Below are 60948 nucleotides of genomic sequence, written 5' to 3' on the forward strand. Positions count from 1 at the left end.
GTTCAAGTGCCACCTCTTCTCAGAGGACACCTCAGGCGCTCTGGTGGTGCTTAGGTAACAGTCAGTAAAAATAATAGTATGTGTTTACTGAGCATTTGTTTTTCCCAAGCAATTTATACATAGTATCTCATTTCAACTTCCCAACATTTTTATGAGATTGGTGAAATTATTTTCTTTTTACAGATGGGGAAACTGAGGTACAAGATTAAATAAGTTGTTCAAAGACACACAAGAAGTGACAGAGTTGGGATTCAAACCTCTAGGTCTAGTTTCAGAGCCCACCTGCCTGGGTTTGGATAAGGATTTGGTTGCAAATGGTCTGTTTGGGAGGTGATTCCAGGAAGCCCAGGTTATGGGTGGGAAAGTGAGAGAGAGGAGGAGGAAAGCCAGTACCTGAGGGGGTCACCACTGCAGACAACAGGGGCCTCAGGCCTGCCCCAGACCGTCTGAAGGGCAGAGGAGACTGCCCCTCAGAACTGCTCACCCAGGAGTGCGGGGGCTGGGGAGCTGATGCCATAAATGCAGTCCTTCATCTGGTGAAGGTTGGTCCTCAGGGACCTAACCCCTCAGCCCTCTGGTCGGTCCTGAGCCTGGGCTGAGCACACTTCTCCAGGAAGAGGAGCATAGGCTCTTGAGCTGAAAGCTGGTGACAAGTACGGAAATGGTCCCCAGAAGCTGTAGGAGACGTCCAGGGTGGGCCAAGCAGATAAGGGCAGGGCACCAAGAGCATCTGCTGAACCAGCCACTCACGCATCATGTTCTGCTGCCTCCCCATCTTCCTTCTATTATAATGGCATTTGTCACCTTCTTGTCAAGTGGATTTTCTGCCTCTTTCCTCATTAATCAGAATTCTTGATTTTAAGTGAAAAAGGAAAAAAACACCCAACTTCAGTCAATTTTTAAAAGGGAGTTTGTTGGTTAATGTAACTACAAAGTTGGATATCCATCCACCCATCTAGGAGGAGGTGTGTGCTGCTGGGCCAGGGACTCTTGAGATGCAATCACACCCTTGCCCTGACTCTCTCTTACCTATTTTTTTTTTTTTTTTTTTTTTTTTTTGCGCTTCTCTCCTCTAGGTAGGCTCTAATTTCAGGCAAGATTTTTCCATGAGGTGGAAAAGGCAGCTCCTAGTATCTCCAGTCTAATGCTGTTTTTACCTTACTATCTCAGGTACAGAAAGAGTCTGTCCTTAGTTCCAGTAAAAGTCCTAGAGAAGGATTTTGCTGGTGGTCCAGTGGCTGAGACTCTGCGCTCCCAATGCAGGGGCCCTGGGTTCCATTCCTGGGCAGGGAACTAGATCCCACATGCTGCAAAATAGACTGAAGATCCTGTGTGCAGCAAGAAAGATGCAGCCCAACCAAATAAATACATATATGTTCTAAGGAAGGATTTAAATGGCTGATGTCAGCTCACATGTACATTTATGAACCAATCCCCATGGCATTCTGATTAGCCAAGCCTGGTCATATGCCCATCCCTGGAGCCAGGGGAGGTGAAGTTAGCACTCCTAGATCCACACTATGAGTTGGACTCTGCACAGAGAGATGCTGGGCAGAAGAAAGTGTGCCTCGTCTCCACTCATCTTCATGGAGAGACCTACAGCTTCTTCAGGTTAAGAACTCTGGTTTCACCTTGTATTGCCAGCTCCTCACCTAGCACATAGAAGGTGCTGACTATCATTTGCTGAACAAATGAATGAGGCTCAGCAGCATTCTGAACATCCACAGGGCATCCACGAGGCTTTGTGAAGTTGTTCTAGGACATCCTGAGCTTAGGGTTCTCCCAGGGTTTATGTTACCGGCACAGGTGTGTTTCAAATTCAGACCTGCTCTAACTTCTCTGCCTGATCTCCTCCTATGTACCAAAGTCCTCACCTTGAAGGCCCCTTCCTCAGAGACCCCTTTCCACCTTCTCAATGAGGGTAATGAGCCTCAGTGAGCCTTCCTGTTGTAGGCTCCCAGGACATCTCATCTATCCCCTTTGTCAGACTCATCACCTTATTGTAATTGCTTGTTTCACTGCGGACCTTCCCTGCTACCCTGCGAGCTCATGGCAGTGAGGGAACTGTTGGATGCTTTAATATTCTGTGGACATCGGCTGGGTATCCTACAATTCAGTTCAGTTCTGACAATAACTACCCAGAGTTAGCACAGACCCCACAGGTTAAGGGCTCAGTCCCACAAAACTACCCCTGTTTTAGATGGCAGTTGCAAGTCCCAGGCCACCTGTACTTTTGACCAACCAGCTAAAAGTCAGGAGTTCCCACAACCCCCTCCTCAGGTTTGATAATTTACTAGAAAAACTCACAGAACTCAGAAAAACACTTTTCTTATATTACTGGTTTATTATCAAGGATACAAATGAATAGCCAGAGGAAGAGGTACATAGGGCAATGCCTGGAAGAGCCTTGAGCACAGCAACTTTTGTCCCCATAGAGTTGGGGTGGGTCACCCTCCCAGCACGGGCATCGAATCTTCATATTCAAGAGTTTTTATAGAGCTTGACCTCTAGACACTCCTATCACCAAATTCCTAGGATTTTGGAAGTTCAATGCCAAAGACCAGAAACAAAAACCAAATATGTTTCAAATTTGTGTGGCCACTATGGAAAATAATATAGAGCTTCCTTTAAAAATTAAAAATTGAGTTACCATATGATCCAGCAATCTCACTCTTGGGCATATATCTGGGGAAAAACTCTAATTCAAAAGGATACATGCACCCCAATATTCATAGTAGCACTATTTACAATAGCCAGGACATGGAAACAACTTAAATGTCCATATAATGGAAAATGTCCATATGAATGGACATCCATATGAATGGATAAAGAAGATGTGGTACATGTATACAGTGGAATATTACTCAATCAGCAAAAAGAATGGAGAAAAAAGATTGAAATAATGCCATTTATAGCAATATGGATGGGCCTAGAGATGATCATACTAAATGAAGTCAGACAAAGACAAATATCATATGATATCACTTACATGGGGAATCTAAAAGATGACTCAAATGAACTTATTTACAAACCAGAAACAGACTCACAGTCATAGAAAACAAATTTATGGCGACCAAAGGGGAAAGGGTGGTGGTAAAGATCAATTAGGAGTTAGGGATTAGCAGATACACACTGGATGCTGTTGTTGTCTAGTCGCTAAGTGGTGTCCGACTCTTTTGTGACCCCCCCCCCCATGGGCTGTAGCCTGCCAGGGCCCTCTGTCCATGGGATTTTCCAGGCAAAAATACTGGAGGGGGTTGCCATTTCCTTCTCCAGGGAAATTTCCCAACCCAAGGATCAAACTGGAGTCTCTTGCATTGGCAGGTGGATTCTTCACCACTGAGCCACCAGGGATGCCCAACAGCTACACACTGTACAAAACAGATAAACTACAAGGTCTTCCTGTGTCGCACAGAGAACTATATTCAATATCTTGTAATAACCTACAGTGTAAAAGAATACATACACATACACACACATATCTGAATCACTTCCCTCTATGCCTGAAACTAACACAACATTTTTTTAGGTTATTTATAACACAACTTTGTAAATCAACTATGGGTGTGTATATTAGTCGCTCAGTCATATCCAACTCTTTGCAGTCCCATGGACTGTAGCCAGCCAGGCTCCACTGTCCATGGAATTCTCCAGGCAAGAGAATTCCCTTCTCCAGGGGATTTTCTCAACCCAGGAATCAAACCCCAGATCTCCCACATTGCAGGCAGATTCTTTACCATCTGAGCCACCAGGAATGCCCATACATCAACTATACTTCAATACAAAGGGGAAAAAGCCCAAACACACTTCCTATTGCACCACAGGAAAAAGCTGAGCATGTTCACAGTTGTGCCATGCCTAGCACACAGTAGGCCTTCAGTCAGTATTTGTTCAATGAATGAATGAGCTCACAAATGAATACATTATTTCCTCTGACATATGGGAGAAGCTCCCCTAGGTGCTGGGGAGGCAGAACCTTGGCCCCGGATTCCGCTCGGGTAATTAAAAACCATCCATGCCAGCTTTCCAGGAGAACCCTGGGTGTATTCAGAAGTGTGTCTTTCTTCACTACAAGAGAAGCGGGGTTTGGGTTGGCTCTCTGAAGGGCTGGTCCTAATGGCACCCCAGGGGAAGCAGCTGTCTTTGGGATAAAAGCCACCTGGTTCCTAGTTTCCAGGCCAGTCCTAGAGTGCCCCTCCTCCCCCTGGGAAAGACGGCCTCAGCTGGGGCTTCAAGGAGGCTCAGGAACCTCTGGCTAGCAGCCTCCTGGTAAATTAGCCTGGGGAAAAAGAGATCCAAACCCACTGGGAGAGCAGTTCAATAGGACTGTATAGTCACAAAACTGAAGAGAACTTTTTTTTCTGAGAAACACCTTCCCAGAGGTATTGAGGTAGAATGAAATCAACAAAATTCCAAATAGAGAATGTCTATCAGGAGGTTGGGAGGACGGGGGACAAATAACCATATTAATGATTCTATTCAGTCACTTTCCCATCTGTTGTCTTAAAAACAGTAACAACAACAAAAATCAAAGACAGGCCTGTTATTTCTGCTCTTGCCAAAACCAAAAAGTGTGACTACCGTCACAAATGAGAAAGCGGGATCTTATTTCATTGACATTAATGCTCAAAGGGTTATAAAGACAAGATAGTATTCAAAGGATATAAAATTTGAAGATATTTTCATCAAATAATGTCAATGAAAATAAATGTAAAAACTTGAAAATTAAAATGTTTTCAAATATATATTTGTCTTTTGAAACTTTAAGGTTTATTTTTAAAATCCAAAGGCAAAATGCAAATTGCAATACAGAAATGCTAAAAGTTTGAGTCAAATTATTTAAATAAAATTATTTTTTTTAAAGTAAAACTATTTGTGATTCTCTAGTGTTCAAGGGCCATTGAGTCACCACTTAAGAAATGTGTCACATTTCACTCACAATCTATCCAGACCTATATAAAAATTGTCATAAAGTAACATAAGTTTTTTAATATCACAGAATGTTCTCCAGTTGCCACGTGCATCTGTTGTAAACACTGTGCCAAGCAGAGCACCCCCAGAATAAGAACTAGGAATTGAAACTCAAAGAGAAGCCAGGATGCCTGGCTGAACCAGGAACTGATACTTTGTTATGCAAGAGTCCATGACATTGATGCTCTCTGAGAGGAAGGCTTTGACCAATTAATTGATTTGTCATTTTTGTCATTTAAATACTTAGGCAACTCAAATCGTAGCACTCCAAAGCGGTGCCCACCTGAGCTGGGAACAGCAGAATCCCTAAGCCTTCCTTTGGTGGACACACAAGGCCGATGTGGAGGCCTGGGACGTGAGGAGTGCTGGTCATGACAGGGGCTATCGAGGGGTATAGGTCACCTTCTGCCTGCACAGATCCTCAGATCCCCAGACAGGATGGCTGTGTGCTTTTTAATACCTTTTTTTTTTTTTTTTTTTTGGTGTGGGTTTTGCAATTCCCAGGTGGCGCTAGTGGTAAACGACCTGCCTGGAAATGCAGAGTACATAAGAAACACAGGTTGAATCCCTGGGTCCAGAAGATCACCTGAAGGAGGGCATGCCAATCCACTCCAGTTTCCTTGCCTGGAGACTCCCATGGACAGAGGAGCCTGACCGGCTGTGGTCCATAGGGTCATGAAGAGTCGGTCCTGACTGAAGCAACTTGGCACACACGCATGTGCTATCGGGGTCCTTGAAAGCAAGAGTGGGCAGATTTTTTTCTATAAAGGACCACACAGTACGTATTTTTGGCTTTGGTCTCTTTTGCAATTAGTGCTCAGTGCTCAGTTGTGTCCAGTTCTTTGTGACCCTTTGGAATGTCTCCTGCCAGACTCCACCATCCTTGGGATTCTCCAGGCAAGAACACTGGAGTGGGTTGTCATTTTCTCCTCCAGGGGATCTTCCCAACCCAGGGATCAAACACAAGTCTCCTGCATCTCCTGAATTAGCAGGTGGATTCTTTACCACTGAGACACCTAGTGCAATTACTGTGCCCAATTCCACTCTTTAGTATGAAAGTGGCCACAGACAATTCCTAAGTGAACAAGCATGGCTGTATTCTCATAGAGAGTTATTTGCCCAAACAGGCTGGATTTGGTCTAGTTTGCAGGCTACTAGTTTTTTTTTTTTTTTTTTTTTTTTTCCACTGTTCTGCAGGCTACTAGTTAACTAACACGCTAAGTAACTAATACACCTGGTCCTGGACAAGGGCCTCTCTTCCCTGAATCTAAAGGCAGCCCAGACTGTTCCAGTTCTACAATCTCTTGAATGTAAGCATTTCTAAAGCAATGGATTTAGAAGAAATGTGAAACCTTTGTGTTCATCTCCTGGATGAGACTGCTGGTGGTGATGGTTACATGACCTTGGGCAAATCCTTTAATCCCTCTCAGTCTTGGTTTCTTTATCTACAAAATGATTAACTTGCTCTATCTAGCTCTCCTAGAGGATTGTTGAGAAAGTCAAAGCAATGATGATGATGATAATGATGGTAACAATATTTTTCATTTGCAAAGTGCTGGATAGTTTTCCAAATTATTTTTCATGAAATGCTTGCAAGAATCTCCTGAGGTAATTAGTCTCAACCCCACTTTTACATGTATTGAACTTGTGAGGCAGATTAAGTGCTTGTTGAAGGATTCCCAATTGGTAACCAATAGAAACGAAGTCTCAAAACCATATATCTTAATTCCTAGTATAGGGCCACTTTTCCTGTAGTTCTGTGGGACTTCCATGTAAATATTAAAGGCAATGTAAAACCAGTGATATTTGAAACTTCACGTGTTTCATCTTGGATCATTGCACCTCTGGGTTATAATTCTCCTAATACTTAAACTTATCATAGACACTAGACATTCTCCCAAAATGTCTGTGACACTTTTGAGTTATTCGTGAATAAACACCATTTATACCTATACCAGAGATCAAATTGCCAACATCCGCTAGATCATCAAAAAAGCAAGAGAGTTCCAGACAAACATCTATTTATGCTTTATTGAGTATGCCAAAGCCTTTGACTGTGTGGATCACAATAAACTGGAAAATTCTGAAAGAGATGGGAATACCAGACCACCTGACCTGCCTCTTGAGAAACCTGTATGCAGGTCAGGAAGCAACAGTTAGAACTGGACATGGAACAACAGACTGGTTCCAAATAGGAAAAGGAGTACGTCAAGGCTGTATATTGTCACCCTGCTTATTTAACTTATATGCAGAGTACATCATGAGAAACGCTGGGCTGGAAGAAGCACAAGCTGGAATCAAGATTGCTGGGAGAAATATCAATAACCTCAGATATGCAGATGACACCACCCTTATGGCAGAAAGTGAAGAGGAACTAAAAAGCCTCATGATGAAAGTGAAAGAGGAGAGTAAAAAAGTTGGCTTAAAGCTCAACATTCAGAAAACGAAGATCATGGCATCTGGTCCCATCACTTCATGGGAAATAGATGGGGAAACAGTGTCAGACTTTATTTGGGGGGGCTCCAAAATCACTGCAGATGGTGATTGGAGCCATAAAATTAAAAGACGCTTACACCTTGGAAGGAAAGTTGTGACCAACCTAGATAGCATATTCAAAAGCAGAGACATTACTTTGCCAACAAAGGTCCATCTAGTCAAGGCTATGGTTTGTCCAGTGGTCATGTATAGATGTGAGAGTTGGACTGTGAAGAAAGCTGAGTGCCAAAGAATTGATGTTATTGAACTGTGGTGTTGGAGAAGACTCTTGAGAGTCCCTTGGACTGCAAGGAGATCCAACCAGTTCATTCTCAAGGAGATCAGCCCTGGGTGTTCTTTGGAAGGAATGATGCTAAAGCTGAAACTCCAGTACTTTCTCATTGGAAAAGACTGATGCTGGGAGGGATTGGGGAAAGGAGGAGAAGGGGACGACAGAGGATGAGATGGCTGGATGGCATCACTGACTTGATGGACATGAGTTTGAGTGAACTCCGGGAGTTGGTGATGGACAGGGAGGCCTGGCATGCTGTAATTCATGGGGTCACAAAGAGTTGGACATGACTGAGCAACTGAACTGAACTGAACTGATACCTATACCTATTGGCTGTGCCAATAGGAACAGACAACCTGCCAACTTTATTAATTTTTCCCCTTGTGGGCTCTTTCATTAGACTGCCAATGAGTGAATTCATTGCCAGCTCAGCAGTTGGTTACATAAGCATGGCTTCCTCTTTTTATCTTCCCTCCTAAAAATGACTCTGACCTACAGGATCAACATACACTTTGAGAATGACACTTAAGAAACTCTCCTCTACTTGTGTGGTTCGGTGATGAGATCTGGTGTTGCCTCATCTGTGCACTAGGGTTGTTTGCCAAAGGACACAAATTTTGTGACTGTAAATTCCAAGTCAAAGTTCGATCTCTTTCATTCCAGTGGAATTAGAAATGGTTCAGATTTTGCTTGTTTTTACACTAGAAGGGTAGGATAAGAATTATGTTCATCAGTTATTAAAAATTTGGTTCTCTCTGATGTCTTCAATCCTATAGGCTCTATACGTCCTAATATTTAACTGCTCCCTGACAGTGTTTGTCCTTTCCCACAGAGATTTGGCAGTTTTAATCTTATAAAGCTCTGCTGTCTACTCTGGTAGCCATAGATCACATATGGTTACTTAAATTTAATACGTTTGAAAATTCACTTCCTTTAACCAAATTTCAAGTGCTCTTATAGCTTGTGTGGCAATGGCTGGGCTGTACTGGGCAGCACAAAATAGGACTTTTCTATTTTTGCAGTATATGCTACTGGACAGCAGGGTATGATGGATTTAGAAACTAACTTGACATAATCTGGTACTTCATAATCTGGTACTGATTCATCTCAGAATTGCTCTTGGCCCACACATACTTTCCTCTTTTAAATCATTAATACTAATATAGAAGTAAGACCAAGGTTGCCAGTGATTATAGGTACTATTTGCTGATTACATGTCTTATGCCAGGCACTGACTGTGCCCTTAGTATACGCTACTATTTCATCAAATCTCTATAAACCATGTTATAAAAAAGATGTGGTTTATAGATACAATAGAATATTACTCAGCCATTAAAAAGAATGAAATTTTGCCATTTGCAACAACATGGATGGGCTTGAAGAGTATTATACTAAGTGAAATAAGTCAGATTGAGAAAGAAAAATACTTTATTATATCACTTATATGTGAAATCTAAAAAATAGTACACATGAACTTAGTTACAAACTGGAAACAGACTCACAGACATATAAAAAACAAACATAGTTGCCAAAGTAGGTGGGGGAGGTAAATCAAGAGTATGGGATTAACAGATGGACACTATCATATATAAAGTAGGTAAACAATAAGGATTTATTGTCTAGCACAGGGAACTATATTCAATATCTTATAATAAAATATAATGGAAAAGAATTTTAAAACACACATATATGTGTGTGTGAGTGTGTGTATGCTGCTAAGTCACTTCAGTCGTGTCCGACTCTGTGCGACCCCATAGATGGCAGCCCATCAGGCTGCCCCGTCCCTGGGATTCTCCAGGCAAGAACACTGGAGTGGGTCGCCATTTCCTTCTCCAATGCATGTAAGTGGAAAGTGAAAGTGAAGTCGCTCAGTCGTGTCCGACTCTTAGCGACCCCATGGCCTGCAGCCTTCCAGGCTCCTCCTTCCATGGGATTTTCCAGGCAAGAGTACTGGAGTGGGGTGCCATTGTCTTCTCTGGAGTGTGTGTGTGTGTATATATATATATATATATATATACACACACACACACACATACATGTGTTTGTGCTTGTGCTCAGTCGCTCAGTTGTGTCCAGTTCTTTGCAACCCAGTGGACTGTAGCCCACCATGGACTCTGTCCATGGGATTTTTCAGGCATCAGTACCGGAGTAGGTCACCATTTCTGCCGCCAAGGGGTCTTCCCCACCCAGGGATAGAACCTGTGTCTCTTATGTCTCCTGCATTGCAGGCAGATTATTTACCAGCTGAGCCATCAGGGAAGCCCATATTTATACATATGTATATATAACCAAGTCATTTTTCTGTATTCCTGAAACTAACACAATCTTTTAAATCAATTATACTTTAGTTTTAAAAAGCAACTGAAAATAAGGGGGGGAAAATAAGCCCAGGTTACTATCAAGACTGAATTGGAACCTGAGGCCCAGGGTCACCTACTGCTCCTGCTGCTAAGTCACTTCAGTCGTGTCCGACTCTGTGTGACCCAATAGATGGCAGCCCACCAGGCTCCCCCATCCCTGGGATTCTCCAGGCAAGAACACTGGAGTGGGTTGCCATTTCCTTCTCCAATGCATGAAAGTGAAAAGTGAAAGTGAAGTCGCTCTGTCGTGTCCGACTCTTCACGACCCACAGACCACCTAGCAGGTGCCAAACTTGAGATCTGAAACCAGTCTTTCTGTCTCCAGAGCCTTAGTTCTTAAACATTCAGCTCTACCATCTCCTCCCCCTCCTCCTCCTCCCCCCCACCTACAGCCCCACTCCAATGTGGGCCTGGCCAGTCAACCTGGGGACAAAGCCAAGACTGAAAGTCATGCCGGAGAGATACCCTGCCAAAAGCTAGGGCAGGACTGGGCATGAGTAGGCTGCATGAATTATCTAGGTGGGGGTAACTCAGTCCAGGCTAATTTTGTGCCCAAATTAAAAGTAGCTTCATAACACAGATACTGAGGCTTTGCACAGACTGGATCCTTTTCCACTGGAAATACCCAAATAAGAATAATCACTAGTGGGTCTATTAAGATTGATGAGTAAAATGTGACATTAACCAAAAGAATTGAATGTGTGGATGGTAGCTCCTCCTCCCCCTCCCCTTCTTCCCTTCCTCCTCCCTTCTCTTTTTATTCTTCTTCTCCAACTCCTTCTTCTTTTTTCATTTCTCACAAAAAATTATTTCATTCCACAGGTCCTATGCACGAGCTAGCATTACAGTCTGGGTTTCAGATTTTTTTCTCTGGGCCAACTCTAGCAGACTGCCTCCTGCCACTCCTTCAAAGCCAACAGTCCATCTGTCTGCCCTGAATGTCGAGTGTTTGCTTTGAAGCTTAAATTTAGTTTTGCTTTTAATGCAAAAAAATCTGTAGATTAGATAGCAGGAAATTGCATCTCTAGGAGGTGGACTAGAGGTTCCTTTAGCTTGTTATGAAAAACCCCACGTTTCACATCAGTCATGGATTTCTTACTAGTTCTTCTTTTCAAGCATTCCTTTCTTTCTTCCTCTTCTTCTTTCTCGTGATTCCTTGAAATTTGGCTTTTCAGTTGTCAGTACTTACTGTATCTATTATCACTTTTTTATAGGTCATATAACTGCCAAACTGAGCAAACTCAAGTTGAAACAAGTAAGACAGAGTTTTCCTCAAAATGAGTTTGCACAGAAAGTATGCTAAGCCCAGAATGGAGGGGAAATTTCCTTGGAATCAAGCAATGTTATATGATCTTCAGAATCTAACCTGCCTTCCTCAAACCTGCTCTAAAAGGAAAGGTGTTGGATGGCAGAATGGAGAACTACATGAACCTTCCTCCCAGGACCGTGGTTCTCTTGAACTCGAATATAGAGTGTCAGATTTCGTCATTAGAAGACCATTCATTAAGCATCCATCTGGCATATCAGACACATCGGGTAATTAGCAATAATGAGTAAGAACCTGAGAGCAGACCAATTAAATAAAATCTCTATTAATCACATTTGCAAGTTACCAATTATCAAACACCAGCCAAATCCTGTCCATAATCAAGAATAATAAAAACATCTATTGAGAAGACCTTTGAGATCATGACGTCAGGATCAGATTGAACTGTATGAGTCAGAATGGAAATTCACTGGGTCAACAGGCAGAATGAAAGTATAAGATAGTGAGTCTTGCAAAAGTCAGAACCAATGGACTCAGACATAAAATAATCATGTGGTCAAAGCTGAATTTCTAGATTTCAAGACTTAGCAGAATTGTTACAGACTTAATAATGTTAAGTAGTCTGTAGGCTCCAAAGGTCATGGACCATGTCTGTCTGTTCTTCCCACTGTATCTCTGGCACCAAAAAGCACTCGGCAGGCATTCAGTAAGTATTTGGAAATTAATTAACAAATGACTAAAGTGAAATTTGTTCCCTACCCTTTGTCACAAGTCTACCTCCCTTGGTCAAATATGAAAAGTCCCATGGCTGCCCAGATGCCCTAGATGGGCAGACCATGGTGAGCAGTGCTCTGTTCTCCAGGAATTCCTGTTCTAGCTTGTCTTTCTGCTCTCCATCAAACCTTAACCTATGCTGAATTCTTTCCCTCAGAGCCAGTTCATTCCATTAACTTGTTATGGGTCAATGAAGGCAAATAAATGTATGAGAATAAGTGTATTCATCCCTTATAATACATTTACATGTTAATTTTTTAAATTAAATTGGTGTAGATTTTAATGCTATGGTTAAGAATGAGGGCTTTGGTGTGAGACATGGATTGGAATCTGCCACTTAATACCTGTAAGACCTCGAGCAAGTCACTTAGATGCCCTAAGGCTTAGTTTCCTCATCTATAAATAAGAGATATAAATAGTACCACACCAATCTCCAAGCATTGTTGTGAGCACTACATAAAACTGTCTTGGTAAATTATGTGCCTGGCATGGCACCTGTCATACAGAAAACACACGGTTAACCGGCCATTGTCAAAGTGCGTTCCCAGATGCCAGCATCAGCACCACCAGGAATCTGTAACAATTGCACAGTCTTGGTCCTGCCCCAAACCTACTGAGTCAGAAACTCTGGGCGTGGGGCCCGACAGTCTTTGTTTTAATAAGATTTGTAGGTGACTTTGACGCATGCTAAGTTTGAGAATCAGTGCAGTGCCAGTAGTTAGTGTGTGTTTAGTTGCTCAGTTTTCAAGCCCATGGACAGAAGCCCACCAGATGCCACTGTCCATGGGATTCTCCAGGCAAGAATACAGGAGCGAGAGCCATTCCCTTCTCCAGGGGGTCTTCCCAACCCAGGGATCAAATCTGGGTCTCCTGCATTGCAGGCAGATTCTTTACCATCTGAGCCACCAGGAAAGCCCATAGGCCAGTAGTTACATGAAAATAATATTCTTGTGTGTGTGTGTACTCAGTTGCTTCAGTCGTGTCCAACTCTTTGCGACCCTATGGGCTGTAGCCCTCCTGGCTCCTCTGTCCATGGGATTCTCCAGGCAAGAATACTGGAGTGGGTTGCCATGCCCTCCTCCAGGGGATCTTCCCAATCCAGGGACTAAACCTGCATCTCTTATGTCTCCTGCAGTGGCAATCAGATTCTTTGCCACTAGCGCCACCTAGGAAGCCCAATATTCTAGTACTTATATCATTGTATTGTATTGATACTATTTTTGCTTTGCAGACCATGCAGAATACATTAGTTCAGCTGTTTTCCAACCACGTTCTGAGAAGCTTTGGGGTTCACGGTGACCTCTGAAACCGTTGAGGAGCAGATCCCAGAAAAGGGTCCAGATTGTCCCCCCAGCTCCACTCTGATGAATGAGCTCCACTTTGTCAGTTTCATGCTTTTCTGCTCCATTCTGTGTTCAGTTTGCTGGACACAAGAGTTCTGCTCTGAGATAAATCTTAAAAACCACTTCCTCATCCAAAATGCCAATAGGAATTTGGCCAGACGTCAGGGAGAGATAGGCAGTAGGAAGGTGTTCCCCAGTCCTGCCCTGCTTTCCAGTGTAGACTGCAGCCAGCATTCTTTGGGAAGCCTGCTAGGTACCTTTTGTCATATATCATATCATTAAATCCTTACAAGGTGTTCTTTTCCCTCATTTCCAAGGGAGAAAATAAAAATGCAAAGAGGTTAAAGAAGCACAACCAAGGTCACACAGCAAGGGCAGCTTGGACTCAAGGCCAGGTCACTGGATACTGAGATTGGTTCTCATTCTCCAAGCGCGACTGCTGGTCACACCTGAGCAGATAGCCTCGCCCTGCAGGAGAATCACCTATGGGGGCATTGCAGGGGTGTTCAGATGGTACTTTTGGACTCACACATAGAAGGCAGCTGGCTTCTGTGCCACCATTTGCTCACACCAAGGCCTGGGGCAACTGATTTGTTTCTTCCAAAGTGAGTCATAGTCATGAGAATTAGAAAGTTCTAATTCAGAGGGGCTTTTCCCTATTTGCTAAATCAGTCAAGCTGGGAAGATGATCTCATCACACTGGTATGTAGGAATTGTGAGCTGAGAGTACAAGTAACTGAATCCCAACCCTATAACCATGTGAGCTCAACCGTACGGTCTTAGGCAAGTCTGCCCCTTCCAGTCTTTGTCAAATGCCTAAATAAATGGCCAGACTCACTACTTATCATCCAAGTTGGACTTGGAAACTGCACTAGATGATATTGAGAAATCTTTAAGCATCTTAGAAAGATATACTCCATAAGTATTTCGCCATTAATTGCAGCATTGTTTATTCATTGACTAAACCATGCCACAAATGTTTTTGAAGACTCATTTTTGCCTGTAGTTGTACCAGATTTTACCAGGTACTAATAACACAACTGTGAGCAAGACTGATGTGGTCCCAGCCTTCAGGGAGCCTACAGAGGGGTCGGGGAACCTCTGCTAATGGTCTATCCTATGTTGATCATACAGAAGTATTGTTAAGTATTTATTATATGCTGGGCACAATACTAAGTGCTACACACAAATTATTTCACTTAATTCAAACTGTATAGTCCTACAAGGTAGGAATAATGATCTTCAATTTACAGAAGAGGAAACTAAGTTTCAGAAAGTTTAAGTAACTTGCCAAAGTAGAGTCTCCTGTTACTAAATGGCAGGATCTATCTGACTTCAAGGCTCTTAGCTTCTATCAATAGGTATCTACGTACATATATATCCACACACAAGGAATTTCTCTGTTACAGCGCCTGCAAGGATGTCCAGCCTATAATGAGTTAATAAAAAGTCATTAAATAAATATGCCCATGTGGATCAAACTAGAGAGAGGGGTCCCAAGTGTTGAGATGAATGAGGGTGGTGGGAACTGTGTGAGCATTCTGAGGAGATGGGACATGTGGGCGCCATCCAACTGCGGCCTGAGATATAGGTGTAAACAGAGGAATACCCCAGACTGTCTGAGCTGCTGAGAAGCCACAGCGCTGGAAACTGTGGTGGTGGTTGTTCAGTTGCTAAGTCGTGTCCGACTCTTTGAGACCCACGGATTGCAGCATGCCAGGCTTCCCTGTCTTTCACGATCTCCCGGACTTTGCTCAGACTCACGTCCACTGAGTTGATGATGCCATCCAACCATCTCATCCTCTGTCACTGGCTTCTCCTGCTGCCCTCAATCTTTCCTAGCATCAGGGTCTTTTCCAATGAGTTGGCTCTTCGTATCAGGTAGCCAAAGTATTGGAGCTTCAGCTTCAGCATCAGTCCTTCCAATGAACATTCAGGGTTGATTTCCTTGCTGTCTGAGGGACTCTCAAGAGTCTTCTCCAGCACCATAGTTTGAAACCGTCGATTCTTCAGCGCTCGGCCTTCTTTATGGTCCAATTCAAATTGTTGGTGTCGGAAGTTTTCAGGGTGTGATGGTGGTGACTGGGGGGATGGGAATGACAGACACTAGCCATCTGTCCCAGCTGTCGTCACAGACATTCCATCAGTCCATCCCTGCTCCATCGCACAGGCTGGAAGCTCTGTCCACGCCAGTGGTGTGGAAGAAGGTGGCTCCCTGAGAAGGCTGCCGTGACGGCGTGCTGGCTGCTTTCCTCCCGCTCCTCCATCACACCTGCTTCTCCAGAGCGGTAGCCAGTTTGCTGGGCCAGCCATACAGAGATTATTTACCAATGGTCTCTGAGTGCAGGACGGGGTTAAAAGATGACAGTTGTCAGCTGCCTTTATCACAAGGCATCATATTTGCTCCTCCCTTCGTCACTTCTATGCTTCATCACTTTAGCTGCTCGGCTTTAAATAACACTGCTTTAGACAAGTATGTTAATTTAAAATTCCCATTTCTTGCTTGTTAAAATCAGGTTACTCAAGATCCCTGGCTAAAAGAGTTTTTAGTTGAGGCAGTCATATGACAAAGGTGATATCACTGTTACCTGTTATACTGCTCAGACAATAGCAAGGCATTGCTGAGGATCCAGGCTTGCAGAGAAGAAAAACCCAGACACTGGAGACTGACAGAGTTGAGTTAAACCCCAGGTGTTACTTCCTGTGGCAGACTGACTCAGATGGACCCCCTCATCCCCACTCCTAGTATTCACACACTTGTGTAGTCTCCCCTTGAGTGTGGGCTGGCTTAGCAACTTCCTTCTGACCAATAAAATATAGCAAAAGTAATGAGATGTCACTTCTGAGATTAAGTGCTAAGAGATTGTAGGCTCTGTCTCATTCGCAGACTCTCAGTGGCCTTTTCAGCCCCACACACATTGATGATGTGAGCAGCCACATCACACAGGCCCCCAGGACAAGAAACTAAAGTGGCCTCCGGCCAAAAACTAGCAAGGAATTGAGGTTCAACAGCTCACAAGGAACAGAATTCTGTCCACAAGTGAGTACCCTGGAAGTGGATCCTCACCAACTGATCTTTCAGATGAAACCCCAGCCCTGCCTGACACTCTGATATCAGCTAAGATGTGCCCAGGGTCCTGAAGCATAGAAACTGTCAGATAACAGAGGTGAGTTGTTGTAAGCTTCTGTGTTTGTAGCAATCTGCCATACAGCAACAGGATACTAAGACACTTCCCTTCTGGGTGAATTTGGGCAGGTTAATTCCACTTCATAACCTCAGTTTTCTCATCTGTCAAAAAGGCACAGACAATAATAAAAATGATAATATGTCTGTCTTTGGGGAAGTGAATGAGAAACTGTGCCTCAAAGTGTGCACATGTTGAAATCTCCTGAATGAGCAAGGGATCTGGGCTCTGCCTGGGCTGGCGTTTGAGGAAAGGGGTGTGGGGTGGTTGGAGTTACTCAGGAGTGGGAAGGACTTCCCCTCAGCCCTGAGTATCTTGGAGCACACGGGTCTAAAGGCAGGATGTCCCCTTATATGTGAAATCTAAAAAGAAATGACACTAACTTATTCAGACTTGGAGAATGAATTTATGGTTGCTGGTGAGGCGGGGGAAGGGATAGTCAGGCTGTTTTGATCCCTAGGTCAGGAAGATCCCCTGGTGAAGGGAACAGCATCCCACTCCAGTATTCTTGCCTGGGAAATCCCACAGACAGAGGCGCCTGGTGGGCTATAGTCCATGGGGTCACAGAAGAGTCGGACATGACTTAGCAACTAAACAACAGCAGCTAATGAATGAAATCCTGAATGTTGCCTAAGGAAACCTTGCTGCTTCCACCAGAAACATCCCAGCTGCATGCTGCAGCTCCCTCCAGGAGCTGGGCCTTCAGGAAGGTCTTGGGAAAGCCATCAGGCTACCTGATAAACCACTGCGATTGTTGTCCTGCACTAGCCCTGGCCACCATGCTACAGCATTTAGCTGGAGGGCAATTACACTGCCCCTTAAGAATCAGGCACAGCCAGAACTCAGTAGCCACCTATGGTTTATAACCATTTCCTTACTTATGTCAACTGGAGCTAGACAGTCCTTGGTTTTCGGTGCAGTTCATTCTCCTAAATCCAAACCCGACATAGTTCCCTGAATCTGGCAGAGCTCAGCTGTAAAGTCGGATCAGGAACGTACAAGCTGCTGCTGCCAACTCGTCTGACATCACGCCAGGGCCACCCTACCATTGTCTGTGGCAGAACAAGGCCTTTCCTTGGCAGAGGTTTGCAGCCCCGCCCATCAGTGCCTGCTGGGAATCTGGCTACTTCTCAGCAGACCCAAGAGCCTCTGAGTGCCCCAGGAATGCCTTGTCTATAAATAGAAGTCCTTTGCAGGGTTTCCATGCTTGGCAGCCTGAACAGCATCTGTACCATGTTATACATTCTGCACAGAACCAGCTGCGGGCCTGGTGGGAAAGATAATCTTGGGAGAGGAGCCTGCGCTGTCAGTGGGCAGCTGTTCAAACTCCCTAGCCTGGGGCCATCACAGATAGCACTGGGGGCAGACCCTTGCTGCAGGCAGCTGTGCTGAGTTTCACAGCCAGGCCAGGCAGCATAGAAGTTGGACTGGGGAGTACTGAACCTGATTCTTTTATCACTTCAGACTCATTTATCTCCGCGGACAGAGATTCCAGTTGGGTCTTTGTAAACAAGTTACCATGACTTGGGGGCTACCTGAGGTCAACACAGACCCTGCTGGAAGAAGATGCTATCCGTGGACCTGGTCCCAATCAGAACCCAGTTCTGCCACCCAGTGGCCCGGCTTTGAGAAGATGTCAGAGCTCTAATACAGCTCTCTCAAACCAAAATCCCTGTTCCGCATCTTTGAACATAGCAGGGAAATGCCAATTTTCTACAGGGTCTAAAGCAGAAGGGTCAAGTTTATGACTGGAGTGACCATTCCTGGGAACCAAAGCCTGATCCAATAGCCTCAGGCAGAAGGGCAGGCCTGCAGTGGGAGAGCATGTCCGTGCAGCACTGAGAAGGGGGTGCAACCCTAGGAGCAGGAATCAACAACCAGTTGGAAAGGAAAATGGAACAAGGAACAAACAAGGTTCTGAGAACACTGAATCCCAAAGGCCAGTTGTGCTAAGAGCTTTCATAGACTCAGTCACCCAGCATTGGTGGACTGGCCATAATGAGCACTTCAGGAATGTGCCCTACCCGCTTAGTGATGACTAAGTTGTGGGGCTGGGGGGTGGGGAATGGTGTGGATTCATGGAAGATTCTTTTAAAGAGAGAGTGTTGGAAAAAGAGGCCTTAGAGTTCCAGGGTTCCTATGACTCTGAAATCAGGTGATGGAGGCTGAATATATATAGTTCTAGATGCAGAAACCTGGGTGACTTTATGCTATAGATTGAATGTTTGTGTTCTTCCAAATTCACATGTGGATACCTAATCCCAATGTGATGGTATTTGGAGGTGTGGTTTCTGGAAGGTGATTAGATTGTGAGGGTAAAGCCCTCACGTGTGGGATTAGTGCCATTAAAAGGAGACCCAAGAGTTCCCTCAGCCCTTTCACCATGTGAGGACACATGAACCAAGCAGAGCCTCTTTAGACACTGAATCTGCTTGATCTTGGACTTCCAGTCTCCAGAACGGTAAAAAATAAATGTCTGTTGTTTATAAGCTACTCAGTCTATAGCCTCCTATTATAGCAGGTTGCACTGATTAAGAAACTTTAATAGAACAATGTCACATCAATCTCTCACCACTGGCTTGGAGGCACATGAGCCATTTTCCTACTCTCCAGCCTTCCTGCTCAAATGGGGCCATTTCTGAGTCTTCCCATAGATGGTGTGTAGCCAGGCAGCCTTGGAGAGCAGCACCAGCCACCAGAAAGTTAGTGTCTTGTGTTGGGGGGTAGCTTCTCTCCTGACTTGGAAATTGTACAGAAAGTAGAAGGGGCCACAGCATATATCCTTGCCTTCCCACCAGGATGTGTCTGGGGCCAGGGCTGCTTCATGACTGTCTTTACCTACTGATAACACTTCCTGGAGGATCATTCAGGGATTATGGGGTAGAAGCAACGAGACCTGTGCCATGCATCCACTCATGGGAAGTGTGTCCAGCTCACAAACTGGGTTCCAGGATGACAGTAAGAAAGGCTGGATGAAAAGGTGATTCCTAATCTCATTCAAAGCAATGTCCAACTCTTTGGACTCATGCCCCTTCAGCAAATGGCTGGAACAAAAAATAAATAAAAACAGGGTTGTCACCTGGGTGGCACCCTCCCTGGGGTCAGCACCCTGGACCACACACCCAGGGTCTCACAACCTCGCGCTGGCAGCCTCAGGCCAATACTGGCAGGTGGTGGCAGCCAAGTGGATGCCTTTGGTGGACATCTGGGCCTGTCTGTGGACACTGGCCCACCAGCTCCCACTTGGGAGTCTTGCAGCATTAGCAGGGATGGCTGCGAGTTCACCCAGCAAGAAGAACACCAGGTGTCACCAAAGATGAGCCTATCAAACACATATAAGACACCAGAGGCCAACCTCAGAGTATTTGGGGGGAATCTGAGGAGGACTGAGAACCGCTCAAGTGAGCATCAGAGCCAGAGAAATGAGAACTTGTGTCTGTAGCTGTGGCTGTCTCCTCACCCGCAGGCTGGCGGGTTTGGGGAAGATGAATGACATCAGTAAATGTCCAGAGGTTGGGAAACAGAATTAGTAACCCTGCCAAGAGGATCAATAGTTTCTGCCTCCCTGTGACATCACTGCTCCAAAGCATAGCACACTCTGGCACCAGATGAAAAGTTCTATTTCTAGAAAATCCACAAAGTGCCATTGTCTTGATGATGAACTAACACACCAAGGTCATTGTATCTCCCAGCAGCTGCTCTGCCCAACTCCACATCTGTACAGCTCTCCCTGGGCAGCAGGCAGGACCGTCCCCGGGAGAGGAGGTCCAAGCGGCATACAGCATTCCTAACTCAGTGTTTGTTGTCTTGTGTCAAAATCCTGTCTGGAATCGCCAACACTAGCTTTCAAATGGGACTTTCAAGAGCATGTGGCCAACTTTGTTTATGCTTTTCCAGAGCTAGAGAGTGTGGAGTCAGAGCAAGGTTTGAAATGCACCCCAGGGAGTCAGCTTTCATGCATTAAGTAAAGGTTTGGCCCGAGTTCTGAAGGGACTGGACCGCGTGGTTGGGCTGGATGAGCTCATTAGCACTGAGCTGGATGATGGCTCTGGCTCACTGATGGATAACAGACCTTTTTTCAAAATCCTGGGAGGTGGAGGTCGAGAAGATGCTTCTCACTCACCACAAGAAGGGTGCTGGTTTGTGTTTCCTTCACAACAAGAGCTTTACACCAAGCCACTCATATTCCCTCACTACAGGAGTCATTTGGGAGCTGACCAGAGTCAGAAATAGTCTTTGAAGGAAGGAGGAAATCAAGAGAACTGGAGAGTTTAGCTCTATCACCAAGTTTTGCCAAATCACCAACTTTCTTTTTGCCTTTTTTTTTTTTTGCTGCATGGCATGTGGGGCTTAGTTCCCTAATCAGGGATGGAACCTACGCCCGCTGCAGTGGAAGCATATATTCTTAAGTCCTGGAACGCCAGAAGTCTCCCAAATCACCAGTTTTAACCATACTGTAAAGAAAGCTACGAAATGGCATGGGTTCAATATAAATAACACTTTCCTACACAAATTTTCCTATGAGTTAAGACTACTTGCAAAGATGAAGGACATATTTCTGAAGTAGTAATGTTGTCTATTAAAGGACTGCATTACATCTCCATGTTAAATTTAGATGAAGTTTGAATGATAAAGGGCTTCCCTGGTGGCTCAGACGGTAAAGACATCTGACTTGCATTGAGGGATACCTGGGTTCAATCCCTGGGTCAGGAAGATCCTCTGGAGAAGGGAATGGCTACCCACTCCAGTGCATCTTTGAGTGAGATGTGTAGATGCTTGGTCAGGATTGTTGTGGCTAGGCAGATAATCATGTCACTGGATGGACTGGGATGAGATGTTAGTTGTTAGGAAAGGGTTACTGTAACGGCTATAGGCATATGTCGTGTGGGTTGATGGGAGCTGGGTAGGTGTGTGGATGCATAGGTACAAGCCGAGGTGGCTAGGCATGTTGCAGGGTGGGATTACGTGAGGCAAGTAGTGTGTGGCAGGGTGGGATGGAGCTAGGTAATTAGGCTGTGCTGTGGCAGATTGGGACATGTATTCTTGCCTGGGAAATCCCATGGACAGATGAGCCTGGTGGGCTATAGTCTATGGGGTGGCCAAGAATTGGATGCAACTGAGCGACTAACACTTTCACTTGAATGATACAGGGCCCAGTGGCAGGTGAGGTGGGAGAGGAGGGAGTGGAGGCCCATTGGGTGTGGTGGCAAAGCCAGACCTGGGTGCGGTGGGGGTGGGGGTGGGGGGGAAGTCCTCAGTAGGGGGCCCCTGGTCAAGTGCAAGTCCAACCTGAAATCCCATTGCAGAGCAACATCGGGGGAGGCTGTGTAGTCTGTGTCCCTTCAGTTGTTAGATTTCCATTTCTGATAACAGGGCCTAGGGGAGTCAGAAACTGTTAAACTGGACGTTTTCCAGACATGTTTTAAAGTTGATTCTCCTCAAGAGTTTGTGTTTTTATAGCGCCCTGCAGCCCAAGTGGCCTGTACCATTTCTCAGCAGAAGAAACTCAAGATTGAAAAGACCAAAGCTATGCAGGAATCAAGACTCACATCCAAATCCCCTCTTCTTCATCACCATGTGACACTGTCCCCTTGTCTTTCTGATCCCGTGCAGTTTCATGCTCCCTGGAGAATTCCTACCCTCAAAGGTTTGGTTTTGACTCAGCTCCTTCATCTGATGCCAGCATCATTCGGAAAACAGAAAAGCACGGCTCCAGGGATCCAGCACTGATTCTCTGGAGCCCCTCGACAGCGAGCATGCTCGCTGGGTCCCACAGGATCCCAGCCATGAGGGATTATGCAGGATACTGGGGACCTCAGAAGCAGGGAAAGCAGGTTTGGGGCACCAACATTTCTAGGGGATGTGATGTGACCGGCTTTTTTTCCCCACATTAGCGGAGGAAACAATGGCAGAGATCATCCAAACTAGCAAGTGAGACTCAAGAGTCGATGGAATTTGCCTTTGAAGTGTTTTCCAATCCGCACACCTGAGAAGTACGAGTGGTGCTGGGGTTACTGAGGGCGTGTGGGAAAGGGAAGTATTGGGAATTTGGTATTAGCAGATGCAAACTAGTATATAATAGAATGGGTAAACAAGGTCCTACGGTACAGCACAGGGAACTATATTTATTATCCTGGGATAAACCATAATGGAGAAGAATATGAAAAAGAATTTATATGTGTATTGTTGTTGTTGTTATTTAGTTGCTAAGTTGGGTCTGACTCTTTGGCCCCAAGGACTGCAGCACACCAGGCTTCCCTGTCCTTCACTGTCTCCCGGAGTTTACTCAAACTCTTGTCCATTGAGTCATATATGTGTGTGTGTATATAACTGAGTCATTTTGCTGTCAGCAGGAATTAAACACGATATTGTAAATCAACTATACTTCAATAAAATTTTTAAAAAGCAAACCTTGAGATACAGAAAGATTAAAAAAAGGAGGGATATCAATCATAACATCTACCTTTTGTTGGAAGGATTGTAGGAGCCTAAAGGAGCTTAGTACAGTGCTCAGTACTTAGAAAGGGCTTTATAAAGTTTGTTAAAATAAACTATCACACATAACAGTGCACACGGCTGGGGTAATATTCATTTAGAACTATTTGCTTGATAGGAGAATGATCGAAACCTCCTCGGGCTATTCCATACTCACAAAGGATGCAGCAACACTGGGGAGCCAGGTAATCTCAAACCTTGTCCACACCCAACAGAATCAAAGAACACCATTCTGAGATCTAGTGGTAGCAGCGAGATTGCTGTTAAAAGTGAAGTGAAGTGGCTCAGCCGTGTCCCACTCTTTGCAACCCCATGGACTGTAGCCTACCACGCTTCTCCGTCCATGGGATTTTCCAGGCAAGAGTACTGGAGTGGGTTGCCATTTCCTTCTCCAAGGGATCTTCCCGACCCAGGGATCGAACCTGGGTCTCATCACATTGTAGGCAGACGCTTTATCGTCTGAGCCGCCAGTGGTAGTAGCGAGACTGCTGTTAAGCCACTGCTAAAATGTTTCTCAGGGCAGCAGGGGCTTCCACTATGCTTGTGACATGTTTTTTGTCCTTTCCACTAATCTTCCTCCTCAGGGAGGGGGTCCCAGCTCAGCCAAGTCACCCAGCAAAGGACAGCTGTCAATCCCATGACCGTGATGTGAGTTAGACCTAACGCAGTAGAAACAATTAAAAACCTGAACAGATGGAGAAATGGGGAGAGAGGGAAGGAAAGGACTTCCTGTTCCTTCTTGGGCTAAAAGGAAACCCTGGGGCAACTCTGGGAGCCACTGGGAAGCCCCAAGGCTCCCTGGTTTTGGCTTTGTCCTCCGGTGGTCTGTGACATTCTATGCTGCTACTGCATCTTGTGTCCTGGGGCTTCCAGGAGCCTCGACCAGTTTTTAGGGGCTCCCAAGTACCTTATGGCCAGATGTCCTACAGATGTGCAAATCCTTCCCCACCCACCCCTGGTCTGTGCAGGCCTCAGGGAGCCTGACTTGAGACCTGCTGGGACCCATCCTTGGCACCCAGAAGTTGGGTTGGAAGCAACAGGGCTTCACAAAGCCTGCCAGCTGATCACCAGAAAGGCCTGGGCTACCTCAGAACACAGAGCGGTCTTTCACCTTGCTCAGAACAAAATGAAATATGCCATCCATCTTCTCTCTGGCACTTCCCCAGCCCTTCTCAGAGGGAGCTAAATGCCACGCTTCATTGATCGGTCAATAAGTCGTGTTAATTGAGCTGACAGTGTGTACGTATGGGGGTGGGGGAGCTGCAGAGAAAGATGGATGAGAAAGGAAGAAAACCAACTGGGGTCAAATGCTAGAATTCATGTATAAAGAAGGGACTCTACACCTTTCCCTCCTATGCATAGCTGGGCTGCTTGCTTCTTTCCTGCCAGGCTGGGGGTCTGCTTTCTTGCCTTTCCCAAAGGCTCCACAAGGAATGGGGGAGAGCCTCGCCAGCACTAGGAAATCCTTTCTTTATGTGGTGCTGACCTCTAGAGGCTTCCAATTAAAAAGCATCCCAAAGGACCAACTTTATTTTACAGCCTGTTTTTTACATCCTGCATGGTTGCCATATTTTCCTGGAAAACAAGGAGGAAATTTCTCTGCTCCTTTAAATGCTGCCTAATAGGAAATGCCGACTTTATTCTTTGACTGCCTAATTACAGCCTGCTCAGATTTTTAAGAACACCATTGCTTTTTGCTCCAGAAAAGGGAAAAAGGTAGGTTAGAAATTGGCAAAGTATTTCAAAGTTAGTATCTGCCTACTATGAAACTAAAAGGAAAAGCAGAGGGCCAGCTATTTGGGATGTATTTCCGGAGTTTCCAAAGTGATCAGGTGGCCAAACCCACTAAGGGAGACAGGAATGTTTGCTCCTCACCCATCACCCCAGTTCAGCAGGAGGGCACGGTGGTGGTGGGAAGGGGGCACGCTCTGCCAGCCCCTCCTGCACACGTTTGCCAGCCCACTGGCTCCAGTTCTGGTGCAGGGTACAAACACTGGGTTTTGCTTATTTTATTTCAACCCACTGACATCCACAATGAAAACTAGGGACATTGGGAGGTCCCACTTGGCCTGACTTTATTATGAAAACGAGATTCATTTCTAAAGGAAAGACTATTCTTTACATCCCTCAGCAAATCACCCCAAATTTCCCCATCTTGTTATAGGTTTTTTTTCTGTTTTTAGTATTTATTTACTTGGCTGCACCAGGCCTTAGCTGTGGCTCAAAGCATCTTTGGTCCTCGTTGCTGCATATTGGTTCCTTACTTGTGGCACATGGGATTTTTTTTTTTTTTTTTTTTAGTTGTGGCAAGAGAATTCTTAGTTGTAGTAAGCGAATTCTTAGTTGTAGTATGTGGGATTTAGTTCCTTGACCAGGTATTGAACCCAGGACCCCTGCATTGGGAGCACAGAGCCTGAGTTACTGCACCACCAGGGAAGTCCCCTATCCTGTATTGTTAATCACAAAAAGAAGGGACATGTAGGAAGGCAGGAGAAAGTATCCAGGAATGTCAGCACTGGAGTTAATACACATCTACTATTTTGGCTGGGGTCTTTCTTTTTTTGTTGTTTTATTATTAGTGCTTACTTTTTATAGTAGCTTTAGAATCACAGCAAATATGAGCAGAAGACAGAGATTTCCCATTGATCCCCGGTCTACACACATGCGTCACTTCTCCCATTTCAACATCCCCCACATAGTGATGCATTTGAAGCCCACACTGACACACCTTATCACCCAGAGTCCATCATTTACATCAGAGTTCACTTGGTGGTGTATATTCTATGGGTTTGGACAGGTTTACAATTATATGGATTCACCATTACAGTATCACAGAGAAGTTTCCCTAAAAATCCCCTCTGCTCCAACTATTAATCCCTCTCTTTTGGACTCTTTATTTCTAAAAGGGACCTTAGAGAACACGGGTTCAAAATGGAGAAATAGTTTTGCCATTGTTGGTCGTCCAGCCCTGGTTTCCTGAGAAAGCACTTTGCTTATAAACTTTGTTTCCCTCCTGCCCTGATCTCAGTAGCCAAGACATGTTCCCACAACACTAGTGCCCGGAGGGAACTTGCAAATGAATTCATACTCTTGTCTTTACAGATGAGGAAACAGAGATGGGGGCGGGGAGGTGACAAGCCTATGATCACACAGCCAGTCAGGGAGGAGACTGGGCTAGAGCCTTGTCCTAGGACAACTGAGTAGAGTCTCTGCCAAGGGAGCACTAGGCCCTGCACTCAAATAGACTTTTAAAAATGCAAACCTGCTACTCTATCTGTGAGGGACTTCCCTTGTGGTCCAGTGGCTAAAACTCTGAGCTCCTAATGCAGGGAGTCCAGGTTCGATCTCTGGTCAGGGAACTAGATCCCACGTGCCACAACTAAGATCCGATGCAGCCAAATAAATAAATATTAAAAACCAAAAGGTCTATCTGTGAGAGTGCTCAACCAACAGTAACAAGGGAATTATCTTGTAAGAAAGGCTTTGTCTGGGGAAGACCACATCGCTGCCACTACGTGAGGTCTGCAAGCTTGCACACTGCCCACCACTCAGTACACTCTCTAACAGCCATGTTAAAATGAAGAAGCACAAATTAAGTTACCCGAAACACATACATAAGCTTCTGGGCTGTGTCTATTTCAGGCAATCGCAAATCTAATTTAACAATCTATGGAGACCTATTCATTTGGGGAAAGAAACTTGCTCTTAAATAATGGGACTTATTACCAACTTCCAGATTTATCTTTAAATGCCACTGTTTCTGAAAAACAAGTGGGAGGAAAGTAGTGGGAAATAGTGTCCTGTCATCACAGAATGACCACAGGTTTCTAATTGGTGCCATAATGGATTCCTGATTAGGACAAGGGAAAAAAAAAATCTAAGGTTTGAAGGAAGAGTGGAAAATTACTAAACACCAGCTGCAGCATCAGAATAGATTAATGTTTCCAAATACATCAATTATTAACATCTGAATCGTATCAGTGGTTGTTACAATCACGTCCTCACTCGCCCACTCCCACCCCAGCCAGGCCCCAACAATAGCGACCACAGAGCTGGCAGATGATCCCCAGTTCCCGTCCCGCTTCGGATCAAGTAAGGTGTCCTTTAGGACCAAACGTGGTGGAGACGGTAAACAAGAGGCACATGTCACCAGAGATCGGAAGGCTCTTTAATAGCAAGCTTATGGTAATTACATCGTTGGATGAGATCCTCACCCACAGGGGAGTGAGGAAGGAGCAGGTGTAGACAGGGTTCAGTTTGGGGTTTACACTGCTGAAGCATCTAACGAAGGGCAACAGTTTTTGGCAACCCATTTCACAGTTCTGTAATTTACAAGAGATTTCTTCAAAAAGAAATATAAAGGCAAAGAAAGCATACACACCCTGCATGAAACATTTCTCACCTAAAAAACAAAAGCCCCAAACCGTTCCTTGCTTTTGCTTCTTATGCGGATAGCTCAGCGCTGCTCTCTTACACAAGTGAAGACTGGTTCACAGATGGTTTCAGGTTTTCCCTAGAACTGACGGTTTACTCTCGCATCTAAAACGCTGAGGAGATACAAAGCACTGCTCTGTATCTTATCTGCCTAGCTATCAGAAGGTATTTAAAGTAAAAACTGAATCTGAAGAAACAAAAACAAAAGGAAAAAACAGGCAAAGGCAGTTTTTACAAAGAACAGACCGTCAGCTTTCTCCGTGGTACTAAACAACTTGAACGCACAGTTCTCAGCAAATTAAATGTTCATTTGTGTGTGGCCTGGCGCCTGCTTTTAACTACTTGTGCCTATTCAACCATACCGTGCTTTAAATGGACTTTGTACAACATGAAATGCTCATGGGTCCTCTGTTTTTGTAATCCAAATGTGAGTGATATCCAAATGTGATATAAAAGACAACACCTTATTTAACAACCTGCCCAATGAACATGAGCTTTAGCAATATATTTTACCACAGACACCACGTTGCCACGGATACCAGTGGCTACTGGCATTCTGGCAAGTCTGAGAATTAGTCTGCATAAAATCCAGAAGACTTCAGCCTTTCACCTCATACCTGGTATCACCAAGATAACTGATTATGTCTTTATGGAAGAAGATTTGTTTTTAATGCAAAACATTTGAGGCTTCTCTGGTACTCTGGAGACTAACCAATCAGGCAACGGCATCTCTTTGGAGTTAACACTCACTAGAGGGAAGCAGGATCTGGGATCCACTTGAGTTTCAATTGTGCTCTTTCTACAATCCGGAGGAGGTGGGCTCTGCCCTCTGGCCAGCGGGGACATTTCTGATACAGACCCTTCTCTGCAGCGGACAGCGAGGTCAATTTCGGTTCTCCTGCCTGCCAGGTGATCAGAGGCCCCTCTCACATCTGACAGCACTTTGGAAACAGGCTTCTCTGGCAGGTGGTTTAATGAGGAACAGAACTCCACCAATTTGCAGGCCATCCACTGTCTCCTTGGCTGGGGTGGGGGTGGATTTTTAAAGCCACAAAGCCACCCCCAACTCAGGACTTGCCTCTCAACAGGCAAGCAGTCCCTTATCAGGAAAGCAGGCCCCTGGTGAGATAGCCAGGAAAATAGTTCTCTTGTACTTTATAGAATAACTGCCGCTTGGCTTTATTTATTTAAGGAGTCAGACCCTAACTCTGTCATTCTATTGGACACTTCACTCCTCTCCTCTTTCCACAGGTTAAGTCCTGCCTACTCTTACGTGTCTTCACTCAAACCATGGGAAATCAGGTCTGTTCCTACCACAGCTTCCCCACCTGTACATTTTTATATGCAAGATTTCTAAAATATAAATTCTGACAATGCTCTAATATCGCAGCTCCCCTGGGTCCAAACACTTTGTGCTCTCATGAACCAGAAGCAGAATTTAGAGATGTACTTGTGCTGGGGAAAGGTTTCTGCTCCTATGTGGACACTGACTGTGAGAGCAGAGAGGTTTCACTGGCAGACACTGGAAACCTTGATTCTGGCCCCAGGACACAAGGAGAATTCCTAAATAAGAGACTTTTCATGTTCTAGGCATGGGGGGGAAAGCACTATGTGCTGCTGGGAGCCTGGAAGACTTGGGTGGACACTGGGGTCTCCAGGGTGATCACAGGGATACTATGGGGTCTCACCTCCCTCCAGAATCTGTTCTTCGACTCCCCAAAGTCTCTTCAGTATGATTATTAGGCAGGGCAAGTAACTGTGTCACTGTCAGAAAAAGGTTTCTGTGATTCACTCAAACCTGGGATCCAGGTTTTGTAATGTTATCCCAGGCATGACTTCACAGTTAGCCCACAGTGATTGATAAGCAACCAACCATCCCCCTATCCACACACCCACCCACACTCACACACATGCCTGCGCATATATACACAGTCACTTCCTATTACTTCTTTCTCTCTCCCTGGATGACATGGCAACAAAGTACTCATCTTTCACTATCTCCCAGCTATTCCTCAGGTGAATTCCCCTTCTCAGTTAAACTTATTCTACTTCCAAAGACCCAGTCTGTCAGGGCACCAGGAAAACCCTTGCCTTCCACAGCAAAGCACACAAACTGGAATCAGTATGTTTTCCATGATCCTGGGGGCCCTCCTTCACCTTCTCACCCAAGGAACAGAATCTCATCAGCCCCTTAGCATTGGGGCCACAGACCACAGACCAACACAAACAAGATTCATAAGGTATTTCCTTTGCATTTCTTGAAGTTTCCTTGACTGTAGCTCTTGATACAGACACACAATAAGACAGTTAAGGAAGGGCAGTGGTTCAAGCAGGAAGGCAAACACCACCTGCTTTAGGTGAGTGAAGTGACTGGCCCAAGGTCACGGGCAGAGTCAGGACTAAATCCAGGTCTCTCTCCTAACTCCTGGGTCTCCATCCCTCCCATGGTGCCACAGCGCCTCTCCGCTCAGTGTGTTTATATGTTTGTGAGAGTCTAGCCAGGGAACCGCTTCCATAATGAGAACCACAGGCTGCTGTGTCCCTGACCAGCCAGCTGAGGCTCCACAGTGAACAAGCTCTAGTACCACCCGAACAGAGAATCCACAGCGCTGGTGGGTGTGTGCATGTGTACATGTGTGTCAGCGTGCACTGGAGCGGATACGCACAATCAGAGAAAACGAAGCTTTAGAGGAAACAATCTGATTCGCAAAGTTCTTTGGGGTTTTGTCACAAAAATAAGAAACACACAGCGATGTTCCCCCCAACCCCTGGGGGCAGAACAAAGACCAGATTTCTCCCCGGCATGGAATGGCTGAGTTTATCTCAGCTCAATTTTTATAAACAGAGAACATTTGCATAATAATACCAAAATGCATCTGGTCAAAGCCTAAACACTTTTTTTCATAAAATACATTTTATATTAATGTCCATTCCATTTTTGAACATATGTAAATTTAGATTTTTAAGCCTCGAACTACAAAATTTCCAATTTACCTCTGAATGGAGCAAGCTAGTCAAGCGTCTTCATTTTGGTGGCAGAAGTCATCCTTTCGGCCTACTGTGTGAAAATGGAGCTTATGGATCTGGGTGCTACCTATGGGGAGGTGCAATTTCAATCACCTGTGCTCAGGTACACAGCCAATCAGAACACGGGCATGAGAGCAAAGCATGGAGTCTGCTCACCCCACTGGATGAAACCTCAAGGTTTGTTTTGTTAACAGGCTACTCTGAAGGAAATTCATTTCACCTTAAGTTAACCTTTAATATGTCTTTCCAAGAAAAAAAAAATCAAGACAAAACGTGGGCACTGAAGCACGGATGGAAACCACGAAATTATTTTACCGGATGACTTAAAACTGCAGGACACCATTTTAACCACAAGCAGCTGTGCTCCTCACAGCACCAATCAATTAAACAGAAATTGTTGAGATAATCAAGTTTACACCGACATGCCTGGAAGATATACAAGACTCCCATGAGCTCTGTGGCCTCTACTGCTGCTTTCTTAATCTAAAACTTTGACAACCCAACAGGCACACATGTGCATGTTAACAACAGTTCCACCCCAGATGTTATGACTTGTCAAGTGTTGTAAAAGAGGCAGTCCACATCTTTTATTAAAACCAGAGATGCAGAAGGGTCTAAGAAAAATGAATGTTTTAAATAATTCCATGTTAGCATTGCAAAGAGTTTCCCCACTCGGTGTTTGTGGCCAAAAGGTGCCAGCAGTGTTTCCAGTTATTATCACAGTTGTTCCTGTGAGTTGTCTGACTATTTTGATCATTAAAACTTCCCCACTGAACCAAGCTAACCCATGATTTAAAAAGTCCCACCTTCATATCACTTTATGACTTCATTGCAATTGAATTCTTCAAAGCACTTGATTACAATTTTTAAATAAATTACAGAGTGGGATCTTTTTCTTGACTTTTTTTGAAAGAATAAGAGATGAATTAAGGAAGTAAAGAAGGATTCCATCATATTAAAAAAAAATTTTTTTTTATCCTGGTTTATTTTCCTTTTAAATTCATCTATGGCTTCAAAGTTTAAGTGGCACTTGGAGTCGGGATGTTTTCATAATTTAATAAGTTGCCATCTTGTTATAAAGAGAGAAGGTAAATGTTTCTTTTGGGGGTGGCTTATAAACATTTTCAAGAAATCAATAATTTATGTCATCCCATTTATATTCTCCACTTTAAAAGTAGCTTTGGAATCAGCATGTTTTAAAATAACTGAACATGCAGGTAATGTTTCTACCTAACCATGAACCAGTTGCTCTATACCCAGGTAACTCAGTAATGGCAGAACACTTCAACAAAGGCTTCTTTGCTTCTCTTACCCTCTTAATCCAAAATTAAGTCATTCTCCTTTTCTGCCCGTGTATTTGCACTTGGGCAGTTTTAATGACTAGATATTAAAACTCATGCTTTATAAGCAAAACCTTCCACTTACACACACTTAAAAGGTACATTAAAAGTGCAGACTGCATTTCTTCTCTGCCATGCTTTCCCTCAATAATGTCACCTGTGATGACTCAACGCATATCCTTAATACATTCAGAGTTCTCGACATTCGAGTCAGCAAATGTTTGTTCTCCAACATAAACTCAAGAGAGAACAGTCAGCCACAGAATGGACTCTAAATTCAAACTGGCAAAGGCTACCGAGACAACTCCATAGAGACCCACTGAAACGGGAGTAAAATTCAGGTCACTTCTGAGCAAAGCTCATCCCAGATATTGTGTGGTCATTAAAAAGGTATTTCATATTAATTTGGATGCTGGGAGTCAGACGTCCTGTTTCGAAGTGCTAATGCAAAATGCTAACCCAGGAGCTCACGACCCCACCCTAGGTACACGGGGCTCACTCTCCTTCAAAGGCGGGAGCCCTTGGAAGTCTACTGCTGACTGACCCCCATCTGGGGGTGGTCCGCTTCTGGCTCCTCCTCTTCCACGTCTGCACTGTACTCCTCAAAAGCGTCGTCATCTGCATCCGGAAGCCCCAGTAACTACAGGGGAGAGAAGAGAAGCAGCTGTGAGTGCCAAGTGGCCAAAAGGCAGGAAGACAACCAAAGGCAGCTGATACAAATTCAACAGCACTGATGACAAGGGAGGCAAGGATACACAATGGAGAAAAGACACTCTCTTCAATAAGTCGTGCTGAGAAAACTGGACAGCTCCATGTAGAAGAATGAAATTAGAACATTCTCTCACATCGTATACAAAAATAAACTCAAAACGGAGTAAAGATCTAAATGTAAGACCAGAAACCATAAAACTCCTAGAAGGAAACATAAGCATAACACTCTTTAACATAAATTGTAGCAATATTGTTTTGGATCTATCTCCTAAGGTAAAAGAAATAAAAGGAAAAACAAACAAATGGGACCTAATGGAACTTAAAAGCTTTTGCACAGCAAAGGAAACCACTGACAATACAGAAAGACAACCTACTGAATAGGAGAAATATTTGCAAATGATATGACTGATAAGGGGTTAATATTCAAAATACATGAACACCTCATACAACTCAATATCAAAAAAAAAAAAAATCAAAAAATGGGCAGAAGACCTGAGATACAGATGGCCAACAGGCAAATGAAAAGATGCTCAACACTGCTAATTATTAGAGAGATGAAAATCAAAACCACAATAATATCACTTCAAACTTCAGAATGGCTGTTACCAAAAAGTCTATAAATAGCAAATATTGGAGAGGATGTGGAGAAAAAGGACCCGTACTACACTGTTGGTGGGAATGTAAATTGGTGCAGCCACCACAGAAAACAGGATGGAGGTTCCTCAAAAAGCTCAAAATAGAACTACCATTCGACCCAGCAACTCCACTCCTGGGCATGTATCTGAAGAAAACAAAAATACTAACTCAAAAAGACACATATACCCTAATGTACACAGCAGCATTATTCACAATAGCCAAGATACGGAAGTAACCTAAATGTCCACCAACAGATGACTGGATAAGGAAGACGTGAGACACACACACACACACGCACACACGCACATGCACACACACACACACACACACTGGAGTTATTACTCAGCCATGAAAAAGAATGAAATTCTGCCACTTGCAACAACATAGATAAACCTAGAGAGTATTTTGCTTAGTGAAGTAAGTCAGAGAGAGAAAGACAAATACTCTGTTATCACTTATATGTGGAATCTAAAAAATCATATGAATGCATACAACAAAACAGAAAAAGACTCATAGAGAACAAACTTGTGGTGACCAGTAGGGAGAGGGAAGGAGAAAGGGGCAAAACAGGAGTAGGGGGTTCAGAGATACAATTACGTGTAAAGTAAATAAGCAACAAGAACATATTGTATAGCAGGGGGATTATAGTTATTGTTATGTAATAACTTAAATGGATACCTGAAACTAACAAAATGTTGTAAATAAACTATATTTCAATTAAAAAAAATTCAACAGCACTTAACAGGACTCAGTACAGCAGCTATGGATACCTCATGGAAGTCAACTCCCTTTGTAATTATTTTCATAAACTTATTTGATGGAAATGTCAATTGCTCAGTGGATTGGTGCTCACAGGGCTAGTAGGTTTTATCAGAGAGTCTAGAGAGTCTCTACTTTTAACTATCATCCACATATAATATTTACGCACACACACATATCTGGGCTGTCAGCAGCAGTACAATGAACAGTGCTGACTACCCCATCAAGATGTTAATATCTATTCCCCTCTATATCTTCTCCTATAAAAATGCATGATGTATTATTCGTAACACACATGTAAAAACACAGAAACTACTAAAACATTCAACAAAATGGTTAAAATAAATTATGGTGCATCCATAAAATGGAATCTTATATATCCACTTAGAGTAATATTTTTGAATTATCTAATGATATAAGAAAATGTACTGGACTTCCCTGGTGGTCCAGTGATTAAGAATCCACCTGCCAATGCAGGGGACACTGGTTCGATCCCTTGTCTGGGGAGATTCCACATGCCTCAGGGCAACGAAGTCCGCAGGCCACAACCGCCGAGCCCGTGCTCTAGAGCCCGGTCCCACAGAAGAAGCCACCACAATGAGAAGCCCACATACTGCAACCAGAGAAAGCCCAGGCACAGCAATGAAGACCCAGCACGGCCAAAAATAAATAAAAATAATTTTTAAAAAATGTTCTCATGTGCATAAAAAGATGATGAAAATTACATTTTCATTATGATACAATTTTTTTTAAGTATATACAAATGCAAAGAAAAAAAGACTTCAATGAAATAAGCCCAAATTTTAAGAGCAGTCTTTTAGGCAATGTGATTATGGATAACTTTTTTTCCTTTTGATCTTTCTGTATTTTCCAAATGCTCTATAATTATCATCAGGGAAATTCACAATACACAGTACACATTTTCTTGAAGCACTGGCTGGTCCTGGGTTAGAAACTGTGAGTGCCCCTTGCTGGGTCGGTTCAATATGGATGAATGCTCTGGTGTGGGCAGGAAGCCATGGCTGTGGGCATCTTGGCCTTGTCTTGTGATCCAGGGCTGCCAATACTCAACTCTTTGATGAACCTTTCTCACATGTGGCCCCTTGATTGATCATTTTCAGGCAAGGATAAACCATTTTCAGGCCACTTCACTGAATGGCCCTATGAGCCAAACACTAAATGCATTAGAACAAAGCAAGATGGACTGTTCCGTTGACTCTGTACTGCCTCCCAGCACCCTGCCATCCGCCCCCTTGCCATTCCCTCTCAAAGACTTCAAGGAGGAAAGGGTAAGCAGAGTCCTGACCAAAGTAACACCTTTACCCTGAAGTTCTCAGACCACAACTCTTTACAGGTCTCAGAGAGCCCTCTGAACATACTTGGGACAAAAATCATCTGCCGGGCATCATGGATCATATGATGCACAAGGTCTGCCAAGGCACCACAGCCAACTGCAGACATGAGCTCAGAAGGCTGCAGCTGTCTCAGAGACACTGCTGACTGCGGAGAAGGGCAGGGAGGGTACATCTTGTCTCCACAGTGTGCATCTATCTTGTATGTGCTGGGGAAAGAGAGAAGCCCCTTTCTCCTACCACTGTCTCCCTTCTGTATCTTAGTGGATGGAATAAAAGGTAAAGCTGCACTCCAAGGAGGGAAAAAAAGATGGTTGGTTACAATGAACACAGTTGACTAATATTTCGGTGTTCAGTTTCAAGAGCTGCTGGATGACACAGCAAGGTGAGAGTATCGAATGAACGGTACCACTGAAGTAGCTGATAAAACATAAACATTGTCACTGTGACCAAGAACTTCAGAGTCACCAAAATGCTAAAAGAAGACTCATGAATTCAATAAGAAATGTAACTTCTCATTGTACTGAAGGGATGCTCCTTGAAAGAGGAATGGTCACTGGATTCCTTTTCAGTTAGCAAATCTGACTGGCTGCCTGGAGCCTTGGGTTCAGAACGATTCTGAGGCTCAGTGGGGAAGATCCTGTTCAGTCAGCAATGGCTGTCACAGGCACAGAAAGTGCAGCTGAGGCAGGCATCTATATATTGGCCATCTTGTCCTAAAGTGACATGCCATTGATTAGCCTCTGTCATTATACTTTACATAATTCACATGGACCCCAACTGTAGGTATCCCTTAATACTCACCCTCTCCTCAGCTTACGTTGGCTTGTAGAAGAGGTTCCAGCAAGCCAAGCATGAAACCCTACCCCTCTCCTCTGCCCAGCTTCCCACCTTATCTTGTGTGTGAATCCAAAGCACAAAGGTCTAGGTCCAGAGCATCAGCCACACTGGGAAGCCCTTCTCTTTGGCAGGAAACATTCAGATGCTAATTTGAGAGCTCAACATCCCTATCCTTGGGCTTCCAGGAGTGCTAGTGGTAAAGAACTCGACTGCCAATGCAGGAGACATAAGAGACACGGGTTCAATCCCTGGGTAGGGAAGATCCCTTGGAGGAAGGCATGGCAACCCACTCTGGTATTCTTGCCTGGAGAATCCCATGGATAGAGGAGCCTGGTGGGCTGCAGTCCATAGGGTTTGCAAAGTGTCAGACATGCCTGAACCAACTTAGCACGCATGCATGTACCCCCATCCTTACATATAGAGAGAAAAGAAGTAGCTGTCAATGGCTGTCAGAACATTTCAGGTACCTTAGTAAAGGGTCTGCAGATTCATTGAGAGGTTCTGTGGAAAAGGCACTGGACCTGGCAGCTGGAAGCCAGGGTTCTGGTTGGGGGAACCCACCTTTGCTGAGCCTCAGCGTCCTTCTCTGTAAAGGACAGCTGCTCTACTCCAGAGAAACTATGGAGATTAAATGAGAAAATGAATGTGGCCATGGTCTGCAAACCATAGAGCCTCATATGAATCATCTGGTTACAAAGACTGTCTGTTTCTCATTTTAAAGCACAGCCAGTTCAGTGATTCAAGGGGACTAACGATGCATGAGTAGCCTATCTCCACCCCCTGCTTCTTCTCTCTTCTGCTGGGCTTGCTTCTAGACCCCCTCATGGCTAATCAGTCCTAGGAAGTATGATGAGAACTAAGAAACTCAGTTCTATCAGCCTCTTCATTTGATTCCCAGGCTTCCATTCCAATGAACCAACCGATTCTGTCGTACTTCAGATTCAATCTAAGAGTTAATATTGGTTAGGCTACTGTGATAGGTACAGTATAAGCAGCTTTCTGTACATGAATTCCATTCGTCTTCATAATAATCCTATGTGGTAGGTATTATCTCTCCTTTACAAAGAGACGTTGAGTAAATTTGCCCAGTGTTACCCAGGAAGCGTCAGAGGAGGATTCAAAACCAGGCCACTGGGTTGTAGACTTCACATAGTTAACCACCAGGCTACCCGGGAGATTCCCTTCCAGCTGTCCATGCCATTTCTATAGCTGGTGGCTTCAGTTTTTCAACTGGGTAATAAACATTAAAAAATTCAATATGCAGTGTTAGCATCAACATTTATGAGTATGTACAATTTGGAAGCATGCAGAGGAGAACGAAAAAAGCATAAGAGCAAGAAAGGACACCATACAGAATGTAATAATCTAGCATTCCCACCTCTGCCTTCACTCTCATCTATGGTAGATAAGTCTAACTTCTGGGTTACCAGAGGTGGGGGTTGGGTGGGGAGGGAGAACTGGATGAAAACAATCACAAAGTACAAACTTTCAGTTATAAGTTATTAATAAATACTAGGGATGTAATGTACATCATGGTAAATATAATTAAACATTGCTGCATGCTATATAAGAAAGTTGTTAAAAGAGTAAATCCTAAGAGTTCTCACTACAAGAAAGAAAGGTTTTATTTTCTATTTCATTTTGTATCTATATAAGATGATGGATATTCATGAAACTTACTGTGATAATTATTTTTCATGATGTATGTCAAACCACTATGCTGTACACCATAAACTTATACAATGCTTTATGTCAATTACATCCCAATAAAACGGGGTGGGAAAAGAATAGATTGAAGAGCCAGACTGGAAAAAAAATAAATTTAATTACTGCATCCAAAATTTTAACAGTCAAGAAGACATATCAGAAACAGGAGTATAAACATATTGGGAAGAATCCTGAGTCCTTGCTTTAACTGCACCCACACATTCTTACAAGGAAAAAGACAGGCCAAGAAATCCTGTCAAGTATATTTAAATTACTCCTGATAGAATCACTCACTTTTATTTTAGTAAAATTTTTTCACTTTCCTGGAAAAAAATCTTTATGATTGCTCTGGACAACAATGATAACATTCCCAGGGTCTTGCTCCTTCGGAACTTTCTCTGAACACATAGGGACTACTGGAGTCCACCCATCCTAACAGGGTTGTACCTAATGGGCAGAGATGCCAATCCTTGAGAACTAAAGCTCTTTGGACCCATGAGAGTATCGGTTATCTGCAAAACTAACTCCAGGTCTTTATAAAGGTGGTATAAAGTTTCGTCTAGTCAAGGCTATGGTTTTTCCTGTGGTCATGTATGGATGTGAGAGTTGGACCGTGAAGAAGGCTGAGCGCCGAAGAATTGATGCTTTTGAACTGTGGTGTTGGAGAAGACTCTTGTGAGTCCCTTGGACTGTAAGGAGATCCAACCAGTCCATTCTGAAGGAGATCAGCCCTGGGATTTCTTTGGAAGGAATGATGCTAAAGCTGAAACTCCAGTACTTTGGCCACCTCATGCAAAGAGTTGACTCATTGGAAAAGACTCTGATGCTGGGAGGGATTGGGGGCAGGAGGAGAAGGGGACAACAGAGGATGAGATGGCTGGATGGCATCACTGACTCGATGGATGTGAGTCTGAGTGAACTCCGGGAGTTAGTGATGGACAGGGAGGCCTGGCGTGCTGCGATTCATGGGGTCGCAAAGAGTCAGACATGACTGAGCGACTGATCTGATCTGATCTAATAAACTAGCTGAGGCTGAAATCAGTTGGCATTTAGCATCTGCTATCTCTGAAGGTGGCACTCAAGCACGCAGACTATAGTGTCTTTATAAAAGGAGACAGTATCTAGGCCTTGGAGTGCATGGTCAACCAGCTAGGCATCTGGGGCTTCCAGGAAGAGCCCTGTGGCTTTTGAGGTCCCTGTAAGCTCCTTACAGAGGACTTTTTGAAGCAGCATTTCTCATACTTTGCTGTGTACATGACTCACCTTGGGATCTACCTAAAAGGGAGACTATGATTCAGTGGGTCTCAGGTGGGACCCGAGATTCTGCTTTGCTAACAAGCTCCCAGGTGGTGGGGATGCTGCTGATCCAGAAACCACAGTCTGAGTACTGAGACTCTAAAGCATTTGGGAAATTTGTCACTGTTTATCTTAAGCCCGGAGAAGAGAGTGGCAGAGGATGAGATGGTTGGATGGCATCACTGATTCAATGGACATGAACTTGGGCAGACTCCAGGAGATAGTGAAGTGAAGGACAGGGAAGCCAGGCGTGCTGCAGTCCATGGGGTCAAAAAGACACTACTTAGCCACTGAACAAAAACAACGACCTTAAGCCATGAGGCTGGGGCTACCAATAAACCTCTGATGGGATCCTGGTCAGTCTGTCTTCTTCATAATAGGAAAAGTAAATAGAGGTTAAGTGGCAAGAGTGATGTAAGATCCAAATAGGCAAGAGCAATAGGTACTCTCTTACTTTAGGGGCATCATACCCTAAATGACAAGGGTTTGAATGTTCAAAACATGAGCAAACAACAAATGCCATGATAAACTTAAATTGTCAGTGTTCAATGTGGTTTTCTTCTGGATGTGGTTGGCTGTTTTGTGTTTGTTTTTCTTATCAATATTTTTTGAAGTATAGTTGATTTATAATGTTGTTAATTCAATGTGTCTTTATTAAAACCCACATTTGTGCATAATCTTTCCTATCAGACTTTATGACCCACTGGGGTAGCTTCCCACAGGTGGATTCTTTCTCTTCTTCCAGACGCTCGAGCAGACTAGAAGAGTAGAAGCAAGAAATGAACTTTTTCTGGGTCACAAAGGGTTTTCCTGTGGGGTTTAATCCCTAGCTCTCCAGCCACTAGTGGCAAAAAAAATTAACAATCTTGCTCACGTCAGTAAGACAGAATTAAGGAATTTTTCTTGTGGAAATGTCTCTGCGTCTCAAAAGAGAAAAAAACGTGGAGTACATAGCAACCCCAGGGAGAGGACGAAGGTTAATCTGAGTGAGAAAACCTGGAAAAGCACGGGCTCTCACTCAATGAAGGGCCATGAAAGCAACATCAGCCAAAACAGCACAGAGAATCGTCATGGCAACAGGTGCCTCATGACCCTAACATCCACAGTGCTGGTAAGAGGAGGGAGAATAGCACTCCAGGAGAAGAGAGTAAGGCTTTGAGAGAGCTGAAAGGGCAAAGATGAGGTTTGGTTTTACAGCTAACTTGGAAATGGTGAGCTCTCCCTTCTCTTGTGAACGGTTCTCTAACCAGGGGGGAGACTGTCAATCACTACTAAATAAAAGATACAAAAACATGGAGGGGATAAAAAGGAACAGTATGGTCAATATTACTTAGACCCATAACCACTCTTTCATTGACTAGCTCACTCATGTGATAACCAGCGACCATCAATTCAGGACCATTTAAACAAGAAAAATGCAGGACTCCAACAATTCTCCAACTCACATTTATCGAGGCTAGTGACAGGCGTCTCTGAAGCCATTACTGGTCTCAGGACACAGAGAAACCCATCTGCTCACAAACTGCAGTGACAGCCTGCGTGGTGTTGTCACTGCACACATGTACCATTTGAATATGACAATCTGGCAGGAAGGGGGAAAACTAGGTAGAAGCTAGGACACCCCTGGAGTGTAGCAGAGTATGGGTAAGTCCAGGAGGGAGGCTGCCCTGCTCCATCCATGGAGTCACATATCCACCTAATATGCATTTCCTAACAGCGGTTATGAGCTGGAAAGGGAGCTGTAGTTATTGTTTAGTCACTAACTCATGTCCTGTTCTTTGCAACCCCATAGACTGTAAGCTGCCAGGCTCCTCTGTCCATGTGATTTCCCAGGCAAAAATACTGGAGTGGGTTGCCATTTCCTTCTTCAGGGGATCTTCCTGACCCAGAGACTGAACCCGTGTCTCTTGCATTGGCAGGCAGATTCTGTACTGCCGAGCCACCAGGGAAGCCCCTGGAAATGGAGACTAACCTTGATAAGGCGGCTGGGCTTTGACAGCCCTGTGTGTGTTCTGATTCTGAAGCTCTCCATGCATCCATAAGACAGTGAAACATGTATGACCCCCATTTTAAAGATGGGAACACTAAGGCTGAACAACCTGCTAGAGGCCACACAGGCTAGGAGCTGGCCAGGCCGGGGCTGAGCCACCATGCCCCATGTAGGAACATCTCTAAGGTTCTCTCAGTAAAGGAGCCAAGGCAGGCCTTCCTGGTCTTTATTCTTGGCCAGCCCTCCTCCCCTGCTGACCCAATCCAGATCTTGCCCTTTCTTCAAGTCTCACCTCCCCGGGAAGCCCCTGCCCGTACATCATTCCTCGATGAGCCCACTCACATCTGAGATTCCCAGTCCTCTGGACACATTGTGGACAAAACAACATTTAAAAAAAAAAATCACAACATAATTCCTGATCATAAATGGTTTTTGTAACATCATGGAAAATTTAGAAAATCTAGAAAAGAAAATAAGTATCATTCATAGCCTTGTCATCAGAGGCTCTTTGGTCCTGTGTCCCTCTGCAGGAGAGGAGCATCTGGTCGTCCCTCTTGTAGCACAAGCCTCCACCCCAGTGAGCTGCATGGATGAAGTACTGAAAGGATGATTATTATTTTGCCAAAATCAATGTTGATAAACTTTTGGCTATAATACCTCAACACTACCCCTTGAAAATCCTTTACCTTAGCCAGATGATTCTGTTAAGTGTGTGCCGAAATGACTTAGCAAATGGTTTTCTCTCTCCACCAAAAACCTAAGAGTCCCAAGAAAGTTTTCACTACTGAGCTCACTTCTCAACAGTATTTTGCCAAGTGTCCCCATCCCATCCATGTCAATGTCAGCCTTTAATTAGCGCTTCTCATGTGTGCTGCACTGCACTAAGTCCCCAACAAAAATCGTGTCGTTTAATCTTCACAGCAACCCTAGGGTAACTATCGTCATTTGTTTCCTAATTTTAACAAATGAGGAAACTGAGAAACAGCAAGGTCAAGTAATTTAGCTGAGGTCACACAGCCAGCAAGTGGCAGACCTGGGATTTGAATCCAGGTAGCCTGCCCCCCAGAGCATGGGTTCTTCATCACTGTAGTAACCTGATTCTGCATAACTAGGTCAAGGGACCACAACCATCATGCTGCGGTCGGTGCCTGTTCACTGACATCCTCTCGGAAAACACTTCCCCAAAGAACCAGCAGAGTGAGCAAGGAGACGGAATGGAACTCCCTCCCTCCATCTGCATAGTGTCAGGCAGTGTCTGGACCGAAATCAGTGCTTAGTCACGTAACCTGGACCTTCTTTGTACTTTTCTGGGCTGCCTCTCCTCCCAGAAAGCCAGCTCCTAGAGCACAGGACTAGGCACTGTGCCCTGTCTCCTACAGGAGCTTCCCAGGTGGCGCGGTGGTAAAGAAACCACCTGCCAACACAGGAGACACAAGAGACAAAGAGATGTGAGTTCTATCCCTGGGTCAGGAAGATGCTCTGGAGAAGGAAATGGCAACCTGCTCCAGTATTCTTGCCTAGAAAATCCCATGGACAGAGGAGCCTGGTGGGCTACAGCCCATGGAGTCGAAAAGAGTCAGACACGACTGAGCGCACACGCCTGTCTCTTACTCACCAATAGCAGATGATCCTGCATTTTGTTAATTATGTTATGTAGAGACAGAGGAAAAAGAGGAAGGTAAGATGGTGAATAAGAAAAAGAATACTTATTTTTTCTTGTCAAATCCAACAACAGATTTCTCTGGTAGGGCACGGACTCTGTGAGATTGGTTGTTTGGCAAGGGAGGGGCAGGGAGGCAAACAGAAAGCAGGGAGAAGCACAGCGTCTAGGAAACGGGAAGGTCTAAAGGTAAAGTGTGCTACGTAGCACGCTGAGCCTCTCGGGCGGGGTGCTCGGGAGGGCCAGGAGATAACTCCATTCAGGCAGGCAGGCATGTGTGGGCTTCAGCAAAGTGAACTGACTCTGCTTGACAGCTGCCCCCAAAGGCAGCAGAAAGCTGTCAATAGAAAGGTCCACAGGATAGGGGCTGGCAATGGGCCTGTGAAGGGAAAACAAGGATTCAAAGCCATGAGTGAGGCTGTTCTAAGAGGAAGGTGAAAATATTCCTCCTGTGGTTCCCCAACTATTAAAAAAAAAAAAAAGCAGCTGCACAATTGGATCAGATTATCAAAAATTTTCAGGCAAATGATAGACTCAAGTTCACCGGCTTGATAACCTTGTAGCATTTGGGTACGTGTTACTTCAACAAATACTACAAGCTATGACAGCAACAAGACCCTTTCCTGAGTCATAATCTAAGCCTCCTTTATATAAAACAGATAAACAGCAGTGGGGAGAAAGGCACTCTTCTGTGGAGAGGGAGAGGGTGAAGCTTCCCCCTGATCTCCAGAAGTCCTTCACCCAGGTCTGTAACACTCCCCTCTCATCCGATCTAGAGCACATCCTAACTGAGAGAAACCTAAGCCTGTGTGTATTTCACCCTCAGCAGCCCTGAGAAGGCACTTCCCTGAAGACAAAAAACTCAGCTGGAGCGCCCAGCACACAAAAGCTTCCCTAGCAAAGGGGGCCTCGTACCAGGCAAAGGCCCCACTTTGGGAGAACCATCCTGCCCTCTTTGGCAGAAGGCTCCACTTGAGAAATGAACTCAGGAAGCCCAACAGCATTAATAAAATGTGTGTCTCTGTTACACAAAGCAGCTTGATCTGAAAGAAAGTACTCAACCAAGTCAATCGCTTTTAGCTAAATATCTGGATTTTTTTGGACTGCATTTGTTTCCCCTTTACATACGGCTGCCTGGTTGCTTAAGCACAGCCATAGGCTTGATAAAGCAAGATGGCAAAAGGGGCTCTGGTGGGAGCTCACCTTCCCCAGTGAAGCACATTCTGCCGGTAACCTGTTGCTAGCCACCACAGATGAGAACCAGGTGGCCAGCTCATGAGTGGACCCTCTGTGGAAACCAGCTGCAAAGTGAGTATCATGTGCTAATCAGATATTTGGCGGGGGGGGGGGGGTAAGATTTACAGGAATCCATTTTTTTTTCTTTAACTTTTGCCTGCTTTGATGTCTCTACTCGGATGTCTAACAGGCATTTCAAACACTGACAAGTCCACATCTGAAGTCTTGGTGGTCTCACCCCCTAAGTTTCTTCCTGCGACTGTCCCCTTTTCAGTAAACGAATGCCATTCCCTTCAGTGAGTCGATGAGGAACTCTGGAGTCATCCTCATCTTCCTTTTGGCTGACAGTGACAGCCTCTTTACGGGGCTCCTGTACCCCCTCTCCCCCTCACAGCCTGCTCTCTGCTAGGTGGATCTCTCTGGTGCTCAAGCCCTTCAGAGGCTCCCCAGGTCAAGTCCTTCTGTGACCCGCAAGCCCTGGAAATTCCTCAGATTCATCTCTCACTCCTCCAGCCTTCCCCCTTCACTTGGGCCACACCAGCCTCCCCTTGTTCCCTGAGCCCTGACTTTCTCTCCCCCTGTGGTTGTATCTGCTGTTCTCCCTACCTGGAAAGCTCTTCCTGTGGATCCCCTCATGGCCCACATCTCACTTCAGTTTCACTTAAGTAGCCTTCTCAGGGAAGCATTGCCTGCTCCCCTAATCTAAACTGTCAGGGCCTCAGACACTCCTCACCCCCTTTCCCTGACTCGTGTTGTTTTCTCCTTGGCGCTTGTCACTAACACGTTATGTGTTGTCCTCATTTATCTTGTCTCCCTGACACTAGAATACAAGCCCCGTGAGATCTAAGATTTTCATCTGTCTGGTTCAAGTGCTAGGGACAGAGCAGTAAAGAGTGTCAAGTGCTTACTGGGTGCTCAGTAAATACAAATTGAATGGATCAAAGTGGGATAGACCAGTATCTGTAAGTCAAAAATCTATTTTGGATGAGTCAAACAGGCTTAGAAAATGAATAAACAACAAAAAGAATTGGTTGGACAAATGATACTCATCAGACAGAGTGACAAAGGCCATTTAAAATTCCTTTTCTTATAATGGTGGATTAAGTGATACTGGTCAGGACCAACTCTTCCATAGAGAACTAAAAATGCTGGATTCAATATGAAAAATGCCTTCTTAATTATATTGAGAATTAGTACCCATAGAGGTAAGCCTATCATAAAAAGCTGCTTTTGTCCTGAGGACATCTCATCTACTGTTCTCAAAAAAACTATGGCCTGCTTGGCCTACTCTAAGAGCTAGGGAGACCAAAGTCAACAAAGGAGCTTCTGTGACAAACCAACCTCACTTTAGGCTAGGACCCCAAAAGTCTATGCTATGGTCTGAATATTTATGTTCTCCCCTCCAAAGTCATATGCTAAAATCCTAACCCTCCAGGTGATGATATTAGAAGGTGGACCCTTAAGGAGGTGATCAGATCATGTAGGTGGAGCCCTCATAAATGACCAAGTGCCCTTCTAAAAGAGGCTCTTGGCTTCTCTCTCTCTCCTTCCACCATATGAGGGTCAATGAAAAGATGGCTGCTTGTCTAGGAAGTGAGCCCTCACGAGATACCAACTCTGCTTGCACGCTGGTCTTGGATTTCTAGCCTCTAGAACAATGAAAAATAAATTCTTGTTTATAAGCTACCTAGTGTTTTGTTATAAAAGCCTGAACAGACTGAGTCTGCTCTCAGAACAAGAAGAAACCAGGCCTGCAAACCTGGCTTTGCGTCACCTGGAGAGTTCTAAGAACTACAAGTCTTAAATTGTTTGAAGGTGGTCTCCAACTGAATCCTCTCTGGAGCAAAGTACCATTATCTTAGGCCTCAATTTATCCTGAAATATAAATTTTCAAATGCAAATATACAAATTTTCAAGCACACAGAGATAATCCAACACACACACAAACAAGATACCAGGAGGGGGACCCAGTGAAAACAAAAGATGACAAAACAGACTTGAAAATTTTGAAACACTGGAATATCCCAAAGTCTCTTATGCAGCTTAAACCTATCATGTTCAGAGAAACAAAAAACAAGTTTGAAGATTCCAAGAAAGAAATAGATATTAGGGGTTTCCCTGGTGGGTCATGTGTCAGTGGTAAAGAATCCCCCTGCCAATGTAGGAGACACGGATTCAATACCTCATCAGGGAAGATCCCACAGGCCTCAGAGCAACTAAGCCCATGTGGGATTGAGCCTGTGCTCTAGAGCTCAGGAACCACAACTACTGAACCCATGTGCTGCAAATACTAAAGCCCGTACACACTAGAGCCTGTGCTCCACAACAAGAGAGACCACCACAATGGGAAGCCTGAGCTAGCCTAGTTCTTCCCACAACTAGAGGAATAGCCCCTGCTTACTGAAACTAGAGAAAAGCCAGAGCAGCAACAAAGACCCAGCACGCCAAAAATAAAATTATAAAAAAGGAAGTAGATACTATATTAAAAGATTTGGGAAAAAAAAAAAAAAGGAAATTCTAGAGCAAATAACATTGAAACTGTAGAGTGCTTACAGTGGGCAGGGAACTGAACTTGGGGGAAATGTCACATAATCTGACTTTGTCTTCCAATAAAGAGAGAGAAGCAGTTTATAAAATAGGGGTGAGTATTCATTTCACATGCTTTTCAGCTAGAATGAAACAAACTGTCAGCTAACCACAAACATCCAGATTCCTAAATCCTAAGGAGGCTGGGGGGCGGGGGGTGGGGTGGGGGAAGCAAGCTCTCTACAAGAGACTTTATCAAAAGAGAAAAGAACAACTATCCAGTTTCTTCACCTCTATATCCATCCACATGAAGGTACATCCTTTATACCGCCTTCTGGCAATTTTCTATTACAAGAGAACCTCCATAGCACTTGCAAGCATTTTGGTGTTAAGTCTACTGGATGAGAACCGGAATACTCAGTTGTCTCATAAAAGACTGTGTGCTTCCCACCCAATCAGAGATTCTTAACTCAAGGGATGCTAGAAATAACCATCATCCCCGCAACAAACAGCTGTGTCACATCCCGTTTCCCCCTCCCTCTCCGCCTTCAGCCTCCCTCCACGAACTGCTATCTTTAAGCCACAGGGCAGACAAGAGAAAAACAATTAGTCATTCCAGGTTTTGCCCACTTTCCCCACAATCCGTGTTATTCAGAGCACAGTCACTGGAGACAATAAGACGGCTTTGGAAGCCAAGCAGGCACCTACAGGTCTGAAAGACTTGAAGACTTTTTCCAAGACTTCATGGAGCGTCTTCTTGCCGCAGGAGGAGATGTAATCCTGTGCTAGCTGCAAGAAAGGCAGGCAGTCTTCACTCTCACTCCACACGTGCTGCGTGCCCACCGGTAAGGGAAAGGAGAAAACAAAGACACACAGTTATACTCAGTCTGAAAGACACAAAAACCAAGATTTTTTTTTTTTCAGTTATATGAATTTGAAGAAGGCCTCCATTCCAGAGTAAAAATCCATATAGTTATTCTTGATTTGTATCGAAGGCAGAAAATGAATACCCTGCAGAAACCCTCCAAGCTCCTGGTCCATAATCTTACCTGCTCAATTTTCCATCAGATCTGCCCATACATAGTAAAAGGGCAGGGGGATCAATATTCCCCTACCCATGATTTCCAATGTCCCTCTCCTGATGCTGGCAAAGTGAAAGTGAAGTTGCTCAGTCGTGCCCGACTCTTTGCAACCCCATGGACAGTAGCCTGCATCAAGCTCCTCCGTCCATGGGATTTTCAAGGCAAGAGTACTGGGTTGGGTTGCCATTTAGGGTGGCTCACGATACTGGATGCTTGGGGCTGGTGCACTGGGACGACCCAGAGGGATGGAATAGGGAGGGAGGAGGGAGGAGGGTTCAGGATGGGGAACACATGTATACCTGTGGCGGATTCATTTTGATATTTGGCAAAACTAATACAATTATGTAAAGTTTAAAAATAAAATAAAATTAAAAAAAAATAAAATGGGAGGGAGGAGAAACCAAGAGCTTGCATAATCCTTACCACTGCCTTCAGCAATGGCTGAAGGATTAAGTAGGCAGAGTTTGTAACTGCTTACTCGGAAACATCCTTTACCCAGATGAGTCTGAGAGTGGGGACGATGGTCAATTTACTTCAAACTGAAATGAATTTAGGAGGACACATGGAAAACTCATCCCTACTCACCAGGAAACAAAGGCTCTCTGAAATCTCACCTTTCCTTAAAATGCTTTACGAGGACATCGTAGGGCTTCCCTGGAGGCACAATGGTAAAGAATCTACCTGCCAATGAAGGAGATGTGGGTTCAATTCCTGTGTCAGGAAGATCCCACATGCTGTGGAGCAGTGCCACAACTAATAAGCCTATCTTCCAGAGCCCAGGAGCTGCAACTCTTGACCCCATGTGCAGCAACTACCAAAGCCCCTGCGCCTAGAGCCTGTGCTCTGCAACAGGAGAAGCCTGTGCAACTAGAGAGCAGCCCCCACTTGCCTCAGCTAGAGAAAAGCCCATGTAACAATGAAGACCCAGCAAAGCCAAAAAAAAAAGAAAAAGAAATAAAGTAAAAATTATTTTATACATATATGCTGCTACTGCTGCTGCTGCTAAGTCAATTCAGTCATGTCCGATTCTGTATGACCCCATAGACGGCAGCCCACCAGGCTCCACCGTCCCTGGGATTCTCCAGGCAAGAACACTGGAGTGGGTTGCCATTTCCTTCTCCAATGCAGGAAAGTGAAAAGTGAAAGTGAAGTCGCTCAGTCGTGTCCGACTCTTAGCAACCCCATGGACTGCAGCCTACCAGGCTCCTCCATCCATGGGATTTTCCAGGCAAGAGTACTGAAGTGGGATGCCATTGCCTTCTCCGATATAGATATATATATATATATATTCATATATATATATATTCATATATATATATAAAAGAGGGCAACATACCCAAGCAACACTTTGCGATGTTAACATGCACCAGGAGGAAACTGATTTTGGCTTTATTTTTTCTTAGACTAGACAAGTTTTTGTTTTTTTTTTTTTTTTTTCCCACATGAGGATATCCATTTTAGCACATCTTTAAGACTTGGCTAGTTTCTCCCATAAATGTTCAAGGATCTGGAATAAGCCCAAGAAACTGGTTTGAGAGATGAAGATGCAGAAGCCCCCTGCTCTGCATATCTGTGCAACAGGATGGGGGAAGGGGTTATTGAAGACCAGGATAACATCAGGGTGTCAGTCAGGTACCAAGCATTGCTGTTTACAGGGGCCAGATCAATGACAGCTCAACACTGGTGAAAAAAGTGTAGAGGAGAGGAAGATGTTTGGCAGCTGAGAGCAAGGAACAGGTACTGGGCAGCAAGGGACAGATCAATTTGGAGAAATGGTCCATGTCAAGCACATACTTACCCCTGCTATTAATACAAATGATTAGAGCATCACCCCCAGAAAGTCATATGCCCAACATGCAATAAACAGATTTCCCCTTCTTCCTTTTCACTGCAGGATCCTCAGGAACTGGAAAGAACTGAAAAGGCTGCTCAGATTCAAGAGAGAATAACGTGCTAATATGCCATCTTTACAGCCCAATTATCTGTGTTTCACAGATATGAAAGTCCAATTCTGATGCATGCTGCTCTATTTCCAGCAGACTTCCAGAGTAGCTTCCTCCTTGACCTAATAAAGATACCTTCTAGATTCTCTAACTTTAGACAACAGCTCAAACATGATTCCCTATTAAGTGGAGGCCCTTAAAGTTGTCGAGTCACTGAAATGCCAGTCATGTAATAGTCTCTTGCATTGTACAAAAAGCATAATAGTACAAAGTGCCTTTAAATCCATTATTGCACTTGATTCTTCATGGGGATTCAGCAAGAACAATAAAGTTCACTTTAATACAAGTTTGGCTCAACACCTATTTTCAAACTCAAATTTTAAAAAGTTATGGCATATTTCAAATTCTTATCCAAGTCAGAGATGGGATTAACACCTAGCACCACACAATGGAAAATCTTAAGCCTGCCTTCTTCCCTAGACTTGTTATGAAGATTACAGAGAAAGTAAAAAGTTGATTAAGTATCTAGTACAGTGCCTGGCTGGCAGATAGTACATAGCTTTTCAATAAATGGTGGCTATAAGTCCCCTATTTCCCTTTTTGCATTTGCAGGAGGATGGTGTGGGGGATTTCCACCTGCAGTAACGCTAAATCAGATAGCCTATGTGACTTCACTGAGAACACTATCCAAGGCAACTTGGGTTAGAATTAATTCAGAAGCAGGTGTATCTATGAAAACCTTGTAGTTTTTACAAATATAGCCTATTTTTTAACTATCTTTTTTTTTAAAAAGTATTTTAAGTTATAAATTAAGGAAATAAATTAAGAAAAGTATATCACCCAAAGCGTTAGTCACTCAGTCGTGTCCAACTCTTTGCAATCCCATTGACTGTAGCCCATCAGGCAACTCTGTCCATGGGATTCTTCAGCCAAGAATAGTGGAGTGGGTTGCCATTTCCTTCTCCAATATCACTCAAACTGTAACAGAATCACAGTGTATCCGCCACCGCCTGGCAATCAGTTTCTTCAGTTTAAGTGTTTCTAGGGCATCTACAGCCTCATGAAGAGGAGGTTCACGCCACCATTTTCATTACTCCACTTTTGGAGTTGTTGATTTATGAATACACTGGAGAAGAAAGACTTGCATACATGTCTGCTAAGTCACTTCAGTCATGTCTGACTCTTATGTGACACCATGGACTGCAGCCCACCAGGCTCCTCTGTCCATGGGATTCTTTAGGCAAGAATACTGGAGTGGGCTGCCACGTCCTCCTCCAGGGGATCTTCCTGAGCCGGGGGTGGAACCTGCGTCTCCTGCAGCTCCTGCATTGCAGGTGGATTCTTCACCGCTGAGTCACCAGGGAAGCCCTAGAGGAGACAGACTTAACACCTGTGAAAGGACTTTCTGTCCATTCTCCCTAAATTTCCTTGACGTGGCTTTCTAACTTATCCCGAATTGCCAGCAGTGCTGGTTTTCTTGTTTTAGAAAAGTTTTAACTGAATCCCTGCCCATATGATAACCTGACGGAGCAGGGGGTTTGGAATGAGACAAACCCAGATGTACACAGCCGCTTATAAGACATCACTTGCTAAATGCTAATTATTTCATATCCATTGTATCGCATAACAAAAGGAATTCAGTTTTATTGACTGAAACTGCCCCCTTCTAAGACTAATCATGGCAGTCAGCGAAAATCCACAGAATACAAGGTGAGATGAACCAAAAAATAAGTCTGTAGTTGGGGGAAAAAAGACAAAGGGAAAACAACAGAAAAATCATATAAAAACCAGTGAGATCAGGACAGCAGTGCCAGGGAAACAAGCCTGGCACATGCCATGGATGGAACACAGATTGGCTCCCACTGCTTTGCAGAGGCCTATGCAAAGAAAGATAAGCAACCAGTGACCTGACACAGTGCCCACATACAAAACAAACCGACTCTTCAGAACTAACAGGAATGGGACTAGGGGCAGGAGCGCTGTAGTTGTTCAGGCACTAAGTCGTGTCCGACTCTTTTCGACCTCATGGACTATAGCCCACCAGGCTCCTCTATCCCTGGAATTCCCTAGGCAAGAATACCTGAGTGGGTTGCCATTTCCTTCTCCAGGGGCAGGAGGGTTACTCTTAGAAAATTAGAGAGGCCTATTCCCAAACCAGGGGAGGGCAGAGAGAGTATCTGGTGGCTGGGCTAAAGCACCTGAAAGCAAGATCTGGGGTCTAGCCTTGTACAAGGACAAATGGGAACTTGACCCAGAGTCCGGCACCACAGGGCATGGCCACAAGGCCTTTCACTTGGAAAATATCTTAAGCATGAGAAACCAAACACCCACTCTGGCCATAAAAAAACTATAGCAAGGGGTCAGAGAACCTGTGGCTCTGAACAATGTTAACTCCTTGGCAAATATACATCTGGGAACAGAATGTACTGAACTTACAATCTGGTAGTTAGAGCTAAGGCAGATCACAGACATGGACTGTTACAATATTAGAAATGCCAAGAAAAGGCTTCACAAAGGAGGGGAAAGAGGTGGTTCTTATGCGTTAAAGTGCATCTCAGTCACCTGTGCTGTGCTGTGCTTAGTCACTTCTGACTCTTTACGGCCCCATGGACTGTAGCCCACCAGGTTCCTCTATCCATAGGATTCTTCAGGCAACAATACGGGAGTGGGTTGTCATGCCCTCCTCCAGGGGATCTTCCCGACCCAGGGATAGAACCCAGGTCTCCCCCTTTGCAGGCAGATTCTTTACCGTCTGAGCCACCAGGGAAGCCCTCTCAGTCACCTGAAGTGAAGTGAAGTCAAGTCACTCAGTTGTGTCTGACTCTTTGCGACCCCATGGACTGTAGCCTACTATGCTCCTCTGTCCGTGGGATTTTCCAGGCAAGAGTACTGGAGTGGGTTGCCATTTCCTTCTCCATCAGTCACCTGGAGGCTTATCAAAACACCATCGCTGGATCCCACACAGGAGTTTCTGACACTACATTTCCAACAAGTTCCAGGTGATGCTTATGTTGCTGGTTCTGGGACCACCATTTGAGGACAGAATAGAACTGTGACTAACCACATATCTGAGGATGGGCATTACATTACATTACTTTGCTGACAAAGGTCCATCTAGTCAAAGCTATGGTTTTTCCAGTAGTCACGAATGGATGTGTGAGCTGGAACATAAATAGGGCTGAACACTGAAGAACTGATGATTTTGAACTGTGGTGTTGGAAAAGATGCTTGAGAGTGCCTTGGACTGTAAGGAGATCCAACCAGTCCATCCTAAGGGAAATCAGTCTTGAACATTCTTTGGAAGGACTGATGCTGAGACTGAAACTCCAGTACTTTGGCCACCTGATGCAAAGAACCGACTCATTGAAAAAGACCCTGATGCTGGGGAAGGCAGGAGGAGAAGGGGAAGACAGAGGCTGAGATGGTTGGTTGGCCTCACTGACTCAATAGACATGAGTCTAAGAGAGCTCTGGGAGATAGTGAAGGACAGGGAGGCCTAGCGTGCTGCAGTCCATGGGGTCGCGAAGAGTCAAACATGACTGAGCAACCGAACAACATTACATTAAAAGGGCTTCCTGGGTGGCTCAGCAGTGAAGAATCCACCTGCAGTGGAGGAGACACAAGAGATGCAGGTTCAATCCCTGGGTCGGGAAGATCCTCTGGAGGAAGGTATGGCAAGCCACCCCAGTATTGTTGTCTGAAAAATCTCATGGACAGAGAAGCCTGGAGGGTTACAGTCCATGGGATCACAAAGAACTGGATACAATGAAGCAACATAACATGCACTCAATTACATTAAAAAAAAAATCTAAATGTCATGATCACCTAAAACCACTTCCATTTCTCGGGACAGCATGGGTTGCAGCGAAGCAGCCCCAACTTGCACCTGCCCTGAGCAGCCTACTCTTTCCTATAGATTCCTGCCCATTTGGAGCTGAAAATCCCCAGGGAGAACTCTGACTTCAGCACATGTCATCTGTGGCCCTTCTTTCTGTCATTAAGTTGGGTCGGAGTTTCTTATCAAAGCTCATCTGGTTTGAGACAATAAAACAGTGTCAACTGCAAACAGGAAAATGAGCACCTTTCTGTTTTCTGTAGTAGAGATAAGAATATCTAGCTTATCCAAGAATGGAATTAGATTATTAAAGTAATTCAAATGACAAATACCTTTTTGATCACAGTCTGTATGCTCCTACTGTTCTAACACTTGTGGGGATGGCGCTTGACTTCCTGGTGCTTAGGCCGAGTTGGGGATGGCAGGGAGCTAAGAACACACCCGCTGTCCTCCCAGGACTTAGTTATCTGTGTCAAAGGGCCATTGTGAAGCGCCTCAGTCTCACCACGTGGGTTTTCTGCTGCCAGCAGTTCTGGGGAGTCCATTTTAAGTTGGTACGGCTTAACCCAAAACTGACTGCTACCCACACAGTAAGAGGTGAGGTAAGAGTGACGAGCCATCTCATGACAGCCTGCATTATTTCTGAACATGTCTGACCATACCTCCAATCTGCTCTAGGTGTCAAACACTGATCTGGTTTATCAAGGAGGAAACTGAGACTCAGAAAGTTTAAGCAACTTGTCTGTGGTCACACAGGAAGTAATGGGCAAAGCCAGGATATCAAGAGGGATGTCATGCTTTCTACCTGAGCCTCAGCTCCTTCCTTTGTAAGTCAAACAAAATAATAATACCCCCAGGGTGGACATGGGCTTCCCAGGTGGCGCAGTGGTAAAGAATCCACCTGCTAAACCAGGAGCTGCAGGAGATGCAGGTTCCATCCCTGGGTTGGGAAGATCCCCTGGAAGACGGCATGAGAACCCACTCCAGTATTCTTTCCTGGAGAATTCCATGGACAGAGGAGCCTGGTGGGCTACAGTCCACAGGGTTGCAAAGAGTCAGACACGACTGAGCTACTAAGCACAACAGGGTGGATATAAAGATTTCAGATTTCAAGAGAGGGACTTCCCTGGCAGTCCTGTGGTTAAGACTTTGCCTTCCAATGCAGGGACATGTGGGTCTGATCCCCTGTAGGGGAAGTAAGATCCTAAGATTCCACATGCCACAAGGCCGAAACACCAAAACATAAAACAGAAGCAATATTGTAACAGATTCAATAAAGACTTTAAAAATGGTCCACATAAAAAAATCTTTAAAAAAAGGTTCCAAGAGATAAACTGCCTCTCATTTAGCAGAGGCCTATGAGTGCTTATGTCTTCTCCCCCTTACTTGAGTTTATATTAGCAGGAATTTTCTCTCCTTGGGATAACCACTCCATGAATGATAAAGGACATATCTTTTTCCCTGATGTAATCTCTCTAGATGAATAATACATGGCCACCATAGGAAACTTTACAGTCTACCACTACTGCTCATTTAACCTGCAAATAATGTGATATAGGCATGATTATCCCCATTAGACAGAAGAGGAAACTGAGGATAGGGTTTAAATTGAACAAGACAGGGCCTTTTCTCCACTATACCACCATGGAAACATGATGATGCAACCTCATTCAAACAAATTGTATCTTCTTTCTCCAAAATAAAAAGGTTGTTATTTAGTCACACAGTTAATAATAGAGACATGCCTAGAATGAAAATGGGGATTATATCTGTATATATAGATATAAAGTCACAGTCATAGGGACACATACAAAATTAAATCACATAGTTCTTCTATAAATAAAACATTTTTCTTTAATACTATGACAACAGCTATCTTTGTTTTTGTATTGAGGAGGGATTAAACTATACATGTCGAACCAAACATGTGAATGGTTGGCAGGACAATAAGGGAGCGCCCCCCACCCCCACCCCCAGCAGCAGCAGGGAGAGGCTGGGCAGTGGGCTTTGTTTCCAGAGAGCTCTTTTCTCCAGGATGAGGCGAGGAGGGAAAGCAGCTGGTGCTGCCATGCCCAGGAGCACGTGCCCCTCTGTCCGTCTGGCATGTTAGTGGCTGCCAACGCCCAATTCCTCAAGCCTGACCGAACCCTGGGGACCTTTCGAGCTGGCAGAGGATGGGCGTGCCGCCTGTGTAAGCTCTCGGCACCGTCCCTGTGACACCCGAAGAGCCAGGCAGGGTAGCCGTGTCCCTGAACCCCCAGCACACACAGGGCACTGGCAGCATTTTATCCCAGGACCTGAACTCCTCAGCCATCCGTAGAGAGAGACTTGAATCAGCAGCAGTTTGCAAAGGGACCACATGGCCTGTAAAGCAAGCAGGGGAAGGAGTTCACAAGGGGTCCAGGAGCTGCCAAAGAGAGGACAGACAAAAAGAAGTCCTTGTTCCTAGGCCCCAGCCTGATCCTGTCCAGGAGACCTTCTGCATGGTGGAAGGGACAGCCCTCTGGGCTTTGGCTCAAGTCCTGACTCTGTCACTTCTTACTGGCATAGTCCTGGCTGAGTCCTTAAAGTTACTAGCCTCGGTTTCCTCGCCTATAAAATAGGGGTATATTAATACCCACCTTACAGAATTTTTGTGAAGCTCAATAAGAAGTAGCCATTGAACCCAAGTCTGAATCGGGTCCCCTGTTGTCACCCCTGCGGTGCCAGGTATTCAGTACAGGGCTACCATCTATTAGCCGTAGGGAAGTTAGTAAACCTCGCTTGGCTTCAGTTTTCTCATCTGTAAAGTGGAGATAATTATAGAGAGTGGCTTCTGAGATTACTAAGATTAAATGGGTTCATACATACAAAGTCTGATACATGGTAATTCACACTTAAGTGGTAACTGTCTTTGAAGCTGTCACTCGAAATTTAACATGTCTTCTCTACTAGGCTATTATTCATTCATTCATTCTTACAAACATGGATTGAATATCTATCACATGTCTGGCATGTTCTGAGCACTGCCATACAGGGATGAATAAGACAAACTCTCATGAAGCTTATAGGCTAGTGGGCGAGGCAGAAAATAAGCAATGGACTATCAAGTATTAGTGAGTGCTATGGTAAGGATAACAGAGGGTGAAGTAAGGGAGTATGTGGTCAGGAAGGTTTCTCCCAGGCTGCAATGGTATAAAGAAAGGAGCTATGTAAGGATGTGGGGGACGAGTGTTTTAGGCAGAGGGAACAGCAGACGTAAAGGCCCTAAGGCAAGAATGAGCTTGGTTTCTCTAAAGACCAGAAAGGCCAGTGTGGCAGGAACACACTAAACAAGGGGGAAGAATGGGCCAGGATGAGGTCAGAGAGGCGGCGGGAGACAGATCATGTGGGGGCTTGAAGCCAGGAAAGCTTAGGTTTTATTGCAAAAGTGATGGGAAGTCAGTTTAGGAGAGGGAGAGAGTGGTAAGAACACAACCTGCCATTTTATCAACATTTTAAATAGATCCAGAGGGACTGCTATGTGGAAACTCTGCCTGAGATTGTTAATATCATCCCCACTTTAGGCACTGTTTTCAAACAAATCTGCTAGGGAGGTACTAATATCATCTCTATTTTACAGATGTGGAAGTCATGACAGAGAGGGGTTTAACAACTTCCTCCCAGGCACAAAGTTAGATGTGGGGAGCTGGGGTGAAAGCTCGAGTAGCCTGCCCCAGAGCCTGTGCCCCTAGGCATTATACCACACTGTTTCTCAGATGAAGAGAATGGCCCCCTTCTAAGTAGCCCTGGCCAGGTACAGAGTGAGCCCTCAATAAATGTTTGTTAAATGAATGAATGATATAAAAACACTTTGTAAACTGAAATGCTATGTAAATATTCTTATTGTTAACAAATCCTTCAGATTACAAGGATTCCATTCATCTCAAATTTCTTCTAATACTTAGCAGATTTTCCTGGGAAAAAGAAATGAACAGAGGTAGCACATTTTCTTCGGGTCTGAGTTTCTTTAACTAGAGGCAAACAGCATCTTGACAAACCTGGCCTGCAAATCTGAGGCAAGGTTTGGGCTAAGAAAACTCCAGTGTTTGGCATCTTGTTTATTATGGCCTCTAGAAACTGAAAAAGGTCCAGTCTGCCCAATGAATTACTCCCCGCACCCACCACCACCACTTTCTTTCTTTCCTATTTATGTCATTTGTCAGTGAATGAATACTTTCAAAAGAAATACTTCCAAGTATTTCACTCATACAGGTGGAGATTTAAAATGTAATATGGGTGGCCTTGAAAACGGCCTGATAGACTTCATGTTTCTACATGATGGTTTGCTAAACATATTCAAATCAAGAGAATAGCCTTGCTTTTCTTCACCCACTTATTCTCTTTGGATATGTCTCCTGCAGTGACAGCAGGATGGCTGTGTGGAACCGTGAGTTCCGGAACCATGAGTGATTCCTGCCCCATTTCACACAGTAAGGAGGGGAAAGGCCACTGGCAGACCAAGGAAGCCCAGGGGTCGAAGGGACTCCTAGTCAAACCTTAACACTGCAATTAGTTGGACCCTGGTGCCCTTTCCACTACATCCCTGGCGCTTATTCATACTTTTACTATGAATAAATCCCTTTTTAATGATCTTCCACATTGACAAACAACACTTACTTATTTTAACTACAGTTAACAGTGTTCTTACATACATTTATACCTTACTTGCACTTCACGAATACCTACGATGGAGGCATTCTGATTAACCTCATTTTACAGGTGAGAAATTGAGCCTCTTAAAGAGACAAGTTCTAAACTCTGGGGAACCCCAGATCTCTGACCCAAATTTGTGGGGCCCTTGCTGTGCAGTGGAGACTGTCAGGTGCATTATCTATTTGTTCACCTGGGGGTTGGTATTATACCCATTTTTCAGATGTGTACACTGAACATTTTAAAACATTAAAATGCGTTTGACCAGAGTCACGCTGCCACAAGTCAAATCTGACTGTCACTCAAGGCTATCCCTCTTCTAGAGGGTCAGGAGGCTGGGGCCTGGTGAGTCTCTCACCTTCGTGGAGTGGAATGGAGGTGGTGGGAGGGGCATGCTTCATCTTGTCACATAGAGGACTTCATCTCTCTGGGACCAAGAAAGACAATCACGCTAACTCCTTGTCGAACTTTCTGTGGTAGTTGGGGTGCACAACAGCCTGGGCTTTGAACCAGCTTTGTCTCACCCCACCTGAAGAGCCAGCGCCAGGCCGCGCCTCTGCACTGCCCCACCTCGGTCCCCAGGGGCGGCAGCAGCGCCAGCTCCAGGCTCAGGCCGGCAACTCAGGCCGGTAACCTGAGCCCATAGCCGCCTCCATCTTACATGTAGGGACCATTATTTTTTCCCCGTCCTTATAAATACTTCACGGAACGCCATCCTCGCCCAGTCTCCACACCTCCCACCCCAACTCCCCGGCCCTCTACCTCCCCTTCCTTAACTGCCAGCGCCAAGATCCCAAGTGAGGGCAGGATACCAAGTCGAGAATTTGGACACCGCAGTTTCAGGTCCAAGTCCCTCCGAGCCCGGGGCGGGGCGGGAGGTGGGATGGGGAGGGGGAATTTCACCCCCATCTGGAAAAACCGAAAGGCCTTGGCAGGGCCAAGGCCGCCGCCTCAGCTGGACAGAACCTTTCGGGCTCCACACATCTCGTTGGAAGCTCATAGAGGAGCAATGGAAGAACCAGAGGAAAGGGGGCTAGGCGTGCCTGTGTGTGTGTGTGTGTGTGCGCGCGCGCGCACGCGCGTGTGCGTTTTTAAGATCCGGGGTGTAATTCCGCAAAGATGGTCCAGGAGATGGGGCATCGCTAGTGTGGACAGAGGCTTTGTGTCCTAATACCACTGAGAATAACATGGGGAGAGGGGTCGGGTTGAGGGTTCTCTAGGGCGAGGAAAACTGGAGGAGTTGTGTCTGCGCATTGAGAGGGTAACGGGATTCCTCACCCGGACGGGACGCCTGGGTGGAGGAAGCTCCGGACTCCCGATCCTGCGGGAGTGAAGGGTCCGTGCGCCCCGGCCCGGACTGGCGCTAGGCGGAGACATCCTCGGAGATGCTCTAGCCTAGCACTGCACTCGAGCCGCGGGGTCGCGTCCCGGAAACTGCCCTCCCTAGCCCAGCTTCCCGGATTCTAAGGATGCCCCTGCCTGCCTCCTACTGGCCTCACCCGGAGTGCTGACCCCAACGCGCCAAGCTCAGGGGCTCGCCCGGCGGAGCGCGGAGCACTGGGGTGCCTGCGGGCGGTTACGCCCCCCCACCTCACGCCCCACCGCCTCCCCGGCGAGCGGGAGCTGGGGCGCAGGGTAGCGGCCGCGCGTCCACACTCCCGCGCGCTGCGGCGGTCCCTCCCCCAAGCACTCACAAAATTGTCCCCGCAGCCGTTGTCCGGACACAACACGTAGAAGGAGACGCCGGGATCGGCGTAGAAATCCATCCTGCGCTCGGTCTCCTCGGTGGCGATGAGCTCGAAGGGCGTGTTGGAGCACCATTTCTCCGCAACGTCAGCCAGCTGCTGGAAATCCATCCTGGCCCGCCGCGCCCGCCGCTCCCTCAGCCTCCTCGCGCGCCGCCCGCCTCCAGCTCCCTCCGCCGCCCGCCCTCCTCTCCTCCGGCGCCCTCCTCCCGGACGGGCAGTACGCGGCTCTGTGGCTCTCGGGCAGGCGGCGGGGCCGGGCGGCTTGGGCTCCCTCCGGTCCCGGGGCTCCTCCCGGCGGGGACTGTTTACATGCTGTGTGTAACCGGGTGGGCGGTGGCCAGGGACTGCGCGGCGCCGCGCCCGGCTCCTCCCCGCTCCACCTCTCCGCCCGCCCCTTTTCGGGCAGCCCCGGAGGCTGGCGCGGCCCGGCCGAGCGAGGTTGACAGTGGGCGTGGCGGGGCGGGACGGAGCAAGGCTGGAGGCACCCTGTGCTCCGCGGACTTTCCTGTCTCCACCTGCCCCCTTTTTAAAAAACGAACCCGGAGCATCCCGGGGCCCTCAGGAACCTAGGGCCGCCCCGGCCCGTGACGTCATGGGATCCAGCCAATCACCGGAGTCGGAGACCAACGCCGAGATCTGTGAGCCGGGTGACATCACAGCGCGGGCCCGAAAACGGCAGCTCGCAGGTTACAGTGAAGCGGAGTTATCTGGATCGCGTTTATCTGGAGTTTGAAGGCCGGGAAAGCATTTTTCCCAATGAGACTGAAGTGTAGAGAAATTCACAGAACTGCAGATAACGTGTACCTTGTCTGAGGCTAGGAATGGAGGAGCTGAGAAAACCAAAGGGAAACAGAGCTTATCTTTTTCAGAAATCGCAGCTCTGTCATTTGAATGATGTAAAGAAATGTTTTCCATAAATACATTTACTAGACACTGAAATGAATGTCTGTTTGGAAAGGAGGATAAAAGTTTATGGATTTGGGGGGTTTTGTT

The 60948-nt window shown here is 45.2% G+C and overlaps 1 protein-coding gene across 2 annotated transcripts; it reads right to left on the minus strand.

Annotated features, from left to right (window-relative positions):
* Nucleotides 1–27308: 27308 nt before the first annotated feature.
* MTURN (maturin, neural progenitor differentiation regulator homolog) lies at nucleotides 27309–60465 on the minus strand. Of its 2 annotated transcripts, XM_006055660.4 has the most exons (3): nucleotides 59902–60333; nucleotides 47385–47507; nucleotides 27309–32603 (listed from the first exon to the last, which is right to left on the minus strand). In XM_006055660.4, exons 1-3 carry the CDS (start codon nucleotides 60061–60063, stop codon nucleotides 32493–32495), a joined length of 396 nt encoding a protein of 131 aa, XP_006055722.1. In that variant the 5' UTR covers nucleotides 60064–60333; the 3' UTR covers nucleotides 27309–32492. The 2 variants fall into 2 exon arrangements, with proteins under 2 accessions (XP_006055722.1, XP_044802633.1); XM_044946698.2 differs by lacking the exons at nucleotides 27309–32603; nucleotides 47385–47507 and adding an exon at nucleotides 54498–55900 and having other exon boundaries at nucleotides 59902–60465.
* Nucleotides 60466–60948: the final 483 nt, after the last annotated feature.

The sequence above is a fragment of the Bubalus bubalis genome, chromosome 8, assembly GCF_019923935.1.
Source record: "Bubalus bubalis isolate 160015118507 breed Murrah chromosome 8, NDDB_SH_1, whole genome shotgun sequence".
Taxonomy (NCBI): domain Eukaryota; kingdom Metazoa; phylum Chordata; class Mammalia; order Artiodactyla; family Bovidae; genus Bubalus; species Bubalus bubalis.

What these genes read in the sequence shown, in the direction of transcription:
- MTURN (XM_044946698.2), bottom strand. Translation starts at nt 60,063, where the DNA reads ATGGATTTCCAGCAGCTGGCTGACGTTGCGGAGAAATGGTGCTCCAAC. An exon ending in ACGGCTGCGGGGACAATTTT is followed by an intron (nt 55,901 to 59,901) that starts GTGAGTGCTTGG and finishes CTTGCTTTACAG; the next exon opens with GCCATGTGGTCCCTTTGCAA.